The sequence below is a fragment of the Rhipicephalus microplus genome, unplaced genomic scaffold (genome assembly GCF_043290135.1).
Source record: "Rhipicephalus microplus isolate Deutch F79 unplaced genomic scaffold, USDA_Rmic scaffold_19, whole genome shotgun sequence".
Taxonomy (NCBI): domain Eukaryota; kingdom Metazoa; phylum Arthropoda; class Arachnida; order Ixodida; family Ixodidae; genus Rhipicephalus; species Rhipicephalus microplus.
In genome coordinates, this window is record NW_027464592.1 from 893,517 (window position 1) to 965,605 (window position 72,089).

The following is a 72,089-nucleotide window of genomic DNA, read 5'->3' on the forward strand; positions in this document are numbered from 1 at the left end:
CGTCCGTCTATGCGTCCATTCGTCCGTGCAGCCATCCGTACGTCCGTTCATGCATCTCTCTATGTGTCCATTCGTCCATCTAGTCAACACTCCAAGTACCACCACCTCGCATCTTTTCATCAGATATTCCCCATATAGAAGCACCGCCATCCAGCGGCCATTCCAAGGACTAAACAAGAGGTGGCACACGCACACTTTCTTACGGCTTGCGCTTCATCTCTACTTCCCACCTTTAACCACCTCGAGTTAATGGTATATACTAGTTTACTGTAATCATGGCACTGCGGCTGAGCGCTAACGAAACATTTCTCTGTCCATTCGTTCTTGCTTCAGTCTGTTCGTGCATCCGTCTGTTTGAACAACCATGCGTCCATCCGTCCGCTCGTGCGTGCGTCTGTTCGTGCGTCCATCCATGCATCTGCCTGTGTCTCCGTTGGTCCATCTTGTCGACGCTCCAAGAACCACCATCTGGCATCTTTTGACATATAGTCCGCATATAGAACCACCACCATCCAGCGGACATTCCAAGGACTAAACGAGAGGTGGCACACGCACACTTTCTTACGGCTTGCGCTTCGTTTCTACTTCCCACCTTTACCCACCTCGAGTTCATGGTATATATTAGTTTACTGTATTCATGGCACTGCGGCTCAACGCTCGCTAAACCTTTCTAAAACCAAGGAGGTTACGCCCAGCGAGTATATTAGAGCAACCCTTTCTTGTCAGATAGTGTTCAGTGTACATCCCAATAGCTGCTATTGGGAAAGGGGAGACAGGAGAATTCGGCTTTTAGTTAAAGCGCACGCTGCGACTTTTTTATTGTTCAACAACGCACAGGACAAATTTCTCACTAGCACCACCTCGCAGGTCAAACCGTAAGACATGTTCCGCACTACTTCGAGGGACGAATGGGTGCCGCTATCAGAAGCTTCGCCCCGTAAAACTGGTTGCTGTTGCAGCAGGTCGTCGCCGCCATGCTCTCTTCTCGATTTTGGAGCGACTGTACAAAGAAATACTATCTGTGTTGTCGGAGGAACCCTCTTTTTGGGTGAGGAGGAATTCCTTCGACACTGGTCCTGCTGTTTTGTGTTCGTCTGTGAGAGACGTGTAAGGCTTATTTTCAGGCCTGCCTGGTATTGGTAGGTTAATCTTTGTTTAGTACTCATACAAATACATTGTAAATACTATGTAAATATCTGACATATAGATCTCTACATTGTATTTGTGTGTTCTTCGTTTACCATGTATTTTGCATATGTAGACATTGTTTTTGTAACAATTCCTGTGTAGTTGTGTAAGTTGTGTATGTTGTGTTCCGTTTACATATGTACACATATCTTTTTGTCGCAATATTCTGTTGGATTGTAATTGATGTTCACTGTCTGTGAGAATAAATTTTTCTAAACAAAACTGGTGAAAAGTAGTGAATTTCAACACCCACAATAACCTCACTTCGTTCGAGAATGCTCGGCAACGGCAGAGAGCGCGCGTGTTGCCTAAAACTGAAACTAGCGCCGACTTTCCGGGGCCTGGTCAATAGCGAGTTCACCACACTCTCTTTCACATATAACGGGCTCCACTTGCTCCCTTAAAGGATCCTCGAGAGTTCATTTAAAAATAACTAGACTTTTTACAGCGAAAGCTGTTATGAGGTCACGGTCATGTGCGGAGGCGCAGCTGTCCGCCCCCGCCGCCGGTGCAGGTTACCACTATCACGTGAATTTAGAAAATATTACTTAGTAAATAGAAATATTAAAGACACAGCAGGATTCCAACCCAGGTATCCTGCGTACCAGCCCATTATTCTACCGCAGAGCCCCGCCAGTACATAAAACTTCGTTGCAAACTTGCCTTATTCAAGCTTGATGTGAGGAAGGATAGCACGTTAGTCCGAGTAATAAACCACTTTAGAACATCTAAGAAGGAACCAGACGTAACAATACGCGAATCCTGGAACGGGTGTGTCGTCCAACGCTGCAACCCATTAGAAAACTTGTTCTTGATCACCGAGTAACTGTGGTGCATACGCACTTCAGGCATAATTCTTCATCTTCAAAAGCCACTTGCTTGTACAACAGTACAAACTCGTGTGTTTCGCCCCGCCGAGGTGGTCCAGTGGCTAAGTTGCTCGGCTGCTGACCCGCAGGTCGCGGGATCAAATCCCGGCTGAGGCGGCTGCATTTACGATGGAGGCAGAAATGTTGAAGGCCCGTGTGCTTAGATAGAGTGCACTGTCGAAATTTGGGCTTGTTGGTGCATTGTGACGACTGAAAATAGCGCTAAAAAACGAGGACACAAGAAGAGGACACACAGCACAGGCGCTAACTTCCAACATAATGTTTATTACCACCGCACGCTCGCCTATATCACAAAAAAATATCACATGACATGAAAGATGCGCACAAAAAATTAATTTCTTAGAAAATACAATTCTTTATCACTAAGCGTAAGAGAGGGAGTGCTGACGCACTTAGACCCCAGTGAAGCGATAGCCTCAGCCTCAATAATCTCTCTAGTAAGCTTATCGAACATTTTCTTGATAACTGTGCATGCATTGAATATCGGCGCGCAGCCGCAGGATTTACAATGTATGGCCAACCAACTCCCCTGGCCGTTTTTCACATTATTACAATGTTCTCTTAATCGATCATTAAGGCAACGGCCCGTCTGTCCAATGTACTCTTTACCACAAGAAAGCGGGATGCGATAAACAACGCATATGATGCAGGGGACATAAACAGTTTGATGCTTCTTACTACACCCTTTGGGTTTTTCGTCACGGTTATGAAGGCCACAAAGGCTGACCAACTTCTTCGGAGCCGAAAAGACAACCCTAACTTCAGAGCGCTTAGCTAATTTCTTTAGGTTGTGCGATACCTTGTGAAAGTACGGTATGACGACTAGGTGCTTCGGTTTCTCGGCATTACGACTCGCTGTACATCCTGGGTTGCGAAGCGTACGAAGCAAGCCTTCTGCAACTGAAGTTTGGACGTGCATAGGATAACCTGCTTTCAACAAACGGTCTGACTGATTATGAAAACTATTGGCGATTTCGTGCTCACAAGATTTGCTTAAAGCATGACGAAAACAATGACTGATGATGCCTCTTTTCACTAGTTTAGAGTGAGCTGATTGGTAAGGAAGGACCGGTTTGTTCGTACGTGGTTGGTAAGCCCAACATATGCGGTTAGGATGAAAGGTGAAGAGGACATCGAGGAATTTTATGGCATTGCTCTCAGGCAGTTCGTATGTGAGAGTCAAGGGTTTAAAACACTCCGAAAAATGTGAAATTATTTTTGCCAAACCTGCCTCGTCCGCTACCGTGTCATTAGTTAATAAAATAAGATAGTCATCGACATACCGGAACACTTTTTTTATCTTCAAATTATCAAGATGTAGGTAAATCGATCTGTCAATTCTACTTAAAAATATGTCGCTTAAAATGGGCGCAATGCAAGACCCGATACAGATTCCGTCATTTTGAATAAAAGGCTTGTCATCCCATGAAATGTAGGTCGTCTTGAGATAAAATGATAAAAGTTCTAAAAACCGACTTACAGGAACACCACACTCAGTTTGAAATCTAACAGAGCCAAACAAATCTATGCACTCTTCAACCGCAGGAAGCAACTGATCATGGGGAATAGAATAATACAAATCAGTCACGTCGACTGAAAAACCATAAACATGCTCATCAACACAAGTTTTCACATAATCTATGACTTGATAAGAATTTTTTACAATGAAAGGATCATCAACGTCAAGCCGGTTCAACTGTTCTTGCAAAAAAGTAGCAATCGATTTCTGCCAAGTATCACATTCTGAAACAATTACCCTAAAAGGCATATTGCTCTTGTGAGTCTTTGCATTAAAAACACTTTTAAAAAGTCATGCTTACTATTTTTGATGCCACCGACAACTCGAGGGAGGTCAAGGTCTTTGCATAGCTTTTTTGCTTCCAATTTATCTTTTTCAATGCGGACGTCTTCGCGAGAGGAGAAAACAGAGCTTACAGCAGTGTGAGCCTTAGAACCAAACAGTCCCAGAGTCAGGATGGCGAAGCCTCCTTCCTTATCAGCTGGAAGGACGGTAAGTAGAATTGACAGATCGATTTACCTACATCTTGATAATTTGAAGATAAAAAAAGTGTTCCGGTATGTCGATGACTATCTTATTTTATTCACTAATGACACGGTAGCGGACGAGGCAGATTTGTCAAAAATAATTTCACATTTTTCGGAGTGTTTTAAACCCTTGACTCTCACACACGAACTGCCTGAGAGCAATGCCATAAAATTCCTCGATGTCCTCTTCACCTTTCATCCTAACCGCATATGTTGGGCTTACCAACCACGTACGAACAAACCGGTCCTTCCTTACCAATCAGCTCACTCTAAACTAGTGAAAAGAGGCATCATCAGTCATTGTTTTCGTCATGCTTTAAGCAAATCTTGTGAGCACGAAATCGCCAATAGTTTTCATAATCAGTCAGACCGTTTGTTGAAAGCAGGTTATCCTATGCACGTCCAAACTTCAGTTGCAGAAGGCTTGCGGCTGCATTTCCGATGGAGGCGGAAATGTTGTAGGCCCGTGTATTCAGATTTGGGTGCACGTTAAAGAACCCCAGGTGGTCAAAATTTCCGGAGCCCTCCACTACGGCGTCTCTCATAATCATATAGTGGTTTTGGGACGTTAAACCCCACAAATCAATCAATCAGTTGCAGAAGGCTTGCTTCGTAAGCTTCGCAACCCAGGATGTACAGCGAGTCGTGATGCCGAGAAACCGAAGCACCTAGTCGTCATACCGTACTTTCACAAGATATCGCACAACCTAAAGAAATTAGCTAAGCGCTCTGAAGTTAGGGTTGTCTTTTCGGCTCCCAAGAAGTTGGTCAGCCTTTGTGGCCTTCATAACCGTGACGAAAAACCCAAAGGGTGTAGTAAGAAGCATCGAACTGTTTATGTCCCCTGCATCATATGCGTTGTTTATCGCATCCTGCTTTCTTGTGGTAAAGAGTACATTGGACAGACGGGCCGTTGCCTTAATGATCGATTAAGAGAACATTGTAATAATGTGAAAAACGGCCAGGGGAGTTGGTTGGCCATACATTGTAAATCCTGCGGCTGCGCGCCGATATTCAATGCATGCACAGTTATCGAGAAAATGTTCGATAAGCTTACTAGAGAGATTATTGAGGCTGAGGCTATCGCTTCACTGGGGTCTAAGTGCGTCAGCACTCCCTCTCTTACGCTTAGTGATAAAGAATTGTATTTTCTAAGAAATTAATTTTTTGTGCGCATCTTTCACGTCATGTGATTTTTTTTGTGATATAGGCGAGCGTGCGGTGGTAATAAACAATATGTTGGAAGTTAGCGCCTGTGCTGTGTGTCCTCTTTTTGTGTCCTCGTTTTTTAGCGCTATTTTCAGTCGTCACAATGCACCAACAAGCCCAAATTTCGACAGTGTTGAACTTTATTTCTCGTACAACGGGCCCTTCTTTATGTTCATCGTCAAACCCATCTGCCACAGTCGCCTACATCGCTCTTGCATCCTGTCAAGCTCGATCCCTTGCTTTTTGCATTCGCCACAGGATAATGCCTCAGGAAGTCAAGCACCTTTTCGGCAACGTTGCCCCCTCAGTTGGTCATGGGCTTAGGGTGTGCAAAATCTTGAAGGCAGAATGGTATAGACAAGCACGTCTACATAAACATTACCTGTCCGCCCTTCTTTTTGATCGTCTCGAAGATACTGTGGCCATGCGGCAGCTTCGACAATTTCAGCGCCTCGCCGACCAAAGCACCGAATTCCTCTGGGCTCGACAATTGCCGGTGCTACGCACAGGCATCGCCAAAAAATTAACCGACCTAAAGCCGACAGTTCACGTGCCTGAACAGATCACCGTGCCTCCCGACATCCTCCGGACTTTAAGCCTCGGGCCCAAGTTTGCGGTGGAACCTAAGACGTCTCCACCGGAACTTCTAGCCATGGTGCGACAAGTTTCGCGCCATGTGCCCGAACAAGAGCAACCACGCTCCGTCTCAGAAGGCGTCGACACCGTTTCGCGCTACAGACCAGCTGGATCCAAAATTCCTCTCAGGAGAGTTGAGGCTTTTCTCAAGGAGCACTCTCTTACCGTCCTTCCCGTGTGATAAGGAAGGAGGCTTCGCCATCCTGACTCTGGGACTGTTTGGTTCTAAGGCTCACACTGCTGTAAGCTCTGTTTTCTCCTCTCGCGAAGACGTCCGCATTGAAAAAGTTAAATTGGAAGCAAAAAAGCTATGCAAAGACCTTGACCTCCCTCGAGTTGTCGGTGGCATCAAAAATAGTAAGCATGACTTTTTAAAAGTGTTTAATGCAAAGACTCACAAGAGCAATATGCCTTTTAGGGTAATTGTTTCAGAATGTGATACTTGGCAGAAACCGATTGCTACTTTTTTGCAAGAACAGTTGAACCGGCTTGACGTTAATGATCCTTTGATTGTAAAAAATTCTTATCAAGTCATAGATTATGTGAAAACTTGTGTTGATGAGCATGTTTATGGTTTTTCAGTCGACGTGACTGATTTGTATTATTCTATTCCCCATGATCAGTTGCTTCCTGCGGTTGAAGAGTGCATAGATTTGTTTGGCTCTGTTAGATTTCAAACCGAGTGTGGTGTTCCTGTAAGTCGGTTTTTAGAACTTTTATCATTTTATCTCAAGACGACCTACATTTCATGGGATGACAAGCCTTTTATTCAAAATGACGGAATCTGTATCGGGTCTTGCATTGCGCCCATTTTAAGCGACATATTTTTAAGTAGAATTGACAGATCGATTTACCTACATCTTGATAATTTGAAGATAAAAAAAGTGTTCCGGTATGTCGATGACTATCTTATTTTATTAACTAATGACACGGTAGCGGACGAGGCAGGTTTGGCAAAAATAATTTCACATTTTTCGGAGTGTTTTAAACCTTTGACTCTCACACACGAACTGCCTGAGAGCAATGCCATAAAATTCCTCGATGTCCTCTTCACCTTTCATCCTAACCGCATATGTTGGGCTTACCAACCACGTACGAACAAACCGGTCCTTCCTTACCAATCAACTCACTCTAAACTAGTGAAAAGAGGCATCATCAGTCATTGTTTTCGTCATGCTTTAAGCAAATCTTGTGAGCACGAAATCGCCAATAGTTTTCATAATCAGTCAGACCGTTTGTTGAAAGCAGGTTATCCTATGCACGTCCAAACTTCAGTTGCAGAAGGCTTGCTTCGTACGCTTCGCAACCCAGGATGTACAGCGAGTTGTAATGCCGAGAAACCGAAGCACCTAGTCGTCATACCGTACTTTCACAAGATATCGCACACCTAAAGAAATTAGCTAAGCGCTCTGAAGTTAGGGTTGTCTTTTCGGCTCCCAAGAAGTTGGTCAGCCTTTGTGGCCTTCATAACCGTGACGAAAAACCCAAAGGGTTTTTCGTCACGGTTATGAAGGCCACAAAGGCTTTGAACTTCGAAGCTATGAAGGTCACAAAGGCTTCGATAAGAAGCATCGAACTGTTTATGTCCCCTGCATCATATGCGTTGTTTATCGCATCCCGCTTTCTTGTGGTAAAGAGTACATTGGACAGACGGGCCGTTGCCTTAATGATCGATTAAGAGAACATTGTAATAATGTGAAAAACGGCCAGGGGAGTTGGTTGGCCATACATTGTAAATCCTGCGGCTGCGCGCCGATATTCAATGCATGCACAGTTATCAAGAAAATGTTCGATAAGCTTACTAGAGAGATTATTGAGGCTGAGGCTATCGCTTCACTGGGGTCTAAGTGCGTCAGCACTACCTCTCTTACGCTTAGTGATAAAGAATTGTATTTTCTAAGAAATTAATTTTTTGTGCGCATCTTTCATGTCATGTGATATTTTTTTGTGATATAGGCGAGCGTGCGGTGGTAATAAACATTATGTTGGAAGTTAGCGCCTGTGCTGTGTGTCCTCTTCTTGTGTCCTCGTTTTTTAGCGCTATTTTCAGTCGTTAGATAGGGAGCTCTCTAAAGAACACCAGACGGTCGAAATTTCCGGAGCCCTCCACTATGGCGTCTCTCGTAACCATGTGGTGGTTTTGGGACGTTAAACACCACCTAATATTCAACTTCGCGTGTTTAGAAAACGTGTTTAATAATTAGGAATACATTGTACTCTACTATTAGAGTGTATATAAAGCCGTCATGTAGGCCTAACATTTGAAAAGGCCACATGGACCGAAATTTAATTGTGACCACTTTGGAGATAGTCTCAATGCTAAAGAAATTGGCCATTAGCCTAACCGATCAAACAGTATCAGCTTTAGGCATTGTATCACGTTACAGCTTGACAATGCCACATAAAATGTAATTTAATGTTGTACTGAAAGAGGGATACGTGCCATGTCCTGGACGAAGTGGCACCGCTGCGCCAGTAACTATCTTTCCAGACACCGAGCCTAGTATTTCACTGGAGCACGCTAGTGCTGGTATGTTAATCCTTTCTTAAATTAATCCTCTAAGCATTCATTTCTATTTTCCTAAAGTAATGACAACTAATACATACGATGTTCGATGCATCTGCTTTGTCTTATGATAACGCTGATTATAGCCGAGTTTCTTTGTTTTATGAATTTTTTTTGAAATCTGCAATAGCTTCCTATGTTTCTCAGTGGTTCTGTACTATATAATTTTTTCGTTTTATTAAAACAACGGGCTTGGCCTCCTACATGATGCTCTGCTGTGGCCACACCCCCTGAGTACTGTTATACTTGCGAAAGCACTGCACTGAAGTCGAAGAAGAAAGTTCAAATGGAACACTGAAACCAATTTGCCAATCGGCACAAAAAGTTTTGCGAAATTTAGCGAGGGGAAGTAATTATTTGTGTTGAATAAATACTTGTCACGAAGCTTTCTGGTGTTCCAGTATTTCATATTGTAAGAGTTCCCGCTTAGTAGAATCGAATACCGAACGCACACCCCACCTTCTAACAGGATCTTGTTAGCGCCAGAAACCTGCGCATCCAAAAAGCGAATGCTTCCGCTATCCCCAGCCCACAATTCGTGTGCCTTCCGTACGATAGCCTCTCGCTTGCCGGACTCATCGAGCGCTCCTGCGCCAGTCCTGCGCTGAGCGTGCGCAGAACCACACGAGGGGTCTCCCTTTTCGCAGGACGTTCCTGTACCTTTGAGCCCTCGAGCCAGGACGAGAAACCACTTGGGCGCTGGACGCCGCGTTCTGCGCACACGATCACGCATGGCCACGAGCGTGCGCGAATCTAATTTGCGCTGTGGCATGCCATTTACTCTCCGCGAACTAACGAACTATTCACTCTAATCCGATGTTGCGCCTAAAGCGTGGTATGAAAGTGTCGCATCTCACCTTACAATCGGCTCGTCAGGTAGAAGAGTTGGTAGAGGCGGTTACGTTTCAGGAATCCTAAGATGTGGTTTTTTGTAAACCCGTGCTTCGGGCGATCATCTCCGAATGGGTGCAGCACCTCCTTATAAACTTATTTGATGTGTAATCTAGAACACAGAAATGTGCCAATATTAATCAAATATCTTTACTTGTATTCAGTCTTTTGGTAAGTTTTGGTTACTCAAGCCGCACACCGCGCCATTCGTTAATTAAGCATGTGGCCGACGTTCAAATCCACCAACGTAAACTGGTCATGGACGTCCTCTTCTACAACTCATTTGCTACGCCGCCGGACAATCGCAACTCTAGAACGGATACATATAGCGAAGATTAGAATGCTAGATAACCGAGAGTGTTGCACAATGCGACGGTCGTAAGTGAATTTACCTTCAATGTACTTTCTTCAAGCCGTTCTGCCATACCACGTAGCTCAGAAAGTGTCGAATTCCCCACTGCGCGTTTGATATTGTTGTTAGTGTCTGTGCGTGTCTGTGCTGTTCAATGACTGTGTCAACGTGGTTCAGGAGTATCGTATGGATTGGAACTGGAAAGTCAGCCTGCGTGTGTTGCGTGCGCCAAACTTCGTTGATTGTGTGGATCAATACAATGGCTGTACAAGAATCGCTGGGTGGAGGTTAGTTCATCTGTTGTTTTCGCGTACCTGGAGTGCTCTGGAGGTGCGTCCAACATGACGAGGCTTTCGCATCATCCCAATCACAACAAAAAATCCTGTTTCCAATCGTACACAGTCTACAATGTTAGTCGTTGTAAAACAACCAACGCTTCGGACATGATGCGGGCGTCTACAGGGTCGCTCAGCCCGTTGTGTGCTTCCTTAGTTTCTAGGACACGCTCTTACTTGGGTCGTTCCGCGAGACTGATAACTACAGCCAGATTGAGTGCAGCGCAAGTCGAAGACCTCCACCCACAGCCGCGTCGATCATCAACCCACTTCTAACGACGGCAACACCCGCCGCAAAGGCATCAAAATCGGCGTGACAGTGGAGTCGGTGTCGCCAATGTACAAACGTGCATTGACGATGACGTGAGATGGAAGTGGTATTGGACCGCGTACGAGGCGGCGTTGTGTGCCTGTGTTGTGGCCGCGCTGTGTTATGTGAACTCGCTGGATGGTTATTCCGTATACACGACGATACGGTCGCCGTCATGGGCAGCCCCAACGTCTCCATCAACAGTAGACGACACGGGCATTGTGATCGCCGTCGCTTTTGGATAAACGATTTCTGGAGGCGACCCATGTCGGACCCTCGAAGCCACAAGTCGTACCAATCAATAACAGTGCTCCTTTTCAGGTGAGAATACGTATTGTAAATAGTAGAAAGTAACATTTCTTGTAGTATAAGCTAGAGGGCACTCTATCTAACGCGAGCACACACAGGCATTTCTGCAATCTCTGATAACCCATCTGACTCCCCCAAGGGCGATTCTTTTAAACACACACACCAAAATTATTCGAAGCGAACTCAATCCCTTGTCCACCATGATGGACAGAATTTATGGTGATCAGTTGCTTCCCCGAAGGTCACAAATAAAATATCGTTCGCGGCAGTCACACTTCGATGTTGATGAAAGGCGAGAGGAACGTTCACACATAAGGTATCGGTGCCCGTTAATGAACGCTTAAGGCTAGATACCTTCTCAACCCTCCACCTATAGGCGTGCCTCATAATGATATTGCGATTTTTGATCTTGGAATCTGATATTGAAATATTCTATGAACCTAAGAATGAAATACGCCAGCTAGTAAAAGACCAATGCTACGGCCAGACATGGCAATTCGTTGTTTAGAAATCACTGCCGTTAAACTGCGTGAAAAATTTTGGTCTGAAGTTTTCTGCAGAGGTTGCAGCGAATATATACGCGAAGTAATGCTGAAAGTCACAAATATACCACCAAAGACAGATTGCTGAGTTGGTTGTCGAAATAAGACTAGCATTAGAACTTACAACGGGCTATGATAGCTCGAGTAGTGAATTATAAAACTGATGATCTTCGCTGCTAACACGGCTTATTTCAACATAAGAGAGCAAGAAAAAATTTTTCTGAACGCTGCCCATCTTAATTTTGTTTATATTTTACTGTTAACACAGACGGCACCCATACAGCTACATCAAAAAGTGAGTGAGAGCAACTTTTTGAATGAGAGCTACAGCATGCGTGCTATCTTTGTCGAATAAATGGTCCCAAGTTTCAAATAATAATTGTGAAACGCGTCGGTAGTGATAGTACGCTATTGCTGGTTTATACTTGCATACGAAGTTGGATGAAACGGCGAGCACCGAATAACGTTAATTGGTGAAATAAACTTCATGGTATGTACAAAACAACAACAACAACAACAAAAACAACAACAACAATAATAATAATAACAATAATAATAATAATAATAATATTTATTATTATTATTATTATTATTATTATTATTAGTAGTAGTAGTAGTAGTAGTAGTAGTAGTAGTAGTAGTAGTAGTAGTAGTAGTAGTAGTAGTAGTAGTAGTAGTAGTAGTAGTAGTAGTCGTACGGGCTTAAACACAGACACACAAGGACACCAAGGAAACAGGGATATGACAGGCTGAGAATGCCTCACTGCATACGCTCGGCCAGCGCTCCACTGAGCTGACGTTTAACGACCAAATTTAGCAATACATCCGGCGCTTTTCGGTTTAAATATTCCCATTCTCACCAGTATAAAGCCACACTTGGCTTTTTTTATTGAGAATAAAGCTTTTAGATTTATCATTTTATTGCCTCACTCTTTATAGCCTTCCACCCACCGGGAAATTTAGCCTTACTGTTGCAAGACGGGGCCCCTCAAGAACTCGGGGGGCTTCGTCGGCGTATACGAATTGCAAATAAGAGTATTCTTTTCTTCAGGTTTCCGCGTTCATGTCAGCTGGCGTTCGATAAGGTGCTTAACCGACCACCTTTGTTTCGTATGCCAGTTTGATCTTTAAGCGGAGACCGAGAAGCAAGTGTTAAAAGAAAAGGCCCCGAGGAGAAAGGGCTCTGAAACGCCCTGTGCACGCGTATTGAAACGGGGCCGCTGGCTAGTCCCGCCAGTTGGGCGGCATAGTTAAACAGCTTTTTCTTTTTAGTTTTTTTTCTTGAAAAAGCTGCGGGAAAAGCCCGGAACAATGTGGGAAGAAGATCTTATTATTACCGCATCAGCTGTGTAAGTTTCTTTCCAATGACAGAAAACGTGGAAAGAGAGTGAAAATTTGGGGAACGCAGTGCCCCAATCCTGGAGCGTAATCACTGCAGTTGTCCTTGTGTCAAATACTTGCTGAGCTGTCCAGTTCGCACAGCAAGCTGACAGGTGAGGGGTGTGGAGAATCATCAAAACATAAAAGAATAATGTGAGAATCGTTTTAGCAATTCTATATAACTACATATGTGTTACCGTATGCACTAATTTGTAAACATATATATGTGCATGTATAAAACGTACCATATCATGTGCGTTGCTCACTTTTCGTGTCTTTTTTCTATGTTACAAACCAGCCACTAGTCACGTATGGGCTATTGGTTCAAGTATTTTTTACGCATTGTAGGCGATTACCACTTACGAGAGCAGATTTTTATTTTATCTGAATAACCGCCATTACAGCAAAGCAATACACAACGACCAACGCCAAACAACTCAGTTGCAGGTAGCAAATTACCTGATTGGCTTGGCATACCTTTCTTTATTTATTTTTGGAAGTAGAACAACTATGCAGTCAAAGCAACGACTTAAGACAGAACTATTACATGCCTAGAAGACAGTGCATGTAAGAAGGAAATCAAGCACAATAGAAAAAAGAAGAAAGTTACTCAGACTAATTCAGACTAAAGTTTACCAAAAAATGAAGTGCGCTGCAATCTCCAGGCCCTCGCCGGCATAAGGTCAAATTTTTTGCGCAATACGTTGGCGTCACATTCTGGCATGGCGTGTTTCTTTTTTTTTGGTGTGATGTGTTGCTAAGAATTTGATAGTCATAACACGGCTTATGGTTTGTTACAGCGTGACAGCTAATCAATTACAGACTCCTGACTACCGACCAGTTAAACTTTCTGTTTGAGAGAGCTCCGAAAAGAACAAGCCGGCGGGTGCAAACACCACCAGCCCTTAGTGACTGTTGTGCTACGTACCAATGAGAATAAAGTTCAAGGGGCGCGTGCTTTTTTTGTCTTTTCTATTTATGCCAGGCACGAGTGAACACCGTGACATGGTGGTGCAACGACGAATTATTCGAAACAAAATAGCTGATAAAAGTAGGTCCACCGCCACGTGATACTCAGACGGACCCATGGTGGCTGAAAGGCTATCGCAAGATACATTGAATCCATGTGGTCTGGCACGATGCAGTCGTGACTTCACTGGTAACAAAACAAGTTGTCATCGTGGCATCACAAAAAAAGCTTTGTGGCGTCGTGGTGACGTCGCATGTCGGTGCACCACAAGGTGTATGACGCACCACAACACCAGTGGCTCGACCAAAGGCGGGCCGACCATATTCACCAAGGACCAGTAGTGTACTCTAGATTCAGAGAGCAGTATACTACTCGTTACTCTGTATACTTGATAGAAATGGGTCACGTAAGCATTTGTACAGTCAGCTGGGCTACACGGTAACTATAGCTGATCAAATATAGGGACATACAAGTCTCACACATGTTCGATAGATGTCTCTGTAAGTACTATATTTAAACATTCGCCGTTCAATTCCTTCTGCTTTCTAAGAAGCGCGACCACCTGCCAGGGAAAGCAAGGTACAATGCCATGTTTCTCCTTTGTCCATGATCGCTTTGCCGGCCACCTAATTTCGGAGCCACTTGACGAGCAACCGCAGAGCGCAGAAATAACGGCGCCAATTTTCCCCCTCCTTTCTTTTTGTTCTCCGTGACTTGGGTGTGGGCGTGACTGTGGTCGGTGGCAGACGACACCACATGGTGGACACTTATCTAGAAGAAACCATCGACCGGCGCTCAGCCAAGTGAGGGGACGATGAAACAGCCGTGGAGGCATCCAGGTTAAAGAAAAAAATATAAAGTCGGAGTGGAGCGTGTTGTCCTTCCTCCCATCCACACTCCGCGAGAGGAAAGGGCTATCTCCGCAGAGAGTCTGCTGCCCTTGCGATCTCCTGGGAAACAACGAATCCCCGACTTACATCACCCCTTTATTTCGACGCGTCTAGCACCGAGGAGACTGCACCGGAACGTCCGGTAGAATACCCCTCAATTATGCCACCTTTCTGGCTTGACCTTTAAATTTCTGGCGCATTTTGTTTGTTCGAGTTTGTCGTGGCGTGGCTTTTGGACTCTTGCATGTTTTTCCCCCCGTTTCAGAAGAAACACAAGAAAGCAAGGGGAAGGGGCAGAGTGGAGCGAAGAGACCCGTTCCACAATCGCTGAAGTATTTGACGTGCCACTTGCAAACAATTTGTGGTGCTTTCATGCGTGGCTATGTTTGTCATGGTGACAGGCTTTCTAAGTCCGCGCAAGTCACAAAGAACAATGTGCTCATTTTTGTTCTTTCTTGTGTACCATACGTGCAGAGCCTCTAAAGCCCTGACGAGAACTCTGAAGAATCGTGGTGAGGCTGTTTTCAATCGTTCTTAGCTTCGTGTAGGGCTGTTTTGTATCAGAGTGCGTCGTACGTGTAAACGGGTAAAATAATTAGTGGCACAATAGGTCACCATACTTGGATACAACGCAATAAGTCAGGGGAGACCTCGCGCAGACAACCGAAGCGCGATAACCGATCAGCTCAGCGGCTAAAGAAGTCGTCCCGCTCTTGCTCTTGGAGACGTTGTCTGCTGGCAGGGTCAACGGCCATCCAGCTTGTGACGTCAATCGGCAAAACTCGCCCTTCTGTAGAGGCTTGTGCGCATCGGCCTTAGAGGAGTAACTACCACTCACTTCTAAAGCTGTAACCGACTACAGTTGCTTATTGATCGAATGAGAAAGATGGTGGCAGCGTTGTTGCGGTGACTAATGGCTGAAAAGAAAAAAAAAATCCTGATGCATTGCTTCTTGGCACGCGTGAGGTAATCACTCTCTCACTTATCTCAATTTTTGTGAAATAACTGCCGAAGTATAAGTACAATACTGAGGCTAATGAGAGCCGTTTTTCTTCTGTTTATATTCCTATTGTTCAAGATAGCATGTGGTTAAGCCCGAAGAGTTAAGCGAACTGGACTTCCTTCACAAGCTTTTGCCTCTTAATTTTCACATGAACGGCTTTCCACTCTCCCACAGCAAAGTACCAAGTACTCTAAATTTTTAAAAAAATTGTTCCAAACATACATATCTGTCAGGTACTCAGTTCAATAATAAATTTGCATACAACTTTCTTGGTCCAGTAATTATATATGCTGCTCGCTGTTAGCCGTAAGACAAAAGCAACGCAAGTAGCGAACGTGTAACCGTAAACAATTTGACGTTCGTTTCCTATAAGTTGGGAAGATTCCGAAAGACAGTGTTTTCACACTCACCTTACCAACTCAAAGTTATTCATCAGCTTACCTTCTAAAAGTGCTTGTAGCAGTGACTGCTCGGAACGCGTGCTTCATATCGGTGATTGGAAGGCGTTATAACGAAGAATAAAACAGTGAGTGCTCCAAACTCATTTCAGCCTACCTTTATCAGTTTGTTACTTGGGAGATATGCAGCAACCACTATTTGCTAGGCGTTGCCACAAAATGCCAAAAAGATCACGTAGCCGAGAAAAACGGTATACGTGAGGAGCGTACGTCGCGTCACATTAGGGAGTTCTAAAATACCGTTTGCAAGCGCTGCGGGCGTTGCGGGCGTAGCGGGCGCCATATGAGCTTTAGTATAGCGTTTGCCCTGCTGCGAACCGGAACGCACGATTGCAGCGACACCATAGCCTCGAAACCAGCGCTTGCGGGCCACATGCGGGCCGCCATCACCACACGCAATTTCGGATTTCTTGCGTGTGGTCCGCGAACGCGAACGCCGACTCGCGTTACAGCGCATGCGCAATGGCAGCGGCCGCACCGCAAGGGCTCGCGGTGCGCGATTCTAAAACTACCTAATACATGTGATGGATAGATAATAAAGATTTTTGGTGTAGCGGAAAATACCAAACGGTAGAATGTAACGTTTGCGTCAGTTTTTCATGCTCCAAACTGAGCATGTGCAGCACGCTATCGTAGCCCCAAATTTTACGTACGAACACTATTTCTAAAATATAGGGTTCAATGCTAACGCACGCAAGAATTCCCATGCGTAGGGCAAGATGGCGGTGCCTGTTATAGCGAGAGCCACCTACTTCAAATCTTTGTAGTCGCCACCCTGCGCTGTTAAAACCCTTCAGTTCCAAGTAAATACTTGTCGAACTTGATTTAGCTTAGAGTAATGAGGTTTCGCCAGATGTATACTGCCGATAAAATAGCTGCGTTCTTGAAATCCACAGTCTATTTGGGTAGCATAAGGCTTCATAAAGCTTTTCTACAATGTCCGCTCATGTTTTAGGTATACAACACAGGGATAGCGAGCCGTATTATTCGCTTGTTTCTAAGATCAGTCGAATTCAGCCGGACTGAAAGCTGAGCCAGGTAATGAGAGTAGATCTTGAGGAATACTTGATCATGGCACATGTCGAATGAAAACGATAAGTTTCGGGCCGTGAAACCCACACTGAACCCAACGCGACTCGGAGACGCAGCAATGGTGACTTCGGGTCAACTCGATTTATTGGTGCGCTTGATATTTCTACGGCGCATATATTGTTTTTATAACTAGATGGCTCCGGAAGAACTTGCGTTTGAGTTAGTGCCAATGTTTTTCGCTGTATACTAAAAGCGTGCCAGTTGGTTTGACACGCGTTCTGTTTGATCGTTAGCGCTGAGATGCACGCTAACGCTCACGTAAGCGTCTTTTGATTTGCTCAAACTCTGTAATAACAGTCGAAGAAAAGAACGACACCAAGATATTTTTCTTAGTGTTATTCCTATGTGCTCTTCTGCAGATGACCGTATGGTGATCTGCTTGCGTTCTCGCTATGTCAAATTCGTGGGGAACGGCAGGTGCCGTATAGATAATAAACTGGGCTGAAAAAGAAGTTAAATGTTGCCGCAAGAACACTTGCAGGATGCCGGCGCATACAGGTTTTATTATATCACCCTCGCCCCAACACCACCCTAAATATATATAAATTTTAATTGTCTTTTCGCCTACTTTCTTGATTAATATTGCGCTCGCCTCAGATGGCAATGCTGACTGAATGCATGACCGCGCTTACGCATTATGCGCCCGCCTACAACAGCAGTGCCTCCTTCAATGCAAAAAGTAACACATGGTGAAACAGAAACAAAAAAAAAACACTGAATAACAGTGCGTGCCTCTTTCGGGGGCGTGACTCTTGCTGCCTTCGCTCTGAGCAGGGAGACATGCAGCAGCGAACAATAGATTGTCAGTCCTCTCTGTCTTCACACCAGAGGGCGCGGACGAGCATCGACCGTCGAGAGAAAGGCTTTGAAGTGGTGGAAATAAACAGAGAGGTGCATAGGTGGGGGGGGGGGGGGTTCAACAAGACAGAATTCACTTCGATGGGCGGCTAGGTCATGAGGTGGGTTGGCGACTTGCAGGACGCGCAGTAGCTTTTTGGGGGCAAGCGAGCCCTTCGGGGTGCAGGATAGCTAGTAACGAGGAAAACAACCAGGGAGGCTCTTCGAAAGGTGGTATGGACAGATACGATTCCAAAGTGGCACCAATATCTAGGATAGGTAGAGTCCGCGGCATAAATAGACGTAGCCACGAGCGCCGAGCCAATTCAGACATGGCGTATATTAACATGCAGGGTGGTAGGTACAGGCTGAAGTGGGAAGAGATAGAAGAACAGCTAAGGGAAGACAGGCCGATGGTATACGGTTTTGTAGAAACACATCTCAGGGACATGAAACAACCTCCGAACAATCCGGACTACGCGTGGGAATATTGTAATAGAACAGAAGGCAGCAGAAAGGGGGGTGGTATTGGGGCATTCATTCATAAAAGTACAGACTGGCAAAGGGTCAAGCAGGAGTGCAAGGAACATTTATGGCTAAAAGGGAAGGTGGCAGGTCAAATGACACTCCTTGGTTTCGTGTACTTGTGGACGGGAGCAAAGGACAGAGAGGAAAACCAGGCAATGGTAGAGTGTATATCAAAGGACATTCAGGAGTTAGGAAGAGAGTGCGAGATAATTATACTAGGAGACATGAATGCGCACATAGAAGATATAGATGAATATACCGACCCGACAGGCAAAATGATCATGGATATGTGTGAAAGGCTTGATTTGATCATTTGCAACAGTACCGAGAAGTGTGAAGGGCAAATAACATGGGAGGTAGGAAGGCTTCAGTCGACGATAGATTATGCACTGATGTCACATAGGATGTATGATAAGCTCAGGGGAATGCACATAGATGAAGGTGGCTCCAAAAGTCTGGGTAGCGATCACAACGTATCAAGCTAAGTTTTGGAAGAGCAGTGAAAGTGGGAAGGAGACAAGATGAGCAACTACAGGAAAATTTTTATGCAGAAAGGAAAATTGAAACAGCCACTAAACAAATTGAGTATTGTAATCACGGAGGATAATAAGACAGTGTGGACATACACTAATCTAATTAGACTCTTTGAGCTAGAGCTTGCTAAGACACGTGACAAGTCCCAAAAGTTGGTGGAATGAGGAAGTTAAGAGAGCCATAGCAAAACGTCAGGAAGCCTGTAGGGAACACAGACATGCTAAGCAGCTGGTTGAACCGACAGATGATGTTGAAAGAAAATGGGCAACCTTTCTAAGCTGTAGAAGGGATGCATTCCTTCTGATCAATGAAAAGATTAGAAGGAAGGGAGCTCAGTGGCTGGCAGAAGTACATGAAAAAGATAGAAACGCAGCTGCGAAATTTTGGAACCATCTAAACTCCCTAAGAAATGAGATGAGCCTAGAGCAGAGTTTTATAACTACAGCCCAAGGTGCTAGGCTAGAAGGGGACAAAGCTATTTAATATATAAGAACAAGGATGACAGAAAAATTTCAACAAAAAAGTACTTTATGCACCACAATAGACAAGGATGAATCAAGTGGTGCAATGGCTCCATTTTCACAACAAGAGTGGGAAAGGGCTGAAAAAAGGATTCTTAGTAGTACATCAACAGGCCCAGATAGCATTCCAATTAGGCTGATAAAGACATTTGGTCCGAAGTCTAAGCAGGCATTGAGAGAGGCAGTGAGCACAATAATAATCGATGGTGAAGTTCCCGATGGATGGAAACTTAGCAGGATGAGCATGATCTATAAAAGAAAGGGGGACAAAGCTGACATAAACAACTACCGTCCTATAACAGTGACATCAGTGGTCTACAGGCTGGCGATGCAGATTATAAAGGAAAGTCTGCAGGCGTGGATAGAGGATGAGGGGGTGCTGGTGGAACTGCAGAATGAGTTTCGCAAACACAGGAGGTTGGAAGACAATCTGTTCTCACTGACGCAGTGCATCGAAATAGCAGAAAAGGAACACAGAATGCCCCTGTGGGTGGCATCCAAGAATGCCCCTGTGGGTGGCATTCTTGGATATCATGGGAGCGTACGATAGCGTGGTTCAAGAGGAATTGTGGGGAATACTGGACACACTAGGCATGAAAAATGTAGTCACTAATCTTTTAAAGGGTATCTATAAAGGTAACAAGGTAGTTATAAAGGGAAACAAAAACAGGTATCCAAGCCTGCAGAAATAAAACGGGGGCTTAGGCAGGGGTGCCCCCTGTCACCCTTATTATTCATGATGTACCTACAAGGATTAGAGGCAACATTAGAGAGAAGTGGGCTGGGCTTCAACCTCTCTTTAGTCAAACAAGGAAAACTTATTTATCAGGCACTAGCAGCATTAATGTACGCAGATGATATAGTGCTAGTGGCCAACAACAAGGAAGATTTGCAGAGATTGATGGACATCTGCGGTAGTGAGGGAGATAGGTTAGATTTTAGATTCAGTAATGAAAAATCAGCTGTCATAATTTTTAATGACAACGAAGGTAGTGAGCTTAGGATACAGGACGTCACGCTAGAGATAACAGATAAATACAAATATTTGGGCGTATGGATAAGCAATGGGACTGAGTACCTGAGGGAACACGAAATATACGTGACGACTAAAGGTAACAGGAATGCAGCAGTGATGAAAAATAGGGCACTGTGGAATTACAATAGGTATGATGTTGTGAGAGGAATATGGAAAGGGGTCATGGTTCCTGGGCTGACGTTCGGCAATGCGGTCTTGTGCATGAGATCAGAAGTTCAAGCAAGATTAGAAATTAAGCAACGTGGAATATGTAGGCTTGCTTTAGGAGCTCACGGGAATACACCAAATCAGGGAGTACAAGGTGATATGGGATGGACATCATTTGAGGGCAGGGAAGCTAGCAGCAAGATAAATTTTGAGAAGCGATTGAGAGAAATGAAGGAGGAGCGTTGGGCTAGGAAGGTTTTCAGCTACTTGTACATGAAGAATGTCGATACAAAATGGAGAAAGCGAACCAGGAAGTTGACTGGTAAATACTTAGAAAACTGCAGGTGGCCAAACCAAAAAGAACTATCGGTTAAGAAGAAAGTGCAGAAAACGGAGACTGACATGTGGAAAATGGGCATGATTAAGAAGTCCGCACTAGAGATCTATCGAACTTTAAAGCAGGAAATTGCCAAGGAAAGGATCTATGATAATACTCGGGGTAGTTCTCTACTGTTTGAGGCAAGGACGGGAGTACTGCGAACCAAGACATATCGGGCCAAATACGAAGGGGTAGACACAGTATGCAGTGCGTGTGGAGAGGAAGAAGAAACTGCCGAACACTTAATAATGTTCTGTAAAGGGGTTCACCCTATAGTTCAGGATGATGGCGCAGAGTTATTCAAAGCACTGGGGTTTAGGGACCGGGAGGGCAAAATCGCGGGTAGACTTAACTAGAAAGAGGTTATCTGATCGGTGGCTAAAGTCAAGGCAGGAGTGAAAATCAAACTCTTCACTGCAAAATACGAATCCTCAAACTCACTTTTTAAAGAAAAAAAATAAATCTAGTTTTTGGTGCATTAAGTATTACGGCGTGGTGGCGCTAGCCACCGCCCAATCTAAAGGGCACAGCCATATCCATCCATCCATCCATCCATCCGTTTTTCCTTGGCTCGCTTGCACGTTCTACTCACCGCTGGACACACGCGCACGCTGGCACGAACGAGCCAGTTAGCGCTCAGCCCGTGAAGGGCCCCTTTCAGAACGGTAGAATACGGTGCTTCGTGCGAACTCGTTTCTGTTGCGTACAGTACGCAGCTCACAGGATGTTTCAGGGCGACAGTTTCGCGGTCAATATTCGTGCGTTTAGTACACTTATTTTTCATCAGCACTGACAACCCTTAATATATCTGAGGTTTATATGTGGCAAAACCACCATATTATTATGAGAGACGCCGCAGTGAAGAGACAAAAAAATTTCAATTTGAAATCCATGTCCGAGTTTGAGCTCTAGGGTGAAGCTTTAATAGCCTGCTCTAAGATGGGAGGTATATGGTCAAGGAGGATTGTCCACGATGAGAACTCCAGCAATTTTCACCACCTGGTCTTTAACACGCACAGGTGTCGCGCAGTACACGGTGCTGTACTATTTCACCTCCATCTACAGAAATGCGACCGCGGGGATCGAATTCGTGACCTTTGGGTCAGCATCTGAGCTCAGACAACCTTTCATAAGTTATATGAAACTCTTACCCCAATCACTATACATTTCCCATCGCATTGACCACCGTCACAAGGTCGGCATTAACTATTATCATACAAAATCTGCCACTCAGTCATTCTTGCCCCGTTCGTCCCGGGAATGGAACCACCTTCCCGCTGAAATTGCGGGTATCACCGATAACCAACTGTTCCGTGCTGCCTTAGCCAATATTGTATATGCAGAAATATCTGATGTTTAATCTGTGTTTGTGTGACCACATTGTTGCGATAATACTAATTTGTTTTGTCTTTCCTTTTCCTTTTTATGTACACAACGTTTTTTGTAACCATGCTACCTCATGTTATGCCTTTGTTCTGTACCACTCCCCTCTGTAATGCCTCTGGCCCTGAGGGTATAATAAATAAATAAATAAATATTGCTTAATGCTGCTTGGTTTGGCTTGCTGTAAATAACCAAAGTAAGAAGAGCACTGAACGGATAGTATAAAGGTAATGTGACGTGTGGTACAAGTGGGTGAGTCGTGGGTGTCAACGTTTCTTGAATGTAAACAATTAGAAGTTATCTTCATTTGTCATACCTTAAACAGAAATGAAGCAAACATTTTCTCTTTTAAAGGTTCCTTTATAAGCGGAAGTCCTGATGATTGATTATATAACACCTTGTGTTATCTATTGGTTAATAATTCCAGTATTCTACATTCAAGCCGGAAATAGCGCCTTTTTTAGATGAATGCCCAATTATCTTTTCCCCACAACTTGCTTGTGCGGCGAATTTCTTGATGTAATCGTTTGAGATGAAATTGGCATTAAATAATGACAAGATACTAAGCGCGTCAAGTGATGCGTAAATGTGCAGCAGCAGTAGCTCGATCAAATCATACGTCATAGATTAAAAAAAAAAAGCTTCATAGTGACTGTTAGCAGTTTTAGTGAAGATGCTCCAAGGAACGCTCTTTAAAAGTCTTCTTCTGATGTGACATGAGACGGCAAAGCATTTCACTGAGAACTTTGCCAGGAAAAATGTTTTTTTTTCAGAATATTAGTCTTAGAGTTGTATGAACAAGTGTTATGCATATGACAACGCGGGGACATGCGAGGAGCAAATGGCTGAATGTATGACGCGCGCTTCTTCTTGCAGCCGGCACATCTTACCCGTATATGCTTGTTTGGTGTTCAGGCCAACTTGCTGTCTGCGGTACTAAATCCCCAGAAGAATGACATGGTGTTAAGGGCGCTGGGATTACCGCACGACTAACAAATTTGTGCCACCTGCCTCACTGGAGTTGGGCCCTTTTGCACAAATACAAGCAATAAAGCAACGATTCGGGTTATATATACTTTTTTTTGGGGGGGGGGGCGCAGTTTTGTTCTTCAAGCAAGCGTCTGTCGTTAGTTGGGTCTCTCTCTTTTTAAAGATAAAAACAGCAGTATCGATTGCCTGGAAAATATTTAGTGAGAGTGCTTTATTGCAAGAGTCTGCAAATGCTATTTTCATTGGCACTTTGGCATCTATAAGTACTGTGCAGTAAATATTCGTTTCAAACTACTGAGTTATGAGTGTATAGAAAACGCCTGAAAGTGCGCCTTCACTTCCGAGTGCACACATTTAGAGTGTATAAACCGTCGGGAGAAAATGATGTGTCGAGTCAGTTTGGGAGTTTCAACGTAAAAAAAAACATAAAATAAACTGCCTATGCGATGCAGCTGGTGTATTCCTTAACAACAAAAAGGGGCGCGAGTGTCCAACTGCTGCGTGGGACATGCTGCAGCGTCCCTATACAAAAGGCACTGACTTCGACAGTTTTGCCTAGATTGATGAGCTCCGGTTTTGTCATGATGTTTCCCACTCTCATCCTTTCCGTTTGCGTGTACTTTCGTTCAGCATCAAGATTTAACTCGGCAAAACTTTTACTTCAAGAGTGCGCTTCCAAGTAAAGCGAACTTTATTCTTCATGCTTCAACACAAGGCGTGCTCGGTCGATAGTAGGTGCACCTAAAGCCACTGGGTGGAGACGCAGGCATTTTTATTCCTGGGCCGTGGTATAGGATGTTCGAAGTACTGAAACGAAATAAAAAACTTGTTGGTGCAGTTAAAGTAGACAAACTGTTGCTTTTGATAATTGAGTATATCTTACTCATTATGGCTATCGGAATACTATTTAGTCGCAAGTAGTTTTTACAATGAAAGCTGTTATAGGATCACAACACGGGTCACGCGCAACGCCATAGTTGTCCACTGCCGCCGCCGCCCGTGTCCGTTACCACTATCGTATGAACTAAGAAATAAAATAAAACTCAAGCTGAAAAATAACAAAGATATGTGTTGACATGACAAGATTCAAACCAGGATCCACTGCGTGTCAGCTGAGTTTTCTACCACTGAGCCACGCTGGTTTTTTTTTTCTTTAAGACATGAAATCATCTTCAGTTATTCTAAACTACGCACTACATACTTCATCAGAAGTCACGCAAACACTCACAAGCGTCCAGCAGGGGAAGCCCCTCCAGAACGGGGTCGAAATTCTCAACTAAACTGCAAACTTGAAAAGCTGCTTCTCGTAAGACGGATCTCGTCGACCGTGGTGGCTTGGCGTGTCTATCAATCATGCGACTTTTGATTGATTGATTGATATGTGGGGTTTAATGTCCCAAAACCACTACATGATTATGAGAGACACCGTAGTGGAGGGCTCCGGAAATTTAGACCACCTGGGGTTCTTTAACGTGCACCTAAATCTAAGCACACGGGCCTACAACATTTCCGCCTCCATCGGAAATGCAGCCGCCGCAGCCGGGATTCGAACCCGCGCCCTGCGGGTCAGCAGCCGAGTACCTTAGCCACTAGACCACCGCGGCGGGGCATCATGCGACTTTTACATAGTGACTAAAGTCCAGACAACATAAACAGGTCCTATAGAGTATTATCAGTCAGGCTATTTTTTTCTCTATTGTAGTGCTTCAACGATTTTCAACATCTACCCTTTACTTCTTTCCTAACAGCTCATGCAATTGAAGGAACACAGCGCACAGATTTTAATGGGGTGCACATCATACACCAGAAGTGCAGCTGACTTCGAATTCGCTTCCCAACGGAAGCCTCGTTCTGTGTAGACACGACTGCGGAAGGTCATAAACCAAATGGATATCAACCGTTTAACGGTTTAACAGCTTGCTCTACAAACATCGGTGTGTTCGGGTTCTACAAAAGTTTTTATTATTTTATTGTTTCTCTACAAAATACCGAACGTAAAGGACAAAGTGCCAGCGAACAGGTAGCCAGTGTCCCGGGATGAAAAAAAACTAAGAGAAAAGAGAGCGACTGAATAGATGAGGGGAAACTGATTTTGACCCGCAGAATAAGGGGGAAAAAGGGAGGGCAGAACTCGGAAGTGCTTGTAGGTCAAGCCTTGGATATGAACCACGTCGTCGTTTATAACGAGTGCCCGGGGATTAATCGATGTCGCCGGTGCTCACATCTATACCGTCCCAGGTGCCCCCCCCCCCCTCTTCCTTGCTTCCTTACCCGCCATTCGAAGGAGCGGGATGCTCTTCAGCATCGAGACTCTGGACTCGCAAGAAAGGTTAAGGATAATAGCACGACACAAGAATTCTGCTTTCGCTTTGACGTTCGTGAGTGTGATAAAAATGAGAAGAAGTAAAGAGAATAATGGATCTATATGAAAGTAAAACAAGAAATGAAAATTAAAGCGTGAAATGTAGTAGACTTGCCATTGTAGTTTCAGCATGTCCTTTGGGCACAAGATAGATACGACCCTCTGAACTTGCGCGCGTTACTTCCATATAAAGAACAAACTTTCTAAGTTTAGGGAATGACACTAAATGTTTAACAGCACCAGGAAAGGAAAGGCTACATTAACATTTATTTTCAAGGATGTCTTAAATGACCATAGTATTACTAAGCAGTTTGATTAGGCTGCTTGATGTTAGTTATTAAACAAAAAGCTTGAACATAAACATTCGTCAACTTGTGTACTTTCTTCTTGAATATACAGTAGTTCCCCTTAATCGCTATCTTTTTGGGCTAGTTGGGGAAATCTTTTTGGCTCCGCATGACAGATCATCTTTAGCACTGCTTGTCTTGGCTTCGAGATAATGGGAGCGGAAATAAGAAAAAAGAAGTTAACAACGGGACAGAACTGTGGTTCTGCTTGTTTCCTAAAATTTGCAGTCAGTTTTGCCGGGATTTTCAGAGTTTGTTTAGAATAGTTAGTTACATATGGTGGGCAGGGCAGTGCTTAGGAACGATTCTTTGGTATCTGTAAGCGCGGCTCCCGGGAGTCACCAATACTCCTAAAAAAGAGACAGCCACAATGCCACAGCACCGCAACATCATTCTCCCCGCCTACACTTTCAACTTGCAAGAAAGTGCTTGGAACCTTGGCTACCAGAAAAACAAGTTTACATTTTATTCCGTTCGACTCTCTTCAGGAGCACTCGTGCCTTAGAGTAAACCTGTATGCCCATTTACATTGTCCCTGTAATGATTCGTGCTGTGACACAAAAATATATACTTTATTAGTGTTGAAGCGGACAACCAGAAAAAAGAGAAAGAAAACAACATAAACACCAAAACTGGCTCGTATCATCTGTGACTCATTGTTTCTTTTTGTGTGTGTGTGTGTTTAGTAACGATCATGGTGAGTCATCGCTTGCATTTGCGAGCCCCATTTTTTCGAGTGAGGGTTTGGCGGGTTCGGAGATCCTGCTGCTATAAATGTCTCTTGAGAGGACGACATAGCGTTCGGCTACAAGAACAGTCAGAAGCGGTTGTACTTGCGGGGTCTGGCTTCGGATGAGAGCTCGTGAATACTACTATACAAAAATAAAGTGGGGTGCCAAACAGATGCGGCAGACATCAGATGCAGGGGGTGGTAATTCTCAGAAAAAAAATAAGGTGGCTTCTTGTAGAAGCTGTCTCTTCAAGTACTCGCGTTACACAAACTAGAATGATATTAAAAAAAACGTAACTGCCTAAACAATAGAGCGTGAAAAAAGCTCTGAAGCATATCTGTGGAGGTTGTGTTCCTTAGCAGCTAGGCCAAAGGGAGCATACAACTGAAAAGGCGGAAAAAACGAGGTGAATTTGTCCCTAATTAAGCAAGCTCTGTAGCATTGATCGTAATGTAGATAGCTAACAGAACTGGTCACTTGTGTACTTCATCGCTTTTACAGTATCATATGACAGGGCATGTTGTGCGTAGGCAGGATAACCGTTAGTTATTAAGAGTAACTGACTGGTGCACCATTCAGACCACTTGCCGTGGATCAACCTGGGCTTAGCGGATGACGAGGAGAAAGAAAGTTAGGTGGACTGATGAGATTAGGAAGTTTGTGGACATCTGCAACCTTCTTAATATCAGTTGGCAGCAGCAAGGTGGCAGCAGCAAGCACATGACTGAGTTGACTGGCGGAACATGGTAAAGGCCTTTGCCCCGCTTGGCACATAGTCAGGCTGGTGGTGATGATGATGATGATGATGATGATGGTGGTGGTGGTGGTGGAGGTGGCGGTGATGACGACGACGACGACGACGATGATGATGATGATGATGATGATGATGATGATGACAAATATTGACGCATTTCAATGCCAAAGAACGGACGTCGGAGGGCTTCCCGTGATCTAGATGTCGTGCCTTGCTCGTCTGTACTTAAACTGAAAATTCCTACGCATTGTACCCGCAGTTCGCTTTCATATTATTCCTGTTTTTGTGAGAAGTGGATTAAATCAAGAAGCTTTGCAGGCTGATTTTTGTGAAAGCATGTCTCTATCTAAACAAAAGAGGGGAAAGATGATGGGGTGTATACTGTGGCGGTGAGTCCTAGGAACATTCGCTGGCTGATGGCTCTTGGCAATACCGAGTTCACATCAGGATTGAGACGAAGGCGTTGGGGGTGTTTTCTTTTTTTTTGACTGTGTGGCCTGCGCAATAGTTGACGTCTTTAATGTTGAGTTTTCATCTCCCAGAAGATCACATTTGTGTGATTTCATATTATGCGCCTCAATATATATAAATATGTATCCTAATAAAACCTTTATTAATAATAATATTATCTAATGCTCGATACGTTTATGAGACGCACCGTTTAGGAGGGCTCCGGGCCATCTTGTATTCATTAACGTGAACTTACATGACAAGGTAGATAGGCCTCAAGTATTTCGCATCCATTGAAGTGCAACCACCGTGGTCCTCATGGCACCCCCGAACTTCTTGTCGGCAGCCGAACAGGGTAATAATTGCATCAAAGAGCTTTTTATTATGTATTGTTGTACCATAGTTGTGGACATAAGTATATAATTATTACAGTTTGTTTGACGAATGATTATATAAAATCTTTACACATCACTTTCAAAGTTATGGGCTAAATGGTGCACATAGTGTTGCACAAAATAATCAGAATAACTACACAGTAATGAGAGTCGACCATTAATGTACACCGCACCACGCATGCTGGCACCACGTTAGCCAACACCACGTGCGATGCTCCACCACAAAGTGCTCCTTCAATGAACGGTGGAAGCACATAAGATAGGTGATTTCGAAAATGATGCGGTGCGCGCGATTTTCATCGTGGCTGCCATTCCGCGCACGTGCAAAACGTCATGAATGGCGTAGCTTCCGACGGCGGCTGCTAATAACCGCAGCTGCTTGGTTAAAAGTAGTCACCTGCACGGATAGCAGTACGGTGATTAGCGCTAATGGCACAAAGCACCCTATGTCATAGTTTTCATAACAAGATGTTATTGAAAGTAGCCTCTGAGCGCTACTGGCCTCGCGCATGTGCCTTCCGGTACAGAGGTAGCATCGAGTATGTCTCAAGACGGCAAAACCAAAGCATTGGTTAGGTTTTCAATGACTGCCAGTGCTTTTGAGCCATATAGAAACACTATAGAGTGAGGACAAGGATCGCCCGTCCTTCAGAAAAGATTCGCCACTATTACGAGAGGGAGCAGAAAAAATAGTATCTGTGAATAATCTGCTCCATTTCGATTCCTCAAAGCTTTTTCAAAGGAACTTTGTTAGTCAAACCAACCAAAATGCTGCACAATACTTGAAAAGCCACAGCTTTTTGTCACGCTACTGAAGCGTACCCTAAGGGGCGCATAGAAAGAAGCAAGTGATTGGGATCTGCTGCGTGGAGTGTCGCAGCGATTAAAAATGTCCACAAGAAAACGGTGTGCTCTTTCAATGAAGCCGTCGTATTACTTTTCAATAATTATGCTGATATATAAGAAGCCATCTTATACTAAATTGTGCTCTGGTATAAATAACTTTTGAAACAGAAGAATGAATTTCTTAGCGCTTTAATTTTTTCCCCAAATATTTTTTTTTAATATTAAGACAACGAGAAATAACTTCTTGCCCGGAAGTGCGTAGAAGAGAAGCAACAGCGTCACTCCGTGGTCGTGCCAGCAGAAACGAAGGGATCCTTAAGCTTCGCATTTAGGAGTTGAACGAGATAGTGGTATCTTGTTTCTAGTGACTACTTCAAGCAGTTAGTGAATAATTTCTAAGTGTACAAGGTTACTCGAGCAGTTAAATTGTGGACTACTATAATCTAGTAGATAAAGTTCAATGTGACTTGTGTCAGTCAACCTGTCGCATATGGTTCCATTATGAGTAATGAGTAGCGTGCTTTTGAATAAAAATAAACTGTACGTTTGAAAGGTTCGAGAATTTTCTCTGTATCTACTACGTAGTCCTAAGTGAATATGTGCAGTAACATGTGTGCTTTTCGTATTCAGTGTCTGGCTTTAAATCACAATGTCTTTGCGACAACCTCATGATCTGATGCCCGATGACAATGTATGCTCGTACCTGCAGCATTACTGCGATATTACAAGATGAATTGTGAAGCCTGTATATCAGGCGTATGTGTTAGTAGAGCATCAAAACATGTAAAGCATGTTAGGTATTTTCAGGCAGAGTAAAATATTTTGACTGTATTTCCAAGCAGACGCGTGGTTGTGTGGTAGAACATCTACTTACCACGCGATTATCCTGATTTCGATCCTCACTTGGACTCGGAAATAGTTACTACTGATTCTAATTGCATCTTTCTTGACCTTTCGGTCATGGACAAAATTATGCTTTTCGCTCACGAGAATTGACACCTATGCCTACGCTGACGTCAACACCACCAATGCCGACATTGACGCCGAGCCGACGCCGGAATTTCAGCGAAACGAGCTCTTTAACGGCATCCCCTTAATAACACTTTAGAGCTAAAGCTTTGATGAGATCACAACAGGGGTCATGTGCACCGTTGTGGTTCGCTGCTGCCGCCGGTGCCCGAAACCAGTATCGCTCGAAATAAAACAAAATAAAACTTAGCAACTAAAAATCGCCGACACAATTGTTTTCCAACACGGATCTCCTGTGTGCAAGCTCAGTAATATACTACAGAGCCACGCTACTGCTTGGCGCTCTGTAGCAAAAAGGCCTTAGGCAGGCTGGATATGGGAGAAAGAATCGCGTTAATATTTTAATAACGCGTTTTGAAGAGCAAATGAACTATTAGGTGTCACACAATGCGAATTAAGCTATAGAGTGGGTCATGTAATGCTCTAAACCATTACAAAAGCTTGTACTTGTTCACCTGTTAGCTGTGGGGCATACCCACTGTGAGGTATTGTGGAAATTAGAAATAGTAGAGTAGAGCCTTGGACGGTGGCACACAGCCACGCTGGCTGATTGGCCAAGAACCAGGTAATTTTGAAGAAAATTCTTAATTATTATTTTATATGTCGTGTAGTTAAAGACGAAAAACTGATAACGTAACAAAATGTCAAATACTAAGAATATTTTAGTAAAAACATAGATAGTAACTCGGAGCTGCGTAATTGAAAAAATATTAATTACGAATCAAAAATGCAATGTAGAAAATAGTAGTATTAGTTCGCTCTACAATCTACATCTCTTTGAACATTTAATAAACCCTTCAAGGCATCGGCTACATTCTTGTCATTGTGGTCAAGGGACAAAATCCCGAACAAGAGCACACTTGTTACACTTAGATCTAGCCTAAAGAGTCGGCAAACGGCAGCTAAGGTACCCTCCCGCAACGTACAGTATCTGTTACAGAAAATGAGATAACATTCTGCTGCCTCATCTGCTCCACGAAAAGAACAGTTAGGCGAAGCTCCCAGACGAGCTCTCTGGAAATGAAAATAGAGATATGGAGACTGGCTTCTGTCATATTTCTTCATCATCGTCAGCCAGAGCATAAAAAATTGCACAAAATTTCCTGCAATTGTCCAGCGCGTACCACGCTTCTCCGTAGAATGACGAAGAATGGCATATTGAATGTCTGCCTACTACACCATGATTTATAGCGTAGTGGGTACCCTGCAAGTGCGCCTGCAGCAGATTCCCAAACAGTGTTAAAAAAGCCCGCAGCTTTCATTTTGACAGCGCTGCACGTTCCACGCAGGCCAGGAGGTTTAATAGGCAACGTTGTATTGGGTTCATCTTTCTACGTATGTTGTGAAAAATGTATTTTCATCAACGCCATAAACCCACCTGGAGCATATGTATAGCTGAACTGGCCACATATTGCGCAATGAATCCGCTTTCAGAACAGCAAAAGCTTAAGGCAATCCAGCAGAAACTGTCTCAAAACGATGATTCGATCAGGGAGATGAACAATGGACTAACTAAAAGGGAAAAAGACGGTGAATCAGTATTGGGCATAAAAACGCAATTGGATAATATCAGTAAGCTTTCAGACCAAATGCACAAGATGTCACTGCAATCATGACCAAACTGGATGACGTTGAAGACCGAGCACGTTGATCGAACCTTGTTTTTTTTTGGTTTGAAAGATCGCGAGCGTGAAACTTGGGCCAAATCAGAAGCCTCTGTGCTCCAATTCTGTAGCAAAAAATTAGAAATCAGTCTTGACGCAATGGAAATAGAAAGGGCTCATCGTTTAGATAAATATAATGCTAACAAAAACCGACCAGTTATCATTAAATTTGCACACTTTAAGGTTAGGGAGAACGTACTGTCGAGTGGGCGCAAGCTAAAAGGTTCGAACTATCGCATATCGGAGGACTATCCACCTAACACACTTAAAGCCAGAAAACTTCTCGGTGAGTTTGGAAGGGCACAGCAGCAACCTTACTAACTCCGTCATGATAAGCTTATCATTGGCAACAAAACTTTCATTTACGATCATAAGACTAACAAAGTCGTTCTGCGCCCGTTAAACACATAGGCCCCAGCCGTACTATTCTAACCAGGAAATCATTCTCCTTTTTTTATACTAACATTAGAAGCATTATTCCGAAAGTTGATGGTTTACAAAATCTAATTAGCTCTTCAGAGTCAGATTTGTTCGTAATAACCGAAACTTGGCTTAACCTTTCATTAGCAGACTCAGAGCTGCTACAATATTTTCCGGACTTCAACATTTTTCGACGTGACCGCACTAACAAACGTGGAGGTGGAGTGCTGATAGGCAGTCATAAAAGCCTCCAATGTACAGAAATTCGTGTGTCCTCGTGCTTAGAAATCATTTTCATTCTCTGCAATGCTTCTTATCCCCCCATGATAATTGGAGTTTGTTACCGCCCTCCCGGTCTTGACCCCTTTTTGTACCGAATTTCAACGTGGCTATTCACTCTGTAACTAAAACTTTCCGTCATTATTCGATACTTCTCTTCGGGGATTTTAATTTTTCAGCAATTTCGTGGAATAATCTGGCAAGCACAGCCGCCAAACACGGTCCTGAAAGCTATTTCGTCAACTCATGCCTAAAATTTGGAATAACGCAACTCGTCACTGAACCCACACGTCAAAATTCTACCTCCTCCAACACTTTAGATCTTATCCTCACTTCCAAGCCTGACATGGTTTCCAAGATGACGTTCTTACCTGGCTTAAGTGACCAGTCAGTGATTCATGGTACCTACCTCTGCCAACTAACACGCTCGTCTAAAATAACAAAAACGATAACTTTGTATAACAAAGGAAACTATTCCGCCCAAAACAATGAATTTGCAGAATTCGCTAGTTGCTTGATAGCCGAGTTTTCGCAGCGCTCTGTCGAGACTAATTGGTTGCTTTTCAAAAATAAAATCAATGATTTGTTCATAAAATACTTGCCCACCATTACCGTCACCGAAAAAAAGACGTCCCCATGGTTCACAGCTACACTAAAACAACTCAATAATAAAAAGAAAAGACTTTTTAGCTGAGCAATACGATCTAATAACATTTCTGTATGGAACAACTACTACGCTGCGGAAAAAGCATTCAGCACGCATGCTATGAAAGAAAAACGTTCTTTTTACTCACAGACTTTGCTGGCCATGCTGACCAATAACCCGAAGAAATTTTGGAGCGTTATCAACCCTCAAAATTCCCAACCACCGGCACTGTTTGATAATCATAACCTTCCGATCCCCGACGATGAAGCCGCCGAACAACTTAATCACTTTTTCTCTTCCATGTTCACTATCGAACCTAACGGCAACTTACTTTCATTTCATCCTCGTGATTACGACATGATGCCGGACATCACGTTTTCTCAACAGGGCATTGCTAAATTAATCGACTCATTAAAGCCTACATCTTCTTGTGGCGCCGATGGCATCAACGCTAAAATGTTAAAAAACACACAACCCACTGTCAGTGTGATATTATGCCATATTTTTCAGCAATCACTGTCTTCAGGAGTAGTGTGGAAGACTGGAAAGTGAGTAAGATTGTTCCAGTCCCTAAAAAGGGCCCTCCATCCCAGCCTAGCAGCTATCGTCCCATCTCGCTCACTGGCATTTGCTATAAACTAATGGAACATGTGATCTACTCTAACACCGTCAAGTTCGTAAACCGCCACAACTTCTTTCATTATAGTCAACATGGGTTTCACTCAGGATTATCCTGCGACGCACAACTTGCTTCATTCTACAATGACACCAGTTTTAGCGTTGACCTAAATATACCCACCGATGCCCTCTTTTTTTACTTTGAAAAACCATTTGACAAAGTTCCGCATCAACGGCTACTCGTCAAACTTTCGTGCCTAAACATTATTACATCGACGTTCAACTGGATTCGTAGTTTTCTGACTAATCAGCAACAATTTGTGTACGCTAACAAAAATTCATCTAATCATCTTCCCGTAATTTCTGGCGTCCCACAGGGCACAGTACTCGGACCCCAACTTTTCTTAATTTATATAAATGACCTCCCAGCTAACATTTCATCAAATATTCGCCTGTTTGCTGATGATTGCGTCGTGTACCGTCCAATAAAATACCCTACCGATATTGCTATACCTCAAAACAACCTTAACCTTATTGAATCCTAGTGTAACGCAGGTCGCGGGTTCGAATCCCGGCTGCGGTGGCTGCATTTCCGATGGAGGCGGAAATGTTGTAGGCCCGTGTGCTCAGATTTGGATGCACCTTAAAGAACCCCAGGTGGTCTAAAATTCCGGAGCCCTCCACTACGGCGTCTCTCATAATCATATGGTGGTTTTGGGACGTTAAACCCCACATATCAATCAATCAATCAATCTTAGTGTAACGACTGGCTAATGTCTTTAAACGTAAATAAGACATCGCTAATTTCATTTCATCGTAGGCAACATTATCAGCAAGCGACTTACACCATTTTGGGCTCTACAATCTTAACAGCAGAATCCTATAAATACCTCGGCGTAACATTCTCAAGCAACCTCACCTGGTCCACTCACGTTAACAACATAGCATCCTCCGCTAATCGTGCGCTGGGTTTACTTTGTAGGAATATAAAACTTGCTCCCTCATCAGTGAAGTTGTTGGCTTACACCACATTTGTTCGCCCTAAATTGGAGTACGCATGCTCGGTTAGGGACCCTCATCAATCTAATCTATCTAACCTTCTCGAATCTGTACAAAATCGCGCAGCCCGGTTCATCTACTCTGTGTACTCTTATCATTCCAGCGTTTCCGAACTTAAAACTCGTGGCCACCTCAACAACCTAGAATCACGTCGTCATATATCTCGGCTCTGTCTTTTTCACAAATTTTATCACGCTCCTTTCAACGTTCCAGCCATCTTGCCTGCTCATCGATTATCCAGCCGTACAAACCATCCCCGAGCCGTGTATCCACCACCAGCACAAAATACTGCCCACCTTCGCTCCTTTTTTGTTGCAACCGCCCGGGACTTGAACAACTTGCCTGCCTTCGCCATGCACCACTCCGACCCACATGTATTCAAGACCGTGATTGAATCGTTAATATGTTGCTAATTATGCCCATCCCTCATGTAATACCCCGACTGCGGCCTTTGAGGTATACTAAATAAATAAATAAATAAATAAATAAATAAAAGCGTCATTGCACAAGAAATGGTACTATCATTCAATTGCATGCCTTCATTAATACCCAACCATTCATAACTTAGCAGGGACGCATCACGTTGTAAACTTTTTCCTTACGTACATCTTCACATATATTCTTCCACGTTGACAGGACCAACTACTACGTCAAAGGGCGGCAAGTGCGTGGCTACTACCACTTGGTCAACGTCCTCCTGCACTGCACATGCTCAGTGCTGGTGGCTGTCGTCACGCACCGTGTGATGAGGATATCTGCCGTCCATGCGTTCTCTCCACGATGCTATCACCGCTCATCCAGTACACACGCAGGCTGTGAGTGTTTGTGCTAAACTTGGAGAATTTAGCCGGTTCTAATTCCTTCTGAGCGGTGTGGCGGCTTGGCGACGACACAGCGCTCGTGTCTTTCGTGTCCTTATTGTCTTTGTGTCGTCGTTTTGTTCTCGCGCTAGAACTATCGTCCTTCTGAGCGTCGCTTATTTCGAGTGATTACGTTAGTTCATATACTGTGTTACAATAGCCACTTGCGTTGTCTCATCACCCTAACAGATGAAAAAAGCTGTCAAACAAGACCTAATGTTCATTAGTAGATGAAGGCTGCGAGAGAAGGATATTTTCAAACAGGGGCTGTTGTACGAGCCACTCTTTGGACGAGTGCTCTTTTCTTGAAGAAGACCGGGAGACCTGTCTAAACGTTCACTGTTGCAGCTCCCTATTTCCATGAATATCCATCTTTTTGCTTATTGCATATGACTAAGAACCTACGATAATAAGCAAAAGCAGTGCCTATGACTACAATCAGCCCGAATCGACATGTCGAAGTCTCTAAAGAAACATTCATTATGATTTAAACCACTGCCGTTGCTCTGCGAGACAAATCTATGGCTGTGTTCCAATACTTAGGCACACGTAGACAGTCTACGCACACTGCTTAGAAGACAGCTCCGAGCCCATGCTGTCCGAGAATCGGAACACGTTTGGACAGCTTTTACACGACGAGGTCCCACCTCACGTCGAGAAAAGAAATCTAAAATGAAGAAACGTAATAGCTTTGTTTTTTGGTTTATTTTGTGTTGAATTCTAAAAAAAATAAACGTTACTCACATTGAGCGTCTAAAGAGGCGTCTGTTTGTGTGCAGACGATCATTCCGGCGATATCTAATCTATCTGAGCGATTTGCTGAGCCGCCATCTTGTTTAGACAGCAAAGTAGCCTGCATCGTATTTGTCTACGATGCGGTTTTCTCGGAGGTGTCTACTTTGCCAGCTACGTGAGAATGGGAATGGGACTTAAGATGGCCGCCGTCAATTTAGCTGTCTATTTAGCCATCTACGGTGAGTATTGGAACACAGCCTATATTGCCCGGTTGATTTGGTAGAAATTTTAATGGGACTGTGAGCCATATCTACAGAGAAGTGTTTTTATTTAAGCGATCAATGGTCAACCTCCACGTCTCTGACGCGCACTCAACTGTTGTATGATTAGGTTAATGCAATTGGCTACTTTTCTTTGTCTTAAGTGGTACCAATTGATTGTGGCATATCACAATATATGTCAGTAAACGCAAAAAAGAAACTGGCGTGCTTCCTCTATTAGGAACACTCCCTATATTCTTTCACGCCGTGCCCACGTAGACAATACGGCACTGCGGCAGTTCCTATGCATGCCGGTTACCTCGGATATTTTTTTCTCGAGTTATGCAAAAATGAGGTACCTGATAGGTATTCGTGTTAAAACGACTAGACGTGCAAACGGGGAAACGAGAAACACTACGGAGTTTGTTATGTATTGACGTCTCTCCTGTATGCGTGTTCGCATACAGGAGAGACGTCAATTTCGCATACAGGAGAGACGTCTTTTTAGCATCTTCCTCTCGCGCTAGGCTAAACGCACGATTCATCTTCAATATTCAAGTAATCAAAGTCATAAAACTTACAAACCAATCAGGCAAGAGGTTGAACATTATGACAGCCAGACGCCCTTACCACACCCTGAATAGTTCCATTTCTCATCCTGCCGCAGGTGTCGAGAATAGTGGGCCGTGCTGAAGTGCTGTGGTGCTTCTTCTTTCTGCTATCTTTCCTTTGCTACTACTGGTAAGGCAGCACGTAAGCTTGCAGTAATTGAGTACCTATGCGAATGATAATTTTTCGCGTGGGGACCTAGGAGGATACATAAAAATTGCTGGAGTGGAAGCCGCCTATGCGCCGCTACGGGAGAGAGTGAAGCCGCGCCGAGCGTGCGGCGGCCATGTTGCCAGTGGCAGAAAAGAGCCGAGCGCTTCAAATTTATGCTTCATCGCACTGCGGGTGAGTGACTCGTGTGTTTATTGAGCTATGAAAACAAGTAATTCTGGTTGTAAATGTTTATTGCGACTTGTACGCAGCCAAGTGGCATGTAGAGAACTCAATTAAAGTGCATATGCATTAAATAGCGATGCCTAAAGCAAACACATCTTTGAAAACATAGGTGCCCTTCTGGTGGTTGAAAATTATTGCCCTTGTCAAAAGTGGTCCCACCTTACTTTTGACCAATTTTCGTTTTTTTTTTCCTTCGTCATGTGTTGTATCCTCACTTTTACGTATTGTTCGGCGATTTGCCTGCACAAACTGTAAACCTGATTATCAAGCGTATCAAAGTCTAGGACGTGTTGCTCTAGTTTATGGAACTAGTTTTTCTCGGAGGAAGCTCATAGAACTTTCAGGATGAGGTGTTTTGCTCATGACTTCACCGTTGTGATGGAATCACATTCAGCCTGTAGCCGCCTCAGACCTCGACTTCTTTACAGAGGCTAATGACATCTCGCGACGGTGAAACAAGACCACCTCGCCTCTTACATTTAATTAAAGGTGTCAGCTCGTCTGAGTGCATGGCTGCTATGCACTCTTCACAGGTAGTTGCAGTTCGACCTGTCGAACAATGAAGCCTGCTATGTATGGCGCCACGGAACCGACAAAAACAGAAAAGCTTTCGGGCTAGTCAATGCGATGCGTATTATCGTGATGATCGGGCTGCAGGACTGGGGCCTTGCGCATGTCAGTGAGATTGCTTGTTGGATCTACCATCACTGCAGGAGTCGTTGCATTCAATACGGAGAGAACATCTTGGGAGCAGTGTCCAGAACTTGAAGACGTGACTTCCGTCTGAACCAATAGACGCTTGTATGCAGCCATAAACTGCGAAGCTGTTGGGTTGTTGTTATGGCCGCATCATCCACGTATTGATTGAAAGAAGTTTTCGGCATAGTTTTGACAGAGTTTGTGTGTCAGTAAGTATTTCAGCTGATCCTGGCTGACAAATCTGTCAAACATTCTTTCCGTGCTTGCCATGCGTATCCAAAAACCAATGAATCCGTTTTTTTTTTCAGTCCTTCTTTCACTGCCGGATCTCTCAGCCCATTTATGTACGCTCGAGTCTCCGCAAAAAAACGACTTCCAGAATGCTTCGTTCCCCTGCCAAAGGGGCGCTTTGTACGACCTTGCCAGCGGGTTCCTGGAGTTTAAAATGTCAAACAACCGATCAAAAGTTTTAATAAACGTAAATCCTGTGCTGGCACCCTTGAATTGCGGCAGCTTTAGCTTTCGTTCGCAGAAGTCCAAAGCGTCGGCAATTGAGGCACTCGATCAGTTGTACAGCATATCATACCTTCATTGTCTTGCTTTTCTCATTGGACGTGGACTTTCGTAAGTTTGTTTCCGAGCCACAACCCTTCTTCACGTTGAAGTGCCTTCAATGCCACTTCATAACCCCCTTTCACATGCTTCCCTTCAATGTCAAAGAGGTGGTCAAAGCACTCTGGCGCGAAGTGCACAGAGCAAAGTGATCTCAGTCTTTCGCATTCTACTTCTCACGGCGAACGGCCCACTCCCAAAGGCTCCGCGTTACGGGATCTTTAGGAAACCTGTAAAACAAATCCGGACTGTTACGTTTTGCACGCTTAGATCGCGTCAGCAATAGCTGCCTTTAGTAACGAGCGCGGAATGGCTGTGTCGAAGCTGTTTTCATGTACGTACAGGTGGAATGTGAGGCCACAACCTTTTTTCAACCTGTTGGCACATCCGTAAACGACGCAAGAGGCAACCTTTGTAAACCATTTGTTTTTACATGCCGACAAGGTGAAACAAGAACGGACGAAATCAGTAGCTCGCGATGGCGCTGAGCACACTTTTTGCCACTGGCAAGATGGCGGCGGCTGGCTTCACTCGCACAGCGCTCCTTCCACTCCAGCAAGTTTTATGTATCCTCTTTGATGGGGACACATACTGTGATCTCGAACTGTGCTATGCTATCACTTAAGCGTTATAATAATACCACAAAAAATATAACATCCAACTTTTTACCTGCAGTGAAAGTTAGTTTTATTTTTGAAAGTGAAAATTTCTTTTGTATATCTAATGTTCAGTTCGATCATTCTTGTTTTTTCTTGTTATATTGCATATAACCTGCCATGAAAATCATTTCTCCAGCTCTTATGCAGGTGATTTGCACCGAGTCAAACCATGGCACTACTCATCGTCACACGATTTAACCTATACTTCAAATATCCGGCAGGATGCCTAAAATGATAAAAACAAAACCTGGAACTTTTGCTCAGCAAACATTAGCTAGGGTAAAATACAAATTAAATCATGACACAGTGTGGCCAATGATCAAAGCGGATCGATTGATCAGCTAAGGGTAACGCCGTATGACTCCCAAGTTCTTCAAAATACAATCAACACTGTTTTTCATAGAAGTTACTTTTGGAAGAAAATTATATGATTCATCTATCAATTTGAGAACATTTTGCGTCCTCCTACAATCCTTGTTTGTATTCTCGGTTTCAGATATTTGTTACATATTTTCGTGAAAACCGTTATCCAGACGACTTAACTTTTAGGAGTATTAAGTGAAAAGGCGAGTTGAATTGCCTTTCTGAAAAAAGCCATGATGCCATATTTTCTATATAACAAGTTGAGGGAATTTTTTCGCGGCCGTAAAAAAGCATTGCGAACTATCGGGCTTCGAACTTTTCTGTGTGGGATTTGGACATCTTTTTTTAAATAACCCCTGAGGTGAGACCTTAGCAGCCCGTTTGCCATCACGTGCGCTGTCGAAATAAAAATGGTGATTTCAAGCACGCAGTTCAATTGATCATCAAATAATGACTTACCTTCGGCATACTTTCAAGCTATTATATAAGCGAAGTAGGAAGTAAAAAAAAACGCGTTTTTGATGCGGGTAAAGTTTAATTACTTTCAACTGATAAAAAAACAGCGCCACTTTTTTTTCTCGACTCTGCGAAGAAGCCTGCGCGGGAGCTCCTGTGCAGTCGTTCATTACCAACAGCTATTGCTACTTTGGCATTCTTTTCACAAAAGCAGCATTCTCCGTTATCACTTCATAAGGCGCAATTGCATGTTAATCCTGCTGAATGTAGACCGTTGCCCCTTCTTTCAAGCATAAGCGTGGTGTGGTGCATCATCCAAGAGGGCTCCCTTTATGCGAAAAATAGAGTTGCCTGTTTCTACCCCCCCCCCCTCAAAAAAAGTAGCCATGACTAACGTCGTGATATTCATGGTTCCTTACAAAAATAAAGTTTATCATTAGAGGATAACGCATTTCGAATAAGCGTCTGGCATGCAAAGTTGCTCCGTTGTCCCAAAAAGTTCTTGTGAAAGCTTGCGTCTATACAGGGTGCTCTGTAAAAAAGAATGCTAATACTTTTGTCGCCAACAGATATAATTCGACAGAGTTCAAGGCAATTGAGAGTTGTATGTTCGAATACCTAATATTGTTTTTTTTTCACAAACGCAGTTGCCAACTCTCCACTGATTGCCGAGAAAGTCACGGAAGGTCAAAATGGCTCGCAGCCTATGGTCTACTTTCCGTGTATGCGCTGCTATCCAAGGAAAAAGGCATCACCGTACTGCCGCTATGTATGGTTCTCAAAATACGGACACAAGTATTTGATTCAATGCCACTGAACTTCAGGGGCAATGTCATAAAGCTCACAAGCGAAGGTGGTAAGTTCCTTCTGTGCTCCTCGGAATTTGAAAAAAGTTCCGTTTATTGTGTTCTGTCAGCATGGAACACACGCTGCAAAGTCATGACCTGTTCAAACAATTTTCGGTAATCAAGCGTAAACGCTTAATTACGGTTTTGGAAGCTTCAGACCACTAGGTATATTTCGTTCAAAGTTACTTGATGAACTCGGGTCTTCACACGGACTCTAAGGTCTCAGTGCTGGTTAACTTAAAAAAATCGATGTGGATAAAATAATTTTGAATCAGCCTAGAGTTCTGGACGGAGCTGGGTATAATGGACTGAATTAAAGAGCTCTTCAGACTGCGTACCTATGCTTAGAAAAGGGTAATACAAGGTGAGAACAGCGTAAATTCTCTTCTTGCTATGACTGAAAAGTTGTTTTATACAGCCCTATAACACAAGTTTATAATAAAGTTTTCAGTACCATTCTGGCACCGTTGAATAAAAATATGCCAGTGTGAGACAAGAGAAGCCATGCTAATAAACGAATTTAAACCGGAAATTATCGTAACCGCTGGCCTTTAAAAAATTTGGTTGAAGCGAAACATGTACACGTCATTCAGTTTTTATTTGTGTAGGTGTGGAACGCATGCATCTGCGATTTAGAATAAGAGCATGAAACACCTGAAAAATGAAGTGTATAAAACTTACAGGCCAATCTGCGGCCACTGCGTGCAAGGCATGACCTGCCGGTGCATCACAGATCGCGAAATTGTCGTCCTAGTGGCATTGGTAAGTGCATCATTGCTTCTAGTTTACCTGAATTAAGAGCACCACTGGAAAAGGCGCACAGATTCACAAAACGAAGTCACCGAGGATTACGATACTGCCAAATACGAATTCTGCGCGCAGCTGGTTATATGCTTTGATTTTGTGATAAGTTGAAGCGAGACTACCTCGCTAAGTGGGAGACCATGGAAGGCGGCGTGTGGGCGCGTTCCACAACAGCCGCCACAAACAGGCATCCGTTCATTCAGTGCTTAAGAAAGTCGTTCTAAGTGGTTCTAAGAGAGAAAGGGAGAAAAAAGTGAGCCCCGTAACTGTCTGCTTCAGGGGGCAACACCTCAACAGTAGCTCACAAGGGATGGGGGGAGGAGGGATTAAAAGGATAGGAATAAAGGTGTAGAGAGAGAGAAAGACAGATAAGGTAAGCCAGAGAGCGACGACACATGGAGGGGATAGGAGAGATAGGAAAGTTGAAAACATGGTCACAGGAGTCCAAGGACGGGGCACCACTTGCGAGAGCTCTTGTCGGCGTCAGGAGATGGCGTAGAGCAAGTCCGGTAGGTCAGAGCTGCGCTGTCATCGAAGGTCGGCGTCAGGAGATGACGTAGGGCGAGCCCAGTCGGCCAGAGCTACGCTGACGTTGGAGATCGCGAGGGCACAACCGGTCGGCACAGAATCCAGTGAGCGAGATGTGTCGCACGCTCTCGAAGTGACTTTGAAAAGAGGAAAAATGAAGAAATAAGCGCTGTTCCGTTACTGCCTCTCTCAATGAAGGCACCTCCATGGTTAAGCGCCGGGAATAGGGGAATTGGAATTAGAGAGACAGAAGAAAGGTGTAAGTAGTGAAAGGCATTCGATCTCTCGTTCATTTCCATATATGGTATGGCTAGACGTCTTCGCCGGGTGCCTTGGTGATGACGTGATCGGCGACCACACGATGGCGCGCCCTACTGTGGCGCCGTGGGTGGGGGATGTGGAACCTGTCATTTCGCGAATCTCCTTCCCGCCTCCTCGCTGTCTTCTCACTAACACCATCTGTTATCCTCCGCTGCACTGCACACTCGCTCTCTTTCGAACTCGATCACACAGCTGGTTACGCCGACGCCCCTCAACGCAGCGAAGGGCGTAAGAGCGGCGTTCGAAAGAAAAGTCTCATTCGAAGAGTTCAGTGTTCGAATGTGAGTCGCGTGATTCAAATTCCTTTTGTGCCCATAAGTGATCGCTAATAATGAAAACCCTCGGGCTTGAAACTTTAAAAATGGAAACGCATTACCTCTTTTTAGAGCTCAGAGATCGAAAGAAGTGGTACCATTTATATTTGGATAGAGGCTTGTTCGAAAAATACCCCCGTATGTTTCTTATGTCGGGTTTATGTGCACGTATTTCTATGCCTACACCAGAGTTTTGGGCCAGAATCAAATGCCACAACTGTATTTGCGTATAAACACGCACGCACGCACACACACACACACACACGCACACACGCACATGCATACATACATACATACATACCTACATACATACATACATACATACATACATACATACATACATACATACATACATACATACATACATACATACATACATGCATACATACATACATACATACATACATATATACAAATTACACGCACGCATGCACGCACGCACACACACACACATACATAGTGAGAAAGAGAGAGATGATATAGTTGAGAAAACCCTTTCAGTCGTTCTGGTTTTGCAAGGTAGACGTAGACGACACTATGGGGAGAGGGCTTTCGAAGCTTGAAGCTTGCATTGTATGGCTTCAAGTACCATTGGAAGGGAAAACACCTCTGTCTAACCAGCACTTGGTACAAGTGCACATTTCTGGATTTGTGTGCCCCTCTGGACTGTACGCTGCATTGTAACTAACAGTCCAGTATAAATATAAATGTTGGCACTTTAGAAGTTATGCCGTGAAGTGACCTTACATTTTTGAAAGTGAATGCAGACCCTGAATAGCATGTTTATTTAGTGGTTAGTTATGTACCTACAAACATTTTCTATTTCGATTGCACTGTACATTTGAAGCCAACTTAACACTTCTTTAAGTTGAGATCCGGCTTCGAGATATGGCGCATACCAAATTAAGCCAACAATATCATGCTTGCCGGTAGACTATGTTTTAAAGAAAGACTCTTACACAGAGGTTCGAACTGCCGGACTGAAAAATTGGCTTCCCCTCTCAATGCTCTTAATTAAAACAGCAAGCATACTAAGTACGACGTTCAAGTTGGAAATGAGGCTACAATACGCGTGGGTAGTGTCATTAAATCAGTTAATTATGAAGCACCACTTCAGGAATGTGTCCCTCACTTCAATCGAAATTTACAACCTACACTCTAAGTCAAAAATGGTCAAAATGGGAGCCACGGCTGTTTTTAGTCCTTTAGACCAACTGTTACTCCCCGAAAAGGCCAAGTGAAACAAGATGGCCGACTTGTTCGAAAACGGGGGAGCAACTGATTGAAGTTTTTTAAGGGAGGAACGGAAGGATCAACCACTGTAAATGCTCTCGTCACGCAACGGTTATTCCCATGAAGGACACCGCACACAAATATGCATGTCGCCCACATTGATATTCATGGGCCAGATTATTTTTTGTTCTGTGTACCAAACTTCACCAAACCAAAGCAGTGGTTCATTTTAGCATCCGCACATAATAAAATAGCAGCGCTGGCTGAACACAGAAGGCCTGAGAATACAGCTACCGCTAGTTCCTAACACACGCCGCGGCAGCATGGAGAGTTGGCACGTCAAAGCTCACCAAACGCCGAAACACGTGCGAAACAAGGATGTAAATAAAAAAAAGCCTAGACACACCGTTCGTCTGCTAGGGAAGGGCGTCAAAGCCGATCAAGCACCAAAACACGTGCCAAAGAACCTCCCCCTCCCCCCCGCCAAAAATATCGGAGAAAAAAACAAAAAAAAAAAACAGACCCAAACGCACTTTTCATCAGCCGTAAAACTTAGTAGCACGCTTCAACGTGTAGTTTGAGGGCACAATGACAAATCTGCGCCCGCACGACAGGTGTGGCGCTATTATAGCAATAGATGTAATTTACAAAGTGATCCTAATTCAATGTTTATGTGTACTAGCAATAAATAAAAATTAAAATCAATTTTTATAAATCAATATAAGTTTTAGTATACGTAAGTTTTTTTATAAGTGTATTATGAGAACACACTAAAATCATTGCGCTGACGCCTGTGTTGCCACTGTTCGACGTTTTTTTTTTTCGGCGCAACTAGGTTCGCGCTCGCACACTCATATTCATATGGTTTGTGGTCGGCGAGCACTTGGACATGCGAGCTTGTGTGCTATGTTTTGATCGTGCTATGTTTTGATCGTATGTGTCGCAGATTTGCGTTTCTACCTAATTGTGGTGAAGATTAGTGTATATTTATATGTAAATTACCATTTTCGTCTAAAATAACAGAGTTTGACATCGAACTGGAAAAATTACGAGCTATACGAAGGCGTGCTGAACGACGATACAGACGCACAAGATCAATTTACGATCTGAGGGAAGCAAGGCGGCTCCAGAAAAAGATTCAACGACGCATTTAGAAGCTGGAGAGCGAACGCTGGAAAGCATTCTGCGAATCTCTAGCCCCTCATAAGCCGCTGTCTTATATCTGGAGAATAGTTCGTGGTCTTCGCTCCTCTCCGAAACAACAGCACTTTTTAAAGCTTTAGCACTCCATCATCAAAAAACAGAACTCGAGGTGGCTGAAGAATTTTGCACGAGAGTTGCCGGGAATATTATGAACGAGAGCATCGACGCCGTGATCGTTCCTGAGACGCAATTACCAGAAATGGACATTCCATTCACCATGGAAGAACTGGAAGGTGCGTTAGTCGCTTCTAAGCGCATGTCATCGCCAGGTCCGGATGGTATTACTTATAGTGCGTTGGGACACCTTGGACAAAAAGCCAGAAAAGAACTTTTAACATGCTTCAACAACTCCTGGCTCAGTGGCAGTGTTCCCCGAGAATGGAAAATGAGTTGATTAATACCACTTTTGAAATCGGGAAAATCACCATGGGACTTGACAGCGTATCGCCCTATTGCCCTCGCAAGCTGCCTCGGAAAAGTGATGGAAAGAATGGTTCTATTTCGTCTCGAGTGGTACTTGGAAGGATACACCAAATACCCTTCTTGCATGGCAGGCTTTCGTCGGGGCCGCTCCTCCATTGACTGTGTCCTTGACTTATCGACATTGGTTCAACAAGAAAAAAGTCGCAAGCGCATATCAGTGGCACTCTTTCTTGACGTGAAGAGTGCATATGATAATGTAGCTCACGATGCCATCCTCACTTCTCTCGCAGCAATGGGCATTGGTGGACGAATGTTGCAATGGATAAAAGATTATATAAATGGCAGGGGTTCATTTGAAACGAACATATGAGGGTAAAACTGCTCAACATTACACCTACTGTGGAGTACCTCAGGGAGGTGTTTTGAGCCCCACATTGTTCAATGTTGCCCTGATTGGTCTGGTGAAGGTTCTGCCAAAGTTGGTGTGCCTATCCATATACGCCGATAATATTTGCCTCTGGAGTGCTGCAGTTACTCGCCCTCAGGTGCGCGCACGAATACAGCGGGCAGCAACCCTCACAACAGCCTACCTTCAGAAACAAGGCCTAAATATATCAACTGTGAAGTGCGCGTTGATGGCGTTTACACGCAAACCAATGACGCCATACCCGGTTTAGACCAACAGGCAGAGTGTCAAATATGCACGGACGCATCGTTTTCTGGGCATAATAATCGACAGAAGTCTTTCGTGGAGCCCGCATTGAGCGTACTTGAAGCAGAGACTGCTATCTATTGTGCATATAACGAAATTCTTGTGCGGGAAAGCATGGGGAACTTCTGTGGCCTCCATGCTACCGCTGTACAGGGCCCTATTTCTGGGTCTATTGCGCTACAGCTTGCCGGTACTGACTAACACTTGAAAATCGAATACTCATTCATTGGAGAGTTTGCAGGGTCAGGCACTGCGTATCTGCCTAGGACTGCCCCGATGCGCTTCTACTTATGCCACAATCATTCTTGCCAAAGACCATCCGGTCAGGACATATAGAGTTGTGGATTGCCTCAGAGCGCACATTCGACATGCTAGCCGTGTCCCCGACCACCACTTGGCCCTTCTACCTTCCGGAAGACCACGTGCTACGTTTTCAGACGTCATAGCCAAGCACCTAAACAGCATTCCATCGACATATACGCCAGCGGCGAGAATGGCATGTCCTTTGTGGTGCCTCGACCAGCCGCAAGTACGTCTAGAAATTCCGGGAATCAAAAAGAAAAGCAATCACTCCAGAGGAGCATTGAAGCAAGCAACACTGATATTATTACATGAGTTGTACTTAGACCGAACGCTGATATACACTGATGGGTCCGTCTCGTCCAGCAGCTCATCAGGTGCCACTGTAATTCCGGCTGCAGCAATGACAATCAAGTTTAAGTTGTCGCATTAGACTACATCTACGGCATCAGAGCTTGCTGCTATAAGGGCTGCTTTACAATATCTCGTTCAAGAACGTCCAGGAAAATGGGTCATATTCTGCGATTCGAAGGCAGCGCTTCAGAGTTTGCAGTCTGCCATGCGTAGGAGGAGTCATGACGAATTGGTACAAGATATAAGACATAGCCATCATGAAGCTCTAGCACGAGGGCATGATATTATAGATCAATGGCTGCCTGGACATATTGGTATTACTGGAAATCAATTACCCGATGATGCTGCCCGCTCAGCTCATGAAGAAACCCGTGTAGTCCCGATTCCTCTATCAAGGAATGATGCAGCAAGACAACTTTACCTGCTGGCTCGAGATCTCACACGCACGTTCTGGTCGTCTACCAGATTCCAAAGGTGTCAATTTTATGAACTGTATCCTTCGCTCAAGCTAAAGCTGCCATCACAACTTTCCCGCTCCGATGCGACACTGTTATGCCACCTTTGGTTGGGTGTTGCATTTACAAAGGTTTACTCCTTTCGCATTGGTATGGCGGACACTCCTACATGCGACTACTGCGGAGCTGAAGAGACCATCAAACACGTCCTGTGCAGCTGCGCTTGCTACGACACACAGCGATGCCAGCTCCGAATGGTTTTGAACCAACTTGACCCCGGACCATTTTGTGTGCAGAAGATACAAGGACCTTGTGCACCTGCCTCAGTTGCGCAGAAAGCAACTAAAGCACTGCTACTTTACCTAAAGTCAACAAACCTGAGCGACCGCCTATAGACTGTGCGTGCTCCCCGAGTGTGCTCGTGATTGTGTGTACCTTCTCATCTTTCTGCAGCCTCTTTTCTCCCCTTTCTTTCTTCCTCAGTGCAGGGTAGCAAACCAGATGTGCGTCTGGTTAACCTCCCTGCCTTTCCTTGCAACTTTATTTCTCTCTATATATATATATTTAGAGAGTGCAATGTTGTTGTGGATTTAGCTGCTGGATGGAACAAACACAACGTAAACACGGCTTCAGCTATCTGCAAGCCTGTTCGCTCGTCGGACAAAGGACTGTGCATGCATCAGCGTGCAGGTGAGTGGCAATTCCAGCAACATTTACTGCTCTTACAGTGTGGTTAATTACAGTCTTGCATTGGTTGGGGCGTTTTCAATCCTAAATTCATGCTTGTTCACAGCTTGTAAAAAATGTTGCGTTCTCGAACAGCTGGCTCATTGTTTTTTCTCCAAATACATTGTTGAGTGGTTGCGCTATCAAAAGAGAAATGACTTGCTCTTTCTTATTCACCGTATCTATTGCTAGCCGTATCGGACTAAATTACCTCTATTGTTACTGCCTGCATACCCTGTTGCTTCCTCTGTCACCACTACAGTGCCAGTGTACTTTTGCAGTTAAAAGTTCCTTTCCGCAACCATACCTCTCTTGAAAAAACATCGGGGTGGGGTTTTAGCTGCCTTCATACTGGTACTTTTCTATCATTGGCTTTATGTAATGTGAACGGCTGGGTGTTGGGGCCTTGGGCCGCGTTTTTTAGAGCTATAAAGTGTATGTATATCAGTAAGTGAACAAATCATTGTCGCATCATTTCACTGGCTTCACCACGCGGTGGCACACAATTTTTTTAGGCCTGGCGTAAGGAGCCCAATATGACGACCATATTTGCTTGCCCGGCCTTCAATTCAGATAAGCGGACCCTGCCCTCCCTCCCCGCACACCTCAAAAAAAAAAATCTTCCCACATCACTGCGTCACTCGCTTCACATCTACGCTGAATGTATTATTTTATAAGCGCACGATCAAGAGAGCACTTTACATACGGACAGAACAATTGGAGGAGGAATGACCCAAATCTTGCAGATTACTTAAGTGATGCAAAACCTTCGCAAAACTGAACATTGTGAAAGTCAATCATGAATGCTGTAGGTTCACGTTAGTGTTATTATTCTGCATTATAAAATCTTTATGCACTGTGAAAACTTGGCAAGCCGTTGAAGTCACATTTTGACGTTAATACCAATCGACGGAAATTTCGACAACCTCAATAACGCCATTTGGTATTTGCCGCATGCAAATAACTAGGCTGATTCCCACTTGGCTGTTCTTAACCAGACTTCACTGCTACCAAATAAAACAATATTTGATGCATGTCCTTTACTACTTTTTTCAGGTGTATGACACAAATTTGGTTATACTGCAGATAATGATGCTTCCAATGATGCTAAAGTACAGAAAGCATGTGAACTTTGGTAAGTGCAGACTTTTCGTACTACCTATATGAAATCATCGCTTTTGAGGGGGAAACTGTGCATGTGTTGGCAGCGAATTATTTATTATGCCACGTGGTTACACTGGCACTGACAATTTCACATGGCTCCGCTGGCCCGCGTGTGTGCTTACACTCTCGCCGTTAAGATAAATTGTTTGTTTTCATTGCAGAGATTGCTGTTTGTACTAGAAAGCCAACTGCCAAGATTTGTTTACGCTGGTGCTACTAAAAGTACGCTTTCTTTATTTACACAGGTTTTGGCTCGCACAAAGCATAACACTTGAGCCTATATTCACAAAGCTCTCCATGCGCAGGCGTTCATAACAGCGTTTCTTGACTCGCCTTTCCCCTGTTTTCGGCAGATGTTTCGTGGGTTTGAAAGTGCCACAGCATGTTGACCTCTCCGACTCTGAACAATTCACGTTCAAAGTTCTGCAAGAGTGGGCTTTACTTTCTTGTGCACTTCCTTGCTGTTCCAAGATCCTGAAGTGTTATGCTCTTACTAGAGGTGGCAGTGTTACTAATGTTTGTATTGCCATCACGTTGACAAGTATGCGACGTTGGCTTGGATGGTAGCACATCTCCAACAAATGTCTTTGTGGCACATGTAGAAGGCAGTACAAAATAAATAGGCAGACATGCACACCGGGCACTAACTTCTAATAATGCTTTTTTTGGAAACCACCGTGCGCTTATTCCCATTTGTCTAACGCAGTAAGCTGTTCGGCTGTGAACCAACAAGACATTGAACTAATAAAAGCTTCACATGTTGTTGCGCTCAGATATATATGTATCGGCAAGCTATCTGTGACACTGTCAAACAAAGAGTCAGAATATCTGTGGATGCCTTAAGATATATTGCTTCGTTCACATATCTCGTGGCTGTGACTCGTCAACTGAGTGAACAAGTGCACCCTAGTTTCCTAAGTTTAAAGCAGTTTTTAAGGTAGCACGATCCACATTCATTTGTCTATAGTCTTGTCCAGCCGTTTGCGTCAAGTACAAGGAAATATACTGAAGATTATCATGTAGCCTCTGCAAGTAGTTGCTTTTAAGCAGGCTTTGCATGCTTCGCTTATGCCTACAGGTATTGCACAATTCAAGACGCAGCAGCGTATGATAGAATAGTAGAATCGAGAGCACCTATGTGCACTAGCTAAATATGTATTTTAGCATGAACAGACGGTACGTGTTATTTGCCACACACATAATCTCACTTAGAATGCTCATTGGTGAATGGGCTCATAGAAATGTCACTCAGCTGTGTATAAGAAACCAGTTAACTGAACCTGAGGGTATCTTTAACTGCTACAAATATGCCTTCTTGAGGTGCTGCACATTTTCTTCCAGAATATTTCTATCTGTGACATCATGTGAAGAGCGTCTACCACATCAGCATTTATATGGCTTGCCAAGTTACGTTTGGCCGAACCTACCATTTTTTTTTCACATTTCGTTTTGCAAAAGACATCCTAGAATGTAAGCGCTGCTGCAGTGTGTGTGACTCATTGTTGTGTATTGATTCTGGCATAATAAACTTCACACTTCTTTTTTTTGCAGCAATGAGATGCTTCACATATGCCTACGGTGACATTCTGCTGGGTTAGCCTGATGGAAACACCAGCTGTGAAACTCCAGTCCTTCAGAATTGGAGAAGTTGCCCTTTTCTCACCAATGATGACACAGACTGCCCTACGCTAGAAATTCAAGATTGTTTTTCCACTGAAGACGCAGAAAACCTTTGATATATTATGGCGCCTGTTTACTGCTGGCTGTGGCGTGGCGAAGTCTACTTCTACGTGTGCTCACACGTCGCCTAAAAAAACAATCAAGCATTTTTTTCCTTTCAATATTGTCCACTTTTTGTGTTAAAAGCACCCAAGCAGTGCTCTTCCAAGGAGCTCTCGCCAAGTGTTAAGGGTGTGACAAGCATACTCGAGATAAATAGTAATTTTACACAAGGAGTAACAGGAAGCATGTGCAGTTGGTACTCAGAGAGTAACTGCGAACATGCGGGAGGAATGGTAAAAAGTAACCGTTGGTCTTAGGGAAGCAACTGGTGGGAGTAATGGTTTGTCCGCAGGGAGCAAATGGTGGGAGTACCGGTTGGTCCACAGGGAGTAACTGGAGGGATTAACTGTTCATCCCCCGAAGGAAGAACTAAAAGGAGAGAAACGGTTCGTCCCCCTGCAGTTACTCATTTTAGGGGAGTAATGGGAGTGGCAATGCAATTGCTCCCTGAAAGGAGCAACCACTATACCCCCGTTGCTCCTTTTTGGCTTAGAGTGTACGCAGCCAAAAGAACTGACATCAAATCCGTCTTGCGAAAAAATGAAAGCGGAAGCGGCTACATAGGTATAGGTTCGCAAAAGGAACGAACTAAAAGGGCGAAGGTGTCTTCACAACGTCGACCTTGTAAATATTGCAAGAAATAATAGCATCCCGGCTTAAACGTATACACTCTATTAGACAATGACGACTCTAGCATTCAAATAAAGAAACATTGGTTTTGAATATCGCCAAGCCAATTCATATTTTGCAATAAGTATAACAATATCATGCATTGCCGCCCGTGTGCTCGGTGTGCGGCCCGAGATTGCCACTCAAAGAAATGTCTCATAGACGCATCGAGATGGCATGTTGTTACTAAAAGCTCACGTGCTGATCCACGGGCGAGTAAAGTGGGGTTCATTGCCTGCGTCAGCTGTGCCGAATAGAATTGCGACCCTTTTTAACTCTCTCACGTTGTTCTGCGGTAGACATTGCACGTCATTGTTATTCAAGGTCGTATTTCAAAATTTGAAAAGCTATCGATCAGGCGCAACCACTATCGCAACAACATCTAGCCGTTACCAAAGCACGTTCTCAACACATTTTGAATTTCTTGGCTCTCTCAGATAGAACTACAAAACAACGAAGATTGTAATTTATTCCTTCACGCACAGACTCATATGATTTTATGGGCTATTTGCACTGTGTTGTCTACACTCGCCGAAAAATGTCACTACTCGTAAAGAAGTACTGTAGAGTAATGTCTGTGAAAAAATGCCTAAGAGTTCCTTTCAACGTGGGTGGCCTACACACCTTCACAAGCAACGCATGGCGATCGATGGGCAACTCGATTTTCTACCAGGTGCAAATTGGTACATCTAGCTTCACATCGATCAGGCAGCAACGTTCTGGAGAAGGCACAAAAGAGACCGAAGCAGTGACTGTTGTTTTTGTCCTCCTTTCCTTAATGAGTGTAGGCGCGTCCGTGATTGTTGTTTATACTCCGGCTTTTGTTTTATCGCGTGTGCCGTACATAGGCGTGCTGCATATTTACTTTTTAAAGTTGTAGTGCAGCGTCATAATATTTCAATATTCGCAGAAAACACTAAAGCTCTGGCCCCGACTCACTCGCCATCTTTTCTTGTGTGCGCTCGCGTGCTATTGTTAGAGCTTTATGTTCAGAAAAGACGAATCGCGACTCGTCATATGGCGAAATACGAATGATTTTGTCATTTTTTCTGACACTTTGAGGTCCTGTGATCACCTATTTATATTAATTTCCGCTTGTCGGCAGAAAGGAATCACGGGGACTCTGTATAACACTACTCGAAGACGAACACCATCTTTTTTTTCTCGCTCCCAACAGCCTTACGACTACAACTTCTGCATCTAAAGTAATTTAGCACTGCCCACGAGATCAACCCACGTCAGAGCAAGCAACGATGCCATGTAATAGATACACCACAAGTTTTAACAATCTGTGCGATGATTACGTCTTATGGTGACGTCCTCGCGTGATAAACAGTTTTTCTCGTAATTCATGTTCACACCCACATCGCCAGTTAGACGTCGACGGCTAATTTTCGTGTCTGATGATGCGTTTTAGGCTTTAAAAGGGCATGTATACGTAATCGCAGTACTATTTTTACGCGTGTTGCTCAATACTGCGCATGGCTGTCACTAAGAATTGTCGGGAAACAACGAAACGGTTAATCGTTAATCCTTTCAGACAAACTATTCAGTTGAAAGAGTGGTAGTTCTTAGTATACGCACAATTTACACCTCATAAATCATGCGCCTGCGCCGAACAGCATCCAATCCACCAAGGCCCTTCATCTGATCACCGAGACTTCACCAAAGCACCAAGACCCTTCATCACATCCTGAAAGTGACAATTAATTCTTTGTTGTAGGCCCGTGTGCTCAGATTTGGGTGCATGTTAAAGAACCCCAGGTGGTCGAAATTTCCGGAGCCCTCCACTACGGCGTCTCTCATAATCAAATGGTGGTTTTGGGACGTTAAACCCCACATATCAATCAATCAACAATTAATTCTTCACCTGCAATAGTTTCATTTTGAGAAGCACGTATTTGTTTAGTACATGTATTCCTGCTACTCTTGGGTCAGCAAGAGTCTTTGTTTTTCACGAAATGAACAAGGTGATTGCAGTTTTGATTCAATAACAGTAAACAAACCAGCCAAATTCGAAAAAAGATGGAATGTGTTATATCACGCTGTTTTCTTGTGTTTTATTTCTCTCTATAGACAATATTTCTCCGGTGCTTCAGGCTATGGAATCTACAAGGAAGCTTTCCAGAATTTTGCAAGATGGACAACCCTGCGTCCTTCTCGTCGAGTCGCATAACCAGGTGACCACATAGATGAAATAGGAGTTAGAATAGCTTTACGATATCACACATTGTGCGGTTATAATGTAAGTGCTATAAAGATTTTGATATATTAACTATACTGACGCAACTCCACAGCTGTATTTCCAAAAGCAAAGTGTTTGAGATACTCGTCTACGCTTTGCTACTGGAACATAGTGGTAGTTCATTACGATAGGCAATCTTCAGTTTGCATATCAATTGCTTTAGGTGGTAAACACACAAGAAACACTTACTTTTTTAGAAGAATCTCCAAATAGGGCACGGCAGCACCTTGGCCATGCGGATCCCTAACCATTTCGTATTCCTTGCGCAGTTTCTACTCGGCCTGCTGTTCCCACCCTGCACCAGCGCTACCGGAAAGCCATTTTCGGTTAAAGCCACTCGGAATGCAACGAACAGCCAAGTGCCAGAGACAGTTGCAAGGATCGCCCTGGATAATCAACGCCATCAGCACTCGTCAACACTCACGGATTCCGGCGCATGCGCTCACCCGTGGTCACCCCTCGCGGATCAGCCTATAAGTTCGTCACCCAGGAACGCGGCGGCCATAGGGCACGGCAGCACCTTGGCCATGCGGATCCCTAACCACTTCGTATTCTTTGCGCAGGTAAGGAAACGTTTCGGTAAATGTATCCGCTCTAGTGACCGATGCCTGTTGGTGCTGCCGTGCCCCCGGCTGTGTGATCTGTTGTTTGAATGCTCATTGTTCGTGAGAAAACTGTTGTTGCTCGGCGGTGATGTAGAGACCAATCCCGGACCTGCGCTCTCTCAAATCATCAAGCAACAGAATCTAATTTCCGTAGATATTGAGGAAATTAAGGAACAGATATTAGCGGATATTGAAAATAAACTGGACGCTCCAGGCGCACTAGAAGAAAAACTTAAAGCCTGCAACGACCAGGTTCTTTCCATGAATAGCACAATTAAAACGCTTGAGCAAAGAGTTGAGGAGCTTGAAAACCGCAGCCGTCGGTCAAACTTAATTATTTATGGCCTAGAAGAAATGAAAGACGAAACAAGCGATAAACTGGAGCAAGCAGTTAACAAAGGTATAATAGAAAGTGTTCTTGGGCTGGAGCCGGTTCAAATTGAAAGAATTTATAGATTAGGCAGATATGCGCCAAACAAGACACGACCAGTGATTCTGAAGCTTCTTGACTCGAGACAGAAAGGGAGTATTTTGAAGAATTGCTTCAAGCTCAAGAATACTGACCTCTCTATAGGGGAGGATTTCGCTCGCAAAACCCGTGTGACAAGGAAAAAGCTTTGGGACAGCGCCAAAACTAATCGGGGAAAAAAGACAAAGTCGCACTAGCATACACCAAGCCTTATATTAACGATGTTGCTTTTGTCTGGGACGACGAAAAGGGTGAAAGGGTACCAGTAGAAAAAAACGGCACAGTAAACCGCCCGAAGACCCGACAACACGCCTAATCAAAGAAATAACGTTACTAACCGTAAACTCAAGCAGTATACTAAATAAAACAGCAAGCCTTGAACAACTACTGCTTGATCAAGAGCCACACATAGTCGCCATCACGGAAACATGGTTGACGCCTTATATCTAAAACGACGAATTCACACCCCCGGAGTACGCTGTAATCCGGAAAGATCGTCCCACACGTGGTGGGGGTGTGGCCCTGCTGATAAGCAAATCGATTCCTTTTGTTGTGTTTCCCGATGTTATAGGCGCAGAGGCGGTATTCTGTAAAATTCATTGTGATGGAATTAGCATAGTAACCAGGTGCGTTTACAGAAGCCCCTCATCAGACAACAAATGTATTATAGCGATCCAAGATTATCTTCAAACTCATTCCCATAACTCTCGACTAATCATCATGGGTGACTTTAACCTTCCCGACATAAATTGAAACAACATGCAGTACACGTCACAGTCATCGGAGACACTTATTGATTTAATTTTAAATTTCAATCTACAAGTCGTGCTTGCGCCAACACGTATAAAAGATCAAACAAAAAGCGTACTCGACCTTATATTGATTAGTGGCCAGTTCCCGTTAAATAAATCAGTCGTCAATGTGATTCCGGGAATATCAGATCACCGCATACCAATCTGTCAGCTCCAACTAGGATATGACAGAACACCACGTTCATCAGTAACTACTGTACAAAATTTCCCTAAAGGTGATGATGCCAGCATTGTAGCCCACTTAGCTCACGAATTTGAAAACTTTTCAAACCTTGCTATACATCCAACGACTGATGTAAATCATCTATGGTCGTGCTTCAATACTATCGTTGTGTTCTGCGTTACCCACTTTGTCCCACTGAAAACAAAAAGGCAAAAAAACATAATCCTTGGATAACCGGCGAAGTTTTACACGCAAAGCGAAAAGTTAAGAGGCTACGCCAAGCAATAAAAAAAAGGAGAGAATCCAGTAACCGCATCTCACCTAGCACGTGCTATTACAGACTTCAAACAAAAAGCTAGCTTCGCCAAAAGGCAATATTTTACTTGAACGCTTCCGTGCTACATAAAAAACAACCCTCACTGATTCTGGAAACATTTTCGCCCTGCCGCTGAAACAAAGTCGTGTTTAAGCGATAGCGATAAAACAAACCAGGCCAATATCTTCAACGATTATTTTCAATCTGTCTTTACTGATGACAATGGCACCACTCCTGCGGCCTTGCCTACAGCCCGAATTCCCATTGAACCATTAGTTATAAGCGACCCCGGGATTCTTAACCTACTTTTGAATCTAGACACGAAGAAAGCCAGTGGCCACGATGATATTGCAAATGAATTTCTTTTTCGATACGCAGAACTGTGTAGTAAATACCTCGGGATAATTTATCGCAAATCTATAGAAACAGCAAAACTGCCATCAGAATGGAAGCTTTGGGTGCACGTTAAAGAACCCCAGGTGGTCAAAATTTCCGGAGCCCTCCACTACGGCGTCTCTCATAATCATATGGTGGTTTTGGGATGTTAAACCCCACAAATCAATGCCATCAGAATGGAAAGTAGCAAAGGTGATACCCATACACAAAACCGAAGATACCGCTGTTCCTTCCAATTTTAGACCTATATCCCTCACCAGTACGTCATGTAAGATACTAGAGCGTATAATCGCTAAGCATTTAACTATTTTTCTAGAAAACAACAATCTTCTGTACCCCCATCAACATGGCTTCCGGAAAGGTTTATCAACAATCACGCAGCTTACCGAGGTTGTCCACGACCTTGCACTCAGTATAAACAACCATGGCCAAACTGACGTAATTCTACTTGATTTAGCAAAAGCGTTCGATCGAGTGTGTCATACTAAACTGATTTGGAAATTGCAGAACACTATTGGGGATGGGGAAATTACGAACTGGGTAAGAGACTTTCTTATAAACCGGTCACAGTTCGTGGTTTTCGAAGAAGTATCGTCGTGGACGGCCCCAGTTAAGTCAGGTGTTCCCCAAGGCTCCGTCCTAGGGCCATTATTATTTCTAATTTACATAAATGACATCACAGATAACATAGACTGCAAAATTAAACTTTTCGCAGACGACTGCATTATTTATAGAGCAATTAACAAGTCGGATGACCATTTATATTTAAATAATTCATTGAGTAAGATTGCTCACTGGTGTGAGCAGTGGCAAATGTTAATTAACCTAACAACATTAGTTTACAACATGGTAACCAGGAAAAAAGAACCCTCCGACTTTACCTATACGATTAACGGCGTACCTTTACAAAGAGTTACGCAGCAGAAGTATCTTGGCGTCACCTTGACTTCCTAATTGAGATGGGATGCGCACATTAACAATGTTACAGCATCGGCTTTGCGTAAACTGTTTTTTCTACGAAGGTGTTTACCCTTCGCGCCGACAGATACTAGGCTCCTAACTTACACCACATTCGTGCGACCAATCTTGGAGTACGCTAACACTGTGTGGTTCCCGCAAGGTGTTACTAATATAGCAAAAGTTGAACGTGTTCAAAGGAAGGCCATTAGGTTTATACATAATAAGTACAAACGCACCGACTCGCCCACAAACCTTTTAGAAACCTCCGGTCTACCCACGCTTGCAACAAGAGCAAAACTCGCGCGTCTCAAATTTCTACACCACATTCTGCATACCACAGCCGGATCGATGCATCCAGGTACATATCTTTGGCAGAATCACGAACACTACGACATAAACATGCATACACTATCAAAGAATACTCTTCCAACAACGACTGTTTCAAGCAATCCTTTTTCCCCCTGTCAATCAGCGAATGGAATAGGTTAGATCTCTCCATTACTAACGCACCATCACTGGCAGAATTCACTTCAAAAATTGAGACTATACTTTGAGACAACGGCTTTCTTCAACCATGACCTCCATTATTGTTTTCCAGTAGTATTTATTTGGATGTATAAGTATACACAATGCCTTCTCTGTATAAAACTGTATTGATTCTTTTTATGCAGCAAAGATTCAGTTCGCTGCTTCCGAAGTGTGAATATTTGGAGTGCATAAATACCTATGTTTAATGTTTCTATGTAACTAGGATTATTATAACCAATTTTAAAATAACTACAGTTCTGTATGCCGCCTGTAAGAAAGTATTTAGCATTCATTGTATTCTGATACTCATGCCCTCCTGATTTGGTCTCGTAAGAGACTGGCAGTATTGTAAATAAATAAATAAATAAATACATAAATAAATATGAAGAAGTTGTTCTACGAAGAACCTAGAAAGGAACGACAGTACATTAATATCAAGGTTAAAACAGAAACATGCGAATAATTCGTGTTTTGTGCCCACTGGAAATCCCGTATAGGGTTCTTGATTTTTGGAAGAGATGAGCAACTGGAGAAAAGTCGTAAAGATTAAGATGATATTTAGAAGGAAAGTCATCAATTATTGGGTGGAGGGCTTAGTATGGGAATCTAGAAAACAAACAACAAGATTACGGATTTTCCGACCGTATAAATGAGAGCTTTCACGCGTATATTTTCTGTTAAATGTCCACAACCCGTACAAGAAAAAATTTTTTTAAAAAGATAAACTTGAAAAAAATCACACAGAAAAAAAAGGTGAATGAAATTAAGATTAGTTTGATGCAAGCAACTACAGAATTAACTCTAATAACCCTTACTTTTCAGTGATTCATGTTAACTTCGGAGTAGCTCCTACGGCTTTTCTGGCGAATTTTTGTATAAGCAGTGTTTGGGTAATAGACACATTATCCTTTTTCATCACTTACTGAAAAGAATGCCGTTTTGGAAATAAAAATGCCCTTTTATTAGCCTTTTATACATATTCAACACGTTGCTGAATTCCTTTGGTGGCAACAATAGAGTACGTTCACGTCTCTACACCTAGAAAAAATTTGTGGCACTATTAATCCCAACCAAAATCTCCCAAAAGCGTGTCAACAGCCCCTTAGGCTGCAATTTTTATATTTTTTATGACAGGCTGCTCACCTACAGCTACTTATGTGCTTTCAACGCCTTGCTCATGTTATGTCCCCTCACCCTGTCATACGACTGGAAATTGGGTAGTATACCTCTCGTCACGTCATCACTTGACCCCAGGCGTCTGGCTACTCTGACGGTATTCACCTGCCTTTTGGCTCTCGGCTGGCGGGCTGTGACACATCCAATGAGAAAGACAACGTGAGTTGCAATTACGTTTCCTAGCTGCCGTCCTGCGTAACTATAAAATAAGCCATAATCTGCTGATTGCCAGCCCAGAATTCTACCACTGAGCTACGCCGGTGCTTGTCAAATAAGCCATTATCTCGCAGTTGTTTTCAGTTTTTTTGTTTGTACTGTGAGATTGCTACCTCTGGTTTTTGGTCACAGTGATCTATAAGGTTGAGCATAAGTCTAAACCTGGCTCTATGTTTCAACCACCGAAAACCTTATTATTTACCTACTTCTTGGAAAGCTCACACAACGAATTAAAATTTGGAATATTTAAACCACCATATAGATTCGCTTCACGGGAATTTTACTTAAAGGGTGCCGGTAACCCAAATTAATTTTTTCTCGCTCAACAGCATTTCTGGTACAGAGTGTTAAAGAGCGCACACACTGGCATACAAGTTAAGCAGCTTGTCATGAAGACAACAAAATAATGAAGATGTGTTGCTGTCAACAAACATCCCCAAAGATGCAAACTTTTGCGTGCCTTTGTTTCTACCGTTATTTGCCCTCTGCCATTAAGCACATAAAACTTCTCGCATTCAAAGTTCCAAGTTTTCATATGGTTAAAATATTGTGAATCGAAGAACAGCTATCACTTGAGACATAATAATATACTTACAAGAACGGTTCAGCTTAAATTGAGGATGACACAGCAAGCGATGGAAAGAAAAATATTAGGGGTAACCTCAAGAGACAAGAAAAGAACAGAGTGAATCAGAGAAGAAACCGAAATTAAGGACTTCATAGTTGATATCAAGAAGAGGAAATGCACATTGGGCGGGCATGTAGCGCGTAGAGAGGATAACCGCTGGTCATTAGGGGAATTTACTGGATTCCCAGAGAAGCCAAGCGTGTCAGGGGGAGACAGAAAGTTAGGCGTGCATATGAGATTAGGGAGTTTGCGGGTATAAAGTGGCAGCAGCAAGCACAGAACCGAGTAAACTGGCGGAACATGGGAGAGGCCTTTGTCCTCCAGTAGGTTATGTCACGCTGATGATTATGATAATGATAAATATGCTTTTAAGTATTCTAATTTAGGACGTAAATGCGATATGATGGTTTGCTGTCACAAAAATAAAATTAGAGCTAGACGTTCTCATTGTAAACGATGGTAATGTGTGCAGACACAGAAACAGCGTAATAAAACAAGACAACTGAAACAACGTCCAGCACTCAGATGTTGTATTTGTCATTGCACGCATTAGATTGTTATATGATCAGCCCTTACGCACCAACTCAACTCTCTGTCCCTACTGTCTCCGAGTGCGCGTGTTCGGGCGAAACACAACGTACGCGAGACTAATATCAAAAGTGGAAGGCGGGGTAGGACCGATAAATTATAAGTGACTAGGTACCTTCCTAATGAGAACTAACGTGCGATCCCTTTTGGGGCATCGCATGAAGACTTCCAGTGAATCTACAGTGCAATGCTGTCACAACAATAGCGAGCGACTGGAGGGGCCTTCGTTAGGACTACTTGTGCCACTGCTGTAGACCGTGCTGCCTTTTCCATTAGCTTCCAATCTCTTCGTGACCGTGGACTTTGTGGTAGCCGAGATAGTTCTCTACATTCCCATGTTGGCAACAGTTTTTGTCCAAAGAGGCATGCATTATATAAATTCGACTGAAAGTGGTTGAGTGTACGTGAATGCTTGCGGAAAACGAAATGTGTTCAACAAGTGCATTGGCTTCATCGAGTTGTTTGAGTACAAATAACTGTTAATAGATCATACGACTCCGTAAATTACTTCTTTTTAGAATAAAAATGCCGAAACTTCAATAACGCAGTAGCTTCAAGTTTGGGTACGTACACGACACGGATTTCCAAAATCTAGAGACAACATCTCGTGCCGACCCAATTCATTTGCACCTCAGATAGTGTCGTAGGCCTTCCATCACTTCAGAATCTCCTCGTATCCGCCGTTGTCTTGCAGGTTCTTCAATATTTTCTTGTTGTATATACGCGGGTAATCAACTCGGCACCGTCGTCATTTATTGCGTGAATTGTTCACTTCATCATTTTTAGTTTTAAGTGCTGAATAATGTGATACGTACATCTAATCTGTGTTGAACATACCTGTTGATGATGATGATATTTTTCTGTGATCTACTCACAAAAAGCAGTTTTCCAAACAGCTTTGCTGCTACAAAATGACGAGAAGGTTTCAATACAGTAGACCTAATATTTTGCGTGGTTTCATGTCTGAAACTTAAAAATTTGGTATTACGTACTTTAAACAGACACCTGCATTCTAACGCTCAAAAGAGGACACATGATGACAGACAGGACAAACACTTCATGCAAATCTCCCATGTTTGCATCGGTTTTGCGCTAAAGTGAAGTTGTCATGAGCTTTTGACTATCTCCCCCAGCAGGTATTTTTTTCAAGTAGGTAATAAGCCCTTTCATAATTACTAATTATATAAATACCACTTAGTGACAAAACCAACTTACTAAAATCTACGAAACTTGGTTGCGAGTTTTTTCTTTCCTCTATTTCCAAAACAAAAAATTTGCCCTGTATCCGCATGTAATCTCAAATGTCGTCCAAAGATGATAGTCGGTGTGGAGAGAGTGAAAAAACATTTATTTGATGTTCTGCGCAAGAAAATTGGTGAATGGTATTCCGGAGGTCCTGCCTTAGAGTCCCTCGGGAGAGCAGCGGAGGCGAACGAGCGCATCAAGTCATGTCATACATGAGGCATGGGCGCCATCTGGCCGTTTCGTTTGGAAAACAAAGCGCGTGGCCGTGCGCGCCAGTCTCAGAGGTGATAAGGTGTAGAACGCGAGGCAACGGGTAGGTGCCAGCACCATCTCGTCTTAGCAAAGCGTTGGAAACACTCCCGTGCAAGCGTTGCATGGTAAGCGCAGCGTGATAAGAACTACGGTCCTTAAGAATACTTATGTATGCGTTTTATTGGAAGAGATGCGTATGCAGAATATGTGCGTGTTGTTATGGTGCCCCAGACATGCGCCATAATTGCTTTTTAACTGGAAATTGCACAAGCATGAACGCTCAATCTTGAGCAACATTGGTGGTCGCTGCGGATGGGGTCGGCCGTTTCAAGTACCCGATGCCGGTAAGAGTGGACAAACCGACAGATGTATAGATAGACAGCAAGACAGACAGACAGACAGACCAAAATTTTCGCTTCGAAGGTCCCCAAGAAACACTATCTTCTTTGAAATACCTTCTTGTGAAGTAGATGGCTTTGCCGCAATAATGGTCACTGCTGAGCAGAGCACCCTTTACAGGCAACGCTGCCATGTTTTTGTAAGCTTCCAGAAAGGTGGTGTGCACAAAAGTGTTAACTCTGCATTGTGATATCACACTCCACACGATAGCTAGTTAGCAAGGCAGTATAGCTCGTTAATTCATAAAAAAGAAGTTACACGGGATAAGCGAGGCTCATAAGATAAGGTAAGATCGAAACGGTCGATATAGGCAACCGATAAAAGAACGACACTCATATTGATTCATTATATTCACGGATTGCTATCAATATCGGCACCTCGCGTTTGGTGCGAAATTGTGACATAACGGGGTGCTGTCGTTGCTGGCATGGTGACATTGCCTAGCCGGGAATTTATAGGTCAATATTTCGTACTTTGAGCGAGTTCTCAATTTGGCTTGAACGAAAAATGAAGAATGTATTAACTCTTATGCGTTCTCGTGCTGATTTGTATGGTAAATATATTACTTATCACGTTCTCTTTGATGTTTCGAAATGTTTCAGGCATTGCACGACATAGTGAAGGCTCTAAAGCAGTGTGATATTGATGACCTTCATTGTGCAAAATTACACAGTGATCACGGTGGCATACTGAAGGACCTTAGTGACCTAACCTCATCGGCACAGGTAGGTACATTCAATGTGGTAGTTTTTAATGAAGGAACGAATGGAGGTTTTAATGCTTGAGCGTATTTTGCACCAATCTCTGACGTTTAGAAAATCGAATACAAGCTCATTCATTTCTATAAGGTCACAATATTGGTTCTGTATATTTTCTCGAAACGATGGTTTTCTGTTGTCGTGATTTGAGATCTGGACGTCCAAGTCACATAGGTAAGAGCCTTCTGCAAGAAAGTTATAAAATTCGTGCTATCATTCAAACTTACTGAACCATACGGCGTTTTTGAAGGACTCAGACTGACTTAACGAAAAGGGGGGGTGCAGGCAAAGTCAAGGTAAAAGAATAAGAAATTCAAAAATGTGTAATAGGAAGCCGTATTGTGCTCAATAACTACATAAGTAGGCACAAATTTTTACTGGTATATACATACAGTAATTTTGACTAAGACAGAAACCTTGTAAACATGAATTTATGCACAGTAGAATTAGCTTGGTTTTATGTTTATCATGTCCATATATGTTGCGTCGTTAAAGCTGTAAATACTACCGAAACACTTTCTGCGTATACGTGTTAAGTAAAAACGGAAATGAGTAAATTAACGCCAATTATTCCCTGGGCCATACACCCAATATTTGTACCAAAGAGCGAGCTTCAAATCATACAGTTATCACTCTACGCATGTGCTATCTTTCATATATTAGAGTGCATAAGAAAGAGGAAAATGTTTGTAGGTGCCAGTTTGTTTTTTGTTTCAGAGTTACGAAGCAGATATCCGGCTCGATCCTCATCCGTCTCGCTCATGCTCATCTGAACCTTGTTGTGATCCGGCACTTGAAGGTGAGTTGTAACTTCGTGGACTTTAGGATAGCATTGATATATCATTAAAAACAAGGAAAAGCGCAATCGTAGTTTTCTAGCTAAGTGTTTTTGTGTGAATTTCGGTACATTACAGACAGTAGGTTGTCCCGCAGGTGGAATTGGTGAGTATTTAGGAGTGACTTATACAGTAAACCTAAAGTGGAGTCCGCATATAGAAAATATGGCAGCAAAAGAAGCACGGGCAGTAGGGATGCTTTGTAGAGGTAGCAGTTCAGGTATGGTTTGCGTCATCATGGGATCGTCACGATATATTGTTTGGTACTCACCCGATAATATTGTTTGCTGCATCTTGTTTTCGGGAGCACCCGCCTACGAACTTTGACCACTGCTACTTCTAGAACGCGAAGCATTACGATTATGACCTGGACTCCCTAAGTTTGTCGCAAACAATTTTTGATATAATGAAGCACGCTTGCCTTCACCTCTCATAAGCTTCCAAAAACTAACAGTGTGTACTCTTTTAAAAGTTATGCATCCCCACAAAGGAGGTCGCAGTGGGCTTTCAATAATGAGTCGACAGCCTTTTTTAACCAACAGTAGTCTAGAATAATGTTCCCACAAGTCATTGTCGTTGAGAAGCTCTTGGAAACATTACAAGTAAACCTTAATGTATTACTGGTGCTAAGGAGACTTATTCAAACAATAAAATAAAATTCGAGAATATATTTCCTAAGTATTGCAGAAATTTTCCCAGCAGGTACTCAAATGGCTTGGTGAAAGACCACCTGGCAAGATTAATAATAAAGATTGTATTACCAACTGAAGCTTCAGTTTGTAAAGAAAAGGCAGGAGTGGTTATTGCATCTTCAGTTGTTAATTTGTCTTTTTCGTTTTGTTGACCTGTTTTTTCACCTATTTACAAAGCGAAATTACTTGCAATTGTCTTAGCATCATAGAAATAGCTTCTATCCATAACAGATGCTCTCATTCTCACAGACTGCCTGTCTCTCTGCTCTCCAATAACTAGACCTTATATGTGAAATGCTTTAGAAGTGTTTTATGCCCTTGCCCCAAGATATTACTGTCTCATTTGATTGGGATAAGTACAAGATCATAATGATTATACCCTCAACGAACATGCAGATGTACTTGAAGTGGCATCACATAATGATGCCACGATTGCTATATTGCTGACGCGAACATTTATCACCGCGGCATGGTTTGAAAATTTTGCAACATCGGATAAGTTTGAAATGTCTTGGTTGGCAAAAGCAGAGTGTCTCATCTCAAGTACACTTGTAAAAATTGATGGTGTTCTTTTAAATGGCGAAAATATCAATTACGAGAGTACGATGCTGAGTCTACCAACTGAATTTTTACCTACACAGGTCTGGTCTGCTAAAGTCACACTTATGCACCCACTGCAGAGAGGGTGGATTTTTGCATTTTTTAACGTGTACGGGTATTTGCAAATAAAAGACTGATATTTGATGAACCTTTTCATATGTAGGCTTTAAATTTATACCTTCCAGCAGTCTTTTTCTTTGGTCCAACTGGAAAGAGCTTTAGCCACAAGAACGTTTGCGAAGTTATATGCAATTTTATATAAAACAAAACGAATTGATTGTAGCTCGTAAACATAAATTCACTTTAATTATTTTATATTTAATACATGTCTTATTTAGGTTTTTCTCTGAAAACTTCCTTATTTAAGCTTATTAGGCTGGCAAAACAGTCTCATTTCTAACATAACGTACCGTCTGTTTCAAGGCCGGTCCCCCTTGCTAGTTGCGCCAGGAATATAAAGGCCAACCAACCACCCAACTATTTGATCATGCAAAAGTAACTATAGGGTTTCTGGAAACACACCGTAGTTTATGCTTATTCCCTTTTTAACACTTCTCTTGGCTGCACTTGTGATTAAAACACCACTTTTTCTATGCAAGAGAGTTTGTGTACAATCATTTACCTCAACATAATATGCTACACGTTTTTTTCCCAACGTAACTAACTACCTAAGTGCTTTTGAACTCTACCAAATGGCCCTGTCGCTGGACCCAAAGAACAAGCTCATCCACCACAACATGGCGAAGTTCCAGTGGCGAATCACAAGATCACTCAAGCCATTCGACAACTGTGTTTAGAGCTGATACAATGTGCCAGAATGCATTTACAGTACCGTTTCTCTTTTAATTCACATTGACCCCTTAAAGGCACCTCCTGAGTTGGATGCACAGTGTACCAATTATTACGTTCCGCAAAGTTTGTAAGTAAGCCGGCACATGTTCCGGTGTTGAACAAGGTTATCATAACTGCTCATTATGAACTCAAAGTTATGGATGAACGTTTCACGTCGACTGGGCTTTGTAATATTCCGTTCTATTCTATAGTGTTTTGTAAAGCCATCCACAAATAGACTGTGAATCGTTCCCTTCAGTGTGAGAACATATTTTTTTAGGCACCATGAAACTTTCCTGACTTATTTTTTGAAAGCATGTGTGCTGAAATAAATTTTGAAAATCCAGTGTCGCCCATGTATTTTCCTGTGGTATTATAACGCGGTCGTGATATCACTATGTTGCGCAATGCTATCATCATAGTGCCTAGTCTTGACTGCGTCACACCATGTACCTGTGCAACGTCGGCATGTTTTATATTGATTTTATAGAGGTCTCTAAGGATCTGCCTTATATTGTTTCTTGTTGTTGCTACCGTGCATGAAAACTACTATTCCTCAAATGCTTCACCCACCTATTCTTGATTGCATAATGTCTTTTAGGTAGACAATAAGGGTTTTTCAATTCATTGTGAACAAAAGTCAGTTGTGACGACGATGTTCTTGTCAAATAGGCCTGTAATTGAAACATTTCAAGAAGAGAAATACATGATAACAGTCTTCATTACTTATTTTGCGATGTGAGCCAAACCATATATATTCCCCTTCTTTACTACGACCTCTGTGGTTTGCTGTGGCAGAAAGTAGCACGCCTACTAGCTGTGCCTTAAGACTATGCAACAACGTGCCTAGATTTTTGACTCTCAGTGACTTTAGCGAGTGCTGCAATTGCAACATAACTCTCCAAAAGTGTGACATTTTTGCTAAAAAGTGGCATCTGGGAGTGGAGCGTCTTGTGTGTCGGCTTACGGAAGTGCACTATTGAAGAGAAGTCGTAATGTCATTACAAATTGGTACATGAAAATGTCGCGAAGTAAAATGTCTGATGTAATCATCGTGATGTCGCGCGTATGAGTGTTAAGTGTGGTTGTGTAGCCTACAACGTGTCTTCAAAGCCAGTCCAGGTTACCTTTTTACGAGGTGCGATGCAGAAATGATTTCTTAGCTGCTGAATGCCATGTCTACTGGCGCAAATTGTAAGTATATCTCTTGAATGAAAGGGTTGAGAGGGAATCGGCAACATTGTGCTTAAAACAACAAGAAGTTGGCCTAGTTGGTGTGGATTCAGGATAAGTAAAGTTAGGCATTTAGATATGGACACAAGTAGAAAACCAAGACAATAGAAAAAAGGCCATGTTTTTGTATTGTTCGTCTATTCTACTTTGCCCGTATATGCACTAAGACTTTTTTTTACCACCATGCTATCACCCCGTGAAAAGTTTTCATCTGTTGACTATCGAATTTTTAGTGATTCTTTGTTGCTTTCACAAATCAACAATGGTATAATTTTCGGGCTACAGTGTTTCTGGGTCAGGGAAAGTGGATAGAACAGAAGCAGGCCTGTGTGGAAAAGTCGCAAACTGAAGTATACGAGTTTCTTCGGTTCTATAATATGAACAAGCGACACCAGACATACTGAGGACCATTGCTCTTTGGCCTGTTATGGCCCTTGCGCTACAAAACCGCACTTATTGCTGAAGATCATTCCTACCACTTCAAGAGATCGCATGGTCATCTTGAGCAGTGACGCTCACGCATGAAGGTTGACGCTGCTTGAGTTTCAGTAGCAGCTTGTAGTTTTGCGACAGTGTGTGACAGCAGCCTTATTACCAGCTCAAGTATCACAGAGGAACGACTATAGCGCATGTGTCAAACGAAGCTATTGGAGAATATGACCAGTTGAACAAACAAATCATCGCTCAAATTCATACTAGTGACACGAAGGAGCAAAAAGATCTGCCTAGCGAGTAATTTCTGGCCGGCCTGTTGAAACAATGCCACCAGATTAACGACGCCATTGCTTAGAACTAGCAATTTCTGTATCCGACTGCTATTCACGTAACATTGCGCGCACGTTCTTTTGCCGAAATAGGCGGCCATATATGACAGTTAAGCTTTCAGAAGCCCTCACACACGTAACTTCACAGTAACAAAATCTTCATCATGGGTATCGTGAAACGTAAGTGTTTATATAATAATGATTGTTGTTGTATGACGTCGCAAAACTACGATGTGAAAGACGTCGTAGTGGAGGACTGCAGAAACTTCAGTGCCTTGGACTTCTCAGTGTGCAATTAAACCTAGGCACATAGGCCTCCAGAACGTTCGCATTTATTAAAATGCCTCGATCTGGCCGGGATTAGATCCCGCTACTTGCGGGTCAGCAGTTGAACACAATAGTCTGTAGACAACCATGGTGGGTTTCGTAAGTATTAATTGCACCCGAAACATTTCATGCGCTCAATATGTTGCCTGCCTTGAACTATAGCCACGTAACAGCGTCTCGAGCGCCAGAAGAACTTACAAAAGTCGTTATTTACGTCGGTATAATTCACCAGAGCCTAGTGGTGGCAGATTTGCTAGCAGGCTGCTTCACCTTGTGGATTTTTTTTTCAATCACCGCGAGACATATGTGTTCTGATATCATACTGCTGGCCCACGCAGAATCATACCAGTTGATGTCGTGTTTCTATAGCCCTCGAGAAATGATGTCCTCAAACGGTACGAGTTGTGTATAGCTTTGAGTCCACGAAAAAAATCGCAGCTTCTGTTGCCGTCGAATCACGCAATCTTCGTTTTTCATAGAGTTATTTTTATCATAGTCCAATGATTTGAAATGAGTCGTGTCTTCATCTCTTATGAAAGCTTGTCTGCCGCAGCATGCTCCAGTGCGCCATTGTTCATGGTTTTCATTTTATATGTGTATGTATGAATGTTGTGTGTGCGTACACAATTTGAAGACAATGAAATGCTGTCATGTCGTCCCACATACCCTTCTAATTAAAAGTGGTGCCTTAGAGAATCTTGTAATGTTCTCATTCGCGTATGTATAGTATGCTGCTTTTGTTTTTAGGTATAGTGCGAGTCCACACCTTTTGAATGCGACCAAGTACCATTCTCGAGTATTATTTTTTTCCTACAAGCTCATCTGCCTAATATGCCGAGAAACACTTTCTTTTCATATTTCACATCTATCGCTAATTTAGAGTAATGCTGGTAAGCGCAAAATAGAACAATAAACATATATGAAGTCGACATGAAAATTAGGCTATCTTAGTAAAATATTAAACACCACTCAGTGAAAATCGGCTTTAGTGGAGGTGGCGGAAGTGAAACGTAATTTGGAAGTTGTTTAATGGTGAATTCAACTGACGGATTTGCAGTGTCCGATAAACACTGCACTGAATCACTCTGCACTGAAGCACTCCACTCTGACGTAGTGCTTGAGTGGTCCGGATGGAGCAGAATAAGTGCTACCGAAAATGCTGCCAATGTACGAATGGATGACACCATAAAGAGTGCACCAGCGCAGGGCTTGGCAATAAATTATGGCCCCTACAAAATCACTTATTTCTGAAAACATTGATATATTATCTTCTTTCTAGCAATCGTCAGCATCTAGAATGGCCCCGTAACGGACCCAGAGGTCAAGATTGAGTTGTGGTGTCACGATTAGCCATTCGTCCTCAACGATCACATTGCTTTGGAAACTTTGGGAACTGGTTGTATAGCGATGGAGTTACATGGGTTTTATGATACTAAAGACGCCCTTGTTCTATTTGCCCTTTCCTTCACTATGCAACATTTGTAGGTTTGTATCTCCTGGCTGAGCACTCTGCTCACTATGCGACTAAAGAGAGCAGGTAGCCGGCATACCTGGGAGTGGATAAAGAGGTATTGTGAATGACGAGTGCAGGACATCTTGTCGTCAGGGCGAATGTTGACGGCAGGGCAATTTCCGAATCCAGGAAGAGAAATATTTGTTTTTGATAATTTTTTGGGAGTCCGCAAATAATATAGAAAGCGCATTTTAGCATCAACGTACCCATACATAATTATAGACCTGACGAAATCGTTGAACCGTTTCTTTTTTTATCGAAATAATAGCTGATGCGGAGAGCCAACAGCTCTTGCGTTTGGAAAAAGGTTGAAAGAATACAAGGACTACAATCTAACGACCAAAAGATCTACCCAAACAAGAAACTGAGTTTTTTATTATCCTCTCTTTTCTCACCTCGCACGTTTTGCGACCTTAAAAGTCCAAATTCCTTGCATGAACACGTGACGCAGCCTCAACATGAACGCTCAGTGACGGAAAAATGTGTGGGCTTTACTCAGTGGCAAGTGTTCTGTGGGAGGACCGCAGTATAGCGAACATTACCCTGAATGAGAACTAGTATTGTTGCTAAGCTTGCAGATGAGGGGCACACTGGACATGCCCGTTTCCTGTGCACCCCTGTTCTTGCCCCCTGTACCTGTATACTAACTCTTTTATGCAAACGCCCTTATTGTTACCTTATAGCTCCATACGTCAGGTTGCTAATGCAAACATGCCCACTTTCATATGCTTAAGCATTCGCTATACTGATGCAGGAGTACTGAACTCGTACTGAATGCATCGCATACTGAACAAATCATCGCTTAACAAGTCAGCCCCGTTTCAAACACTTACTTTGCCTTAAGCAGCACATTCGTGTAAATACACAGTGACACTAAAGCCGTAACCACGTCTTACTGAAGTGTGATTTTTCAAAAAGAAGAATGCAGTCACCGCCTTCTAGCAACTGTGGTGTATCAGAAATCGGCAAGTATTGCGTGCCTCAAATCTCCATTCGCACTCAGTTGTATGTCTAGTTCTTTTCACAATTT

At 43.3% G+C, this 72,089-nt stretch overlaps 2 long non-coding RNA genes across 2 annotated transcripts; one reads left to right on the plus strand and one right to left on the minus strand.

The window, feature by feature from the left end:
• Positions 1-24,060: 24,060 nt before the first annotated feature.
• Positions 24,061-55,094, minus strand: LOC142785223 (uncharacterized). Its single transcript, XR_012888876.1, has 2 exons — positions 54,942-55,094; positions 24,061-24,229 (listed from the first exon to the last, which is right to left on the minus strand). It is a non-coding gene; the product is annotated as an uncharacterized LOC142785223 (long non-coding RNA).
• A 9,010-nt stretch (positions 55,095-64,104) lies between these two features.
• On the plus strand, positions 64,105-67,573 carry LOC142785225 (uncharacterized). The gene is made up of 3 exons (XR_012888878.1): positions 64,105-64,230; positions 64,981-65,062; positions 67,065-67,573. It is a non-coding gene; the product is annotated as an uncharacterized LOC142785225 (long non-coding RNA).
• The last annotated feature ends 4,516 nt before the right edge of the window (positions 67,574-72,089 follow it).